The sequence below is a fragment of the Vulpes vulpes genome, chromosome 2 (assembly GCF_048418805.1).
Source record: "Vulpes vulpes isolate BD-2025 chromosome 2, VulVul3, whole genome shotgun sequence".
In the NCBI taxonomy this organism is placed as follows: Eukaryota; Metazoa; Chordata; class Mammalia; order Carnivora; family Canidae; genus Vulpes; species Vulpes vulpes.
This window is the reverse complement of record NC_132781.1, coordinates 42,054,148-42,125,377: the sequence shown is the minus strand read 5'-3', so window position 1 is coordinate 42,125,377 and position 71,230 is coordinate 42,054,148. Positions and strand designations below refer to the sequence as shown.

Here is a 71,230-nt window from a genome sequence, read left to right as displayed (position 1 = left end):
CACCTACCCCTTCTAAAGAATGGTGGTCCCCGTGGCCTGGGAATGGCTATGGAAGCAATTCCTAGTCAGCCAGAATCTTTCTGAGTTCCCACTGGTTTGCCCTGAGCTGTCTGAGCAGAGTCCCGGCCTCTCCCTTCCTGACCTTTTATTATTAAAGCCGAGTACCAAGCATTTGGTTCTTTACTAGCTCAATGCTCAGACTTCAAGAACTGGGCTGCTAAACAGTCCCTGTCTCTGGAAGGCTGTTTCCCTCTGTGTACCCCCTCCAGCTGGGGCTGTGGGGTTTGCAGCACTCTGCTCCCAACCAGAAGACTGTGTGGTGTTTGCCATCATCTGCATTATGGCCATGGAGATCGGGTGTGGTGGGGGATGCATCTTACACCCAAATCCCCCTCCAGGAGTTACTCTTTGCTAGGATCCAGGCTGCAAATGGATCCTTGGTTGTGCAGAATTACAGAAGAGAATGAGGAAACCAACTACTCCAAAATCAGTCATGTCACGTATTCAGTTAAAACCAAACCAACAGAAATGATTCTGAGTATTTTGTCTCTCTGACCCACCATCATGACCACGTTACAGATCTTCAGCATCATGCTCCCCTTTCTTCTTCAGAATACTCCAACTCTCCTAGTTTTCAAATGCATATTTGATCTGTTTGCAAATGCAAGTTATCAGTTTTCTTTTTTGGAATCTGTTTTTTTTGTTTTTTGTTTTGTTTTGTTTTGTTTTGCCGGTGTGAGGCCTCTCTCTCCTGTGGACCACAAAGCAATTCCTGGAACTTTGTGTGTGTAAGGGGAGGTCTTAGGTGTACCCAGGTATATAAAGAAGAAAGCCTGCATGTAAAACTAGTGTGTTAAGAAGCTGATCTGATGGTCTTTGAAAGCATTTCCTGGTGGGGAAGCATTTTCTTTCTTTTTCCCTGCATTACAGATCTTAAAAACAGCAAAGTCCTGCTTTAAAATTTAGAGTCTGTGGGATTTTTCCCCCCACTCAGCAGAGGCAGGAGTCAGTGTATTTGAGGTTCAATGGGTGAGTCTTTTCCTAAGAAAGTCTGTTCCAGGTCTGGGATATTCCCATACCCATAAGGACATTTCTCATTCAAGGCTATTTGCAAAGATCTAAATGAAGACTGTTATTAGACAAACAAACCCCAAACCTTTCGCTAATGTAAGAAACAAGAAAATAAATGGCCTGGATATTGTCTACTGTCTGGCTAACATAATGTGAGCATGAGAACTCTTTTCTGATATGTGAACTATAATCAATCGTCCAGCCTCTTTGGTCTAGGGGTGGAAAATACAATCCTCTTATCAAGCAATAAGACTTCTTGGTCTCCTGCCATTTGCCCTGGGGAGATCCAAACTGTGGTTGAGTCCTCTCTCATTGTGATGAGAGTCCCTGGCAGTGGTGTTAATATGTGTCCCTAAATCTGGTCCTCTTGTCCTACCCTCCCATCCCAGCTCCATGTTCCTGCTGTAGGACTCCAGCTTGTCACCAGGTGTTTCCTGCTGATACCAGCTGAAGATACATGACAGCTGATGCCCGCCAGCATCTCTACTGAGGCTGCCAGGGCCCAGTGTTGAGAGCTGTTATATCTGTGCCAAGAAAACCATTTCCTGCTGCAGCTGGACCCATTTCTGAGTCATCGTTGGTTGTGGCCTAAGCTTCTAGAACCCAGGCTGGGTTATCTTAGGCAATAGTTTTTGCTGACTTTCTTCAAAAGTCATTGTAGGCCCCTTGACCCTGGAGCTCGCTTATCTCAGAGACAGATATTTGGTTGTGCTCATATCACCCCTCTGCCCCTTGTCTTTGAACCAGCTAGGTTGCCTTAACTTTCTATAGCGGACTTAACTCTGTTAGCTGTGTGACTTTCAGCAAGTGGCTTAACCATTCTAGGTCTTATTTTCTCATTCTCATGTGTAAAATGGGAATAATGCTTATCTCATTGGATGGTTGTGAAAATTAAATGAAATCAAGTCTTCCATGTAGCAAGCATGGAGTAAATATTCAATAAATATAAGTTACTCTTAGGAAACTCTTCAGCCGCTAACCAGCTTTGTGAACACATCTGACTCCTAAGACTATTAGTAGTAGTAGTATTTTTAAAGATTTATTTGTTTTAGTGAGGGAGGGGCAGAGGGAGAGGGAAACTCAAGCAGATTCTGTACCAAGCATGGAGCCCAACTCAGGGCTCGATCTTATGACCCTGAGAGCATGACCTGAGCCAAAACCAAGAGTCAGGGACTCAACCAACTGCACATCCCAGGTGCCCCAGAATTATTATGTTTTTATATTTTTATTTCCACATACTAAACACTTTCTATGTGCCAGCCACAGTACTGAGTGCCTTTCATTCATCCTCTTGTTTATTTCTCACAACAGCCTAAGAGGTAGATACTATTGAAAACTTTGGCTCAAGGGTGAGTACACTGAGCCCTGCAGAGGTCAAGTGGGCTTTTTTTTTTTTTAAAGATTTATTTATTTATGATAGACATAGAGAGACATCCCGAGACTCCAGGACCGCGCCCTGGGCCAAAGGCAGGCGCCAAACTGCTGAGCCACCCAGGGATCCCCTCAAGTGGGCTTTCTTAAGGCCATCTATCTGGTAAATGTTGGAGTCAGCATTTGAACCCAGACCAAACTCTGAGGTGTGTAACTTTAATACTCTGAGATATGGTTACTTCAGAATGGACAGAGCTTAGTCTAAGCTAGTCCTTTCCTGAAGAGATTTTTTTTCTACACTATTATCACTGAAGAAAATTTTGTGTGTGTGTGTTTTATGATAGTCACACAGAGAGAGAGAGAGAGAGAGAGAGGCAGAGACACAGGTGGAGGGAGAAGCAGGCTCCATGCACCAGGAGCCCGACGTGGGATTAGATCCCGGGTCTCCAGGATCATGTCCTGGGCCAAAGGCAGGCGCCAAACCGCTGCGCCACCCAGGGATCCCTGAAGAAAATTTTGTAATGTATTATTAGGATCACCAGGAAATCCCTGAAGCTGAGGGCCTGGTCCTTCGGCTGTCTAATGTATTCGTTTGCTTGTCCAAGAGTACCTCTCTCGGGGGATCCCTGGGTGGCTCAGTGGTTTGGTGCCTGCCTTTGGCCCAGGGCATGATCCTGGAGTCCCAGGATCGAGTCCCACATCAGGCTCCCTGCATGGAGCCTGCTTCTTCTTCTGTCTGTATCTCTGCCCCTCTCTCTCCCTCTCTCTCTCGCTGGGTATTTCATGAATAAATAAATAAAATACTTAAAAAAAAAAAAAAAAAGAGTACCTCTCTCATTTCCTGATTCAAGCCAGGAAAGTCACATTACCCTGGGCAGAAATGGTGTTCCCTTTCCTTGGTCTTTCACAAAACCAGCCTTGGCCCTCTGCTTTCCATGACAAGTAAAGGAAAGGGACAGATAATTCATGATCCCCTTCTTTAAAAGATGGCTTTACATTTATATAGACAGATGTTGCTTTGTTCATTAAATCGTCATGCTTTGCTTTAGATTTTTTGAATAACTTTGTGGGTTTTTTTGTTTGTTTGTTTTAAAGATTCTATTTATTTATTCATGAAAGACACAGAGAGAGACAAAGAGAGAGAGAGAGGGAGAAGCAGGCTCCTCGCAGGGAGCCCAATGCTGGACTCAACCCTGGACTCAGTATCACAACCAGAGCTGACGGTAGATACTCAACCACTGAGCCACCCAGGCATCCCAATAACTTTGTGTTTTGGTGTCATTTCAACTTTGTGTTTTGGTGACATTTACAGAAATGTAAGCAAACAAACAAACAAAAAAACGTACAGAAATGTTGCAAGACTAGTAGAAGGATTCCCACATGACCTTTACCCAGATTCACCAATTGTCCTCATTCTGCCCCATTAGTTTTCTCTCTGCATTCTTTCCTAAACCATTAGAAAGCAAGTTTCCCTTTCACTCCTGCATATTTCAGTGTATGTTTCCCTAGAACAACTACATAACTACAGTGGTTATCAAAATCAAGAAATTTTACATTGCTGCAAGAGTGTCATCTACTTGGCAATTCATATTTAAGCTTTTCCCAATTATCACCATGATGTCCTTTATAGATGTGTTCCCAGGTCTATGATGCATTTCAGGATCACTCACTGCATTAAATTATCACATCTCTTTAATCTGGAATAGCTCCTCGGCCTTTCTTTGTATTTTTTACTTTGACATTTTTGAAGATTAAAGGCCAGTTATGTGGTATAATGTACCTAAATTTGTGCTTGTCTGGTGTTTTCTCATGATTAGATTCAGCTTCCACATTTTTTCAGCAGAAACCTCAGTGAAGTGATACTGTGTCTTTCTGGTGCATCATATCAGGGGGCACATGATGTTGGTTCTGTGTTGGTGATACTAGCTTTTGTGGTTGTTGTTTTTTTAAACACTATAAAGTTACAATTTTCCCTTTGCAATTAATAAATACTTGTAAGAGCCTTTTTTCAGCTTCAGCTTTTTCTTCTTTGCCAAAATATCCATAGCAGCTCTGATATTAATTAGGCCTAAAGTGGGAATTCAGCTGGTTTAGAAGAAAATTCTAGTCTTATTCTCAGTCTATTGTCCTCTTTCTCTTCTTTTTTTTTTCCCCCTTCTCACTTTTTTATCAAGGCATATTTTTTTTTTAAGATTTTATTTATTTACTCATGAAAGACACACAGAGAGAGAGAGAGAGAGGCAGAGACACAGGCAGAGGGAGAAGCAGGTTCCATGCAGGGAGCCTGATGCAGGACTCCATCCCGGGCCTCCAAGATCACACCCTGGACTGAAGGCGGCGCTAAACCACTGAGCCACCCGGGCTGCCCTATCAAGGCATAATTTACACACATCTCATATGTATACATATTTTAAATGCACCACCCAATGCATTTTTACATACATGTATGTCCATGCAACCATCACGTGGATCAAGGCACAGAATATTTGTAGCTCCCTAGCTGGTCTCCATCTTTTCATTATAGATGTAAGGAGAAACCGTTAGGAAGTTTTGAGAGCAGTGATCTGCTCTGATGGAAGTTATCAGGGGCCACTCAGGTTGCTATGTCAACAGTGACAGGGCAGGGAGACAGGCTAGGTGACTTACAATAGGTTCGCCCAGAAGCACAGCCTGAGTCCAGCAATTTAGTTCAAGGATTTTCTTCAGGAGGGGTCTCAGAAAGGCCAGGACACATGTGGGGACACGGGACTGGGAAGGGAAGGGAGTCAGTGAAAGATGCATTAATTGAGTTACCACTGTGGAAAAGTCAACTGTAATTCTCTGGAGGAGAATTACTGACTCTGGGAGCCAGTCTAGCACACATACCTTCAGGACGCCTGGGTGGCTCAGTGGTTGTCTTCCTTTGGCTCAGCTCATGGTCCCAGGGTCCTGGGATTGAGTTCTGCATCTGGCTTCCCTGGGGGAGCCTGCTTCTCCCTCTGCCTGTGTCTTTGCCTCTCTCTGTGTCTCTCATGAATAAATAAAATCTTTAAAAACAAAAACAAAAACAAAGAAACAACACACACCATCAAGTTCTCTTGCTCTAGGCCTGAAGAGGTCAGGGTATTTACACCGCTATCTTCAGTCCCTGGCAGAGGGTAGGTGCTGGAGTGGCTGGCAGAGGTGTCAATTCTCCAGCTGTCCTGCTGTGTGCAGAATGGGGTCCCACCAGCAGAGAGGGGCAGGAGTGCAGGTGTGGTCTGCACTGGTCTGGCCCAGGAGAGCTAGTGGGCTCTGCAGAGGTTACCACAGAGGGCCAGGCATATGGCCCGTGCTGGGGGACAGCTTGCTCTGCCTCTGGGGGCTGGTGATGGTGAAGCATGTGCTTGTGCTGTGATGGCAGTGGCAGTCCCACTAGGGAATCTTGCAGAAAGGAGGCTGGAGAGGCAAGACCAGAGTTTCATGGACGCCATATCATTATTTGTGAGGCCACCACTTGAGAAACCCCCTGGACCCTTGGATGTGTTTTGGAGGGGGGATAGGACTGTCTTTGCAGGAGCCTTGTGCCTCTGAAGTCGCTGACAGGGAGGAGAACCAGAGAAATGTGTTCCCTTACGATCCACATGCTCCATTTCTTCTCTAACCCAGGCCCGGAAAACACAGTTGCATTGTGATTGTTTCTCTCTGTGACCAGCCTGGAGCTCATGCTTAGATCGCACATTTCCTGTCCAGTTTGGATTTCTGAATGCTGACTCCAGTTTACCTCCACAACCTCCGACCTTAGCTTGGTCCTCTGGACTCAAAGCACCATCTCTCTCCCTGTACACACCTCTTTCTCTGTCATCTGACCCGGTCATGACCTCCTGCCAGCACATTGCCTTATCTTGCCAGCCTGGCATAACTCCCAGAAAGGCTGCCCTTGGCTTGTCCTATTTCATTTTTCTCCCTAATTTGACACTGACATTGACAGATAAAGACAAGAGAAAAGCCAAACCCCAGGGTGTAACCAGTATCATTCAAGCTCTACCAAATTAATTCTCAGGATCCAGGATCATGCCAGCCTGGAATCTGAATCTCCAGTGCTTGGTCTGAAAATGGAGAGTAACTTTGGAATCATCATGTAGAGGAGCTCTTTGCCCAACCAGAAATCCCAATACTGAGATCTGGGGCTCCTGAGTCCAGGTTCTGGGGAGAAGAGAAAAAGCTTGACATCAGGGAGGAACAAGGAAAGATAGAAAATGTGAAGCTGCACAAAGATGAGATGTCTATATTTCACAGTTGTACCCAAGCATGGCCCATGGTCTGTGGGAGATCTTTCTTAATCTGAGAGGAAAGAACACCCAAGAATGTCTTCCTGTATATTCACTATCCCACAGCTGCCATATGGAATTGTCTTCTGCCCAAATAAAAGCAGTCACAGTTAAGAATTCTTTGGCCCTTGATTTTATTTATTTTCATTTATTCTTTTTCAAGATTTTACTTATTTAACAAAGAGAGAGAGCACAGCAGCGGAGCATCAGAGGAAGAGAGAGAAATAGACTCCCTGCTGAGCAGGGAGCCCAACTTGGGGCTGGATCCCAGGACCCTGAGATCATTACCTGAGCCAAAGGCAGATGTTCAACTGACTGAGCCACCCAAGTGCCCCACCGCCTTGGCCCTAGATTTTAAACATCTTTATCATGGCACTCAATCTGACTGAAGAGTAATACAAATTAATATTAATATAAATTAGTTTATAAATTCCCAGAACATCCTCAAAACACAAAGTAACATCTACTATGAGAGAGGATTTCAGCAAATTGGTAGGGGAGCTGCTTGAAGGCCCTTAATTGCCATAGTGGAAGTAGAATTGGGGGGCCCCTGAAAGAACTTGTGGACACAAGGCAGCATTCCTGAAGTTCTGGAATCCTAAAACCCTAGACTTGACCAAAATTTGGCACCTTGACACCTACTGGCTGTGGAGGCTGAGAAAAATCAAGGCAATACCACCTAAAGTTTAGCATTAGCACAAGTACAGCCATCTTAGGCCCCTGTGAATAAGAGCTGAAGTTTATGGGAAAAACTGCAGAATGTCCTCAATGTCCTCAGCAGGGAATCCCCTATCAGAAAGACAACAGAGCCCACCCCCGTGGTAGAAAGTCCCATATTAGAATGAGAACAGAGCTCAATGCCCCTGAAAGCCTCATATCAGAATGTAAACAGAACTTGAGAAATTCCTCAACCCCTTCTGAAAATCCCCTAGACCAGCCTATAAAAAACCCAGCCGTAACCCACTTCGAGGTCCAAGTCCCTGCTCCACTGTGTCGGGTATACTTGGACCCAAGCTCGAGCTTGCAAATAAACCCTCGTGCACTTGCATCTGTGTTGGCTCCTTGGTGGTTTCTTGGATTCGCAATCTTGGGCACAACACTGGCCGCCTGCCCCTGTCAGTGGTGACTGGCCTTGGGAGAAGTACCCATAATTTCGAACCTTCTTTTATTGCCATCATTTTTTTTTTAAACAAGCCTTTATCTAAATGCAAATGTGATTCCAACTTTTTGATTAGGATATTATATAGTCATCCATTCCAAAAAAACCACAATTAACCAGTGATTTTATTTCTGACTTGACATTTCTTTGTTTGGAAAGTTCATTTGTTATGTGATGCTCCTGACAGGAGTGGGCAGAAGGAGCCATTCGTTGTGTGTGGGGGGACTGCTGCCAAGTTTTCTTAGATGGAAAGGTGTTGACTTTTTGTCATCGTGGGTAGGGGGTGATAGCGAAGCAGGGAGGATGGCAGCAGGGTATGATACTCTACCTTAAAATATTTTTTCTAAAACATATTGGCAGCTAAATCTGGCCATGTTTGTGGGATTAGGTGGAGCTTTACTTATATGACAAGACAAGGAACACTTTATCTTGGGATTTTGAGTGTAGTTGGATTATATATCCTGGGGAGACAGCTCAAGGGCAGCCTGATTCAAAGGGATGGTTATCTGCATCCAGGCTTACCACATTCTAGCTGTGTGGCCTTGGGCAGCTTACCTAGCCTCTCTGAACCTCCAGTTTCTCATTTAAAGAACATTACTTAATTTCTAGGGTTGCCTGGAGATGAAATTAAGAGTTAATATTTGTATTGTTTAGAACAGAGCCTGGTGTATAGGACATTGTGTGAATGACGTTATCCTTTCCTGCCTGTAATAGTAGGAAAAGTACCTACTAAATGTTAGGCACTGTGCTATGTAATTTCTATGTATTTCTTATTTAATCCTCAAGGATATAAAGTTGCATTATGATCCCTATGATGGTTTTTATGTATTAACTTGGTTAGGCTCCAGTATCTAGTTATTTACCCAAACACTAATCCAGGTGTTGCTGTGAGAGCATTTTGTTGATGTAGTTAATGGCTACAATCAGTTAAATTAAGGAGATTACTCTCAATAATATCGGTGGGCCTCATCGAATCTGTCAAAGGCTGAAGAGCAAAACCTGAGGTTTTCCAGAGAAGAAATGCTGCCTCAAGATCCAACATTAAGTCCTGCCTAAGTTTCCAGCCTTACCAGCCAACACAATCATGTGCGTGTGTGTGTATAGACATGTAAGGAAACTGATGATCAGGGAAATTAAGTAATTGCATAAGGTCATATCACCAGGAAGTAGCAGCTGAGACCTGAACCCAGGTCCCTCTCACCACAACGCTGACTTCCGTGAAGGATGCTTTCGCTCCAGTCATAACACTTCAATTGCAGGTGAGAAGACCTGTGATTTCAGGCTGTCGGCAGAGCATGGAACAAACACTCCCTCACCCTCAAACCCTGACAAGAACTGATAGAAGTACAGTTCCTCTGACCATCTGCTCTGCTCTCTATTCTGGCATCAGGAGGAAAGCTTGGGGTGGGGAACAGGGAGAGAGGAAAGGGAAGAAGGGTTTTGTCAATGGGCTTTTGGTGGCAACAGAAACTGATTTTCATCAAGTTACCCAGAAAGGAAAGGACTAGAAGAATATCGTTGAGGCAGGCAGCTGAGAGGAAAAAGTGCCCTGTAGATGGATCATGAGAGAGCATGAGAGCCCTAGCAATAGTCTCCCCACAGGGACAGCCTGGTGAGCCCTCTGTGGCTGCAGAGACTAACCTGGAACCAGCTCTTTCTTTCCTTCTTTCTTTTTTTTTTTTTTTTTAAGATTTTTAATTTATTTACGACAGAGAGAGGGGGTGGGACAGAGACACAGGCAGAGGGACAAGCAGGCTCCTTTAGGGAGGCCGATGTGGGACTCGATCCTGGGTCTCCAGGATCACTTCCGGGTGCAGAAAGCAGCGCTAAACCGCTGGGCCACCAGGGCTGCCCGAACCAGCTCTTTCTTTGGGCAAAGTGCTCAAGAGAACATCTGTCCAGCTGAGCAGCTTAGGTCACGTGCTTGCTCCAGTCTGTACCTGGACACAGAGAGAGGCACTGCACTTATACAGGGAGGGGTGCTAGGAATTACCACCTAGAGAAAACAAGGGGAACTTTATTCCCCCCCCCAAAAAATTGGGGTACTATTAAGAAGGGAAATGCATGTGTGACAGCCAAAATGATAAATGACCATTACAGCAGCAAAAGAGTCTGCATTTGTATCCCTTTTTGCAAAATATTTCAGGACAGGGTCATCACCAGTCTCCAGAAATGGCTCTTGGGCTTGTAGGGGTGATAAAGAGCACATTTCTCAGTTTTAGCTTAGGATTTTGGGGTTTAGGAAAGGGTTCTCGGTATATAAGCTTTCTTTCTTTTTTTTTTTTTTTGAGATTTTGTTTATTTATTTATTTAAGAGAGAGAAAGAGCAGGGGGAGGAGCAGAGGGAGAGGGACAAGCAGACTCTGCACTGAGCACCGAGCCCCAATGCAGGGCTCCATCTCAGGACCCTGAGATCATGACCTGAGCCAAAACCAAGAGTCAGATGCTTAACCGACTAAGCCACCCAGGCAGCCCTGAATAAGTTTTCATATTAAACATAAATAGCAATCCTGATAACAGCAGCTAATCTCCATCAAAAACTTGGATGTTCTAAGGGTACTGCTTGGTGTACCTCCCGTCTTCACAACTCGATGAGGCTTTATGAGGTAGGTACAATTATTATCACTACTTTACATGAGAGAAAACCAAGGGACACAGCGGTTAACTAACTTGCCTACACGCCTAATGAATAGCAAGCATTTACACAATAATGTTCTTTTACAATTCTAATTCTGGAATATTAAATAGGACGGGAGACTATCACACAATCACAAGCAGTGAAGGTCCTCAAGGCAAGCCCTCCTCTTAGCTGGAAAGCCAACAGGCCTGATGCTTGCTTGATAAAGATTCTGCCTTGATGCCTGATCTGAGATGTTCGATTCCATTTTCTTAATGGCTGTCAATCAGTTCCCCACTGTTTCCCGGGAGGCTGGACCCAGCAGGGGTGTCGTCAGCACTTTGGAGTAGCATTAAGAACAAAGCCTGAGGGGGCTGTTTGTCTCCCCACCCCCACCCCCACCCCACCCCCGCATAGTGGCCCATCTCTCAACACAGTCAAGAATGAGCTCAGAGGTCTCAGATGTCGCTCAGTGCCGAAGGAATTGCTTCCCAAACCACCGGGATTTCCAGAGGCATCCAGTATTACTAGAACAAACAGAAATGAGATACGAGTTCAAATGACACCTGCCATCCCCTTGGGTTCCAGGGACTTCATTCACTCTCAGGACAGCAATAGAAATAGAAAGTCCAATAGAAAGATATTGTAAGCTACACACATCATTTAGAATCCTCTATTTTTAAGAAGGTGAAATTAATTTAAAAAATATATTTTATTTGACATAATAATCCCAAATAGTGTCATTTCAACATGTAAATATATACAAATTTATTATCGAGGTATTTTACATTCTTTTTTTCACATGAAGTCCTTTGAATCCAGTGTGTGTTTTTGCATTTGAGCACACAACTCAGTTCGGACTGACCTCATTTTGAGTGTTCAGAAGCTCTGTGTGGTTAGTGGTCATTGTATAGGATAATGCAGCTATAGATCATAACTCCACAACTTCATTTCTCCAGTACGAGCACCTGTGAGGTGCTGACCTTAGCTGAGACCTCATGGAATTTACATTCCAGAGAGGACAAGTAAACATGCAAAAATATATAAGGTAATTGTACGTTGTGATGAACAACTACCTCAGAGTGACTTGGAGGACACATGAGCATGAACATGGTGGGCAGTGGGGGTGAACAGCCTTCTCTCAGGAGGGGACATCTTAACTGGAGCCTAATGGACAGAGGAAGCAGCAGTGTGAGGAGGGGGGCAGAACTTTCTAGGCAGAGGTAGTGCAAAGGCCCTGAGGCTGAAAAACCCTGGGCATGCAGGATACGGAAAAGATGGCTGTGTGTTTGGGCATAAATGGCAGAAGAGCTGAGTAGGCAGGCAGGGGCCAGACTACTCAGGATTTTGGATTTTCCCTAAACATGAAGAGAAACCACTGATCTTTTTAAACAGGATCTGATCTCAGTTTTTAATAGGTGGTTCTGGGGGCACCTGGGTGGCTCAGCAGTTGAGTGTCTACCTTTCATTTCACTCAGGTTGTGATGCCAGGGTCCCAGGATCGAGTCCTCACGGGGAGCCTGCTTCTCCCTCTGCCTCTGTCTCTGCCTTTCTCTCTGTGTCTCTCATGAATAAATAAATAAAATCCTAAAAATAAAATAAAAATTGGTTCTGGCTGGTAACAATAAATTGGGCCAATAGAGACCCCTCACTCCTCCTTCCCCCTACAAACACACAGAAATGCCTTCATTTAAAAAACAAAGCTAAACTGAACTATGTAGCTGAGTTTGATAGAAAGAAAGCTAAATAATCTTGGGTCAGAGAATTAAGGGGGGGGGTGGTAAACACACAGTAGGCAGAGCCCAAGTAGATTCTGGCTGGTTGGAGGTGAGATGGAATTGGAGGAAACCCTAATGGATATGAGTGAGAGTTTTTCTGCTAGTGTTAGGACAAGGGACAAGGCTTGGACCTACTTGTAAAGGAGACTTAAAACTGAAACCCTCAAAGCGGTCCCGTATCCCCTCATGCAACAGCCTAAAATGCCTTCCCTCAGCAACCCAGGCAGGAAACAAGAAACCTTGTCTTTGTCTTGCAGAAAAAAAGAATCTGTAAAACATTAGAATCTCAATCCTGTGCCATGTGGAGGGGTGGAGTAAAATAGTTCTGCCCAGTGGTGTGGGAATTGGCAGATCTGATCCCAGCCCTAAGGATTGGAGGTAGGCAGGAAGAGGGGGAGACCAATTCGGCTCCTGCAGAATTTTTGGGTGCTTGTTGAACTTTAATGTGCAAATGAATCACCAGGGGATCTTATTAAAATGCAGATTCCAATTCCCTAGGTTTAAGTCAGGGTCTGAGACTCTACATTTCTTTTTCTTTCTTTCTTTTTTTTTTTTTAAACTTTCTTTTTTTTTTTTTTAAGATTTTATTTATTTATTCATGAGAGACACACACACACACAGAGAGAGAGAGAGAGAGAGAGAGAGAGAGCCAGAGACACAGGCAGAGGGAGGAGCAGGCTCCATGCAGGGAGCCCGATGTGGGACTGGATCCGGGGTCTCCAGGATCACGCCCTGGACTGTCTTTTTTTTTTTTTTTTTTTTTTAATTCATGAGAATACACAGAGAGGAGACAGAGAGAGAGGCAGAGGCATAGGCGGAGGGAGAAGCAGGCTCCATGCAGGGAGCCCGACGAGGGACTCGATCCGGGGGTCTCAGGGTCACGCCCTGGGATGAAGGCAGGTGCTAAACCGCTGAGCCACCCGGGCTGCCCTTTTTTTTTTTTTTTTTTTTTTTAAGATTTTATTCACCCATTAGAGAGAGAGAGAGAGTACAAGCAGGAAGAGTGGTAGGCAGAGGGAGAGGGAGAGGCAGGCTCCGCACTGAGCAGAGAACCTGATGCAGGGCTGGATCCCAGGACCCTGGAATCGTGACCCGAGCTGAAGGCAAATGCTTAACCCACTGAGCCACCCAGGCACCCCTCTTTTCTTTTTTGAAGATTTTTTTTATTTATTCACTTGACAGAGAGAGAGAGAGAGTAAGCATAAACGGGTAGCAGCAGGCAGAGGGAAAGGGAGAAGCAGACTTCCTGCTGTGTAGGGAGTCCAATGCGGGCCTCCATCCCAGGACCTGGAGATCATGACCTGAGCTGAAGGCAGATGCTTAACTGACTGAGCCTTCCAGGTATCCTGAGACTCTGTATTTCTAACAAGCGGAATGATGCCCGTGCTGCCAGTCTGCAGATCATTCTTTGAGTACCAAGGCTCCAAACAAGACAACAGTGGCTTGAAGCAGGTTGGCAGTAGGATGGAGAGAAGAGAATGAATTCAAGAGATGGGTTGAGGATAGAATGACAGGACTTCCTGAAGGACATACATGCAATGAGGGAAAGGAGAATTAAAGACAACTTCTGGGTTCCTGGCTTTGGTAACTGGGTGATGGTGGTGGCCATTTATTGACACAGAGAAGTCCAGGGTAGGGATAGGCTTTTTTTTCAGGGAGTGGGGGGAGTGATTGGAGACTATGTCGAAAAAGGGATCAAAAACTCAAGGCCAGGCAATTGCAAATACTATGCCTTATCTCCTTTCTGTGCAAAAAAAGTGCCTCCAGGAGGTACGCAGGACATGGATGATCTGTTTTCCCAGCTTGGGCTGCTGACAACAATCTTTGCTTTGTAGGTCCAATCCGGCAACTATTAAAGGCTTAATAAATAATCAACTTTGTAAATGAGATCCAGGAATGACCAGCAAACTCCCCTCCTCTGCCTCTCACACATTCAACACACACCTCCCTGGATTAGTACCAGCAATGATCATAACATTTAAACCAGTTGAATTTAGGCTCTATCTATGGGAATCTTCCAAACTCCCCAGCATGTAGTCAATGTGAACAAGCAGAGTCCTCATTTATTGCAGTTTCTAATAAATAATATAATGTGCAGAGTTAAGGATTGGTTTTGGAAAAATATTTGTTTGCTTATTTTTTAAGTAATCTCTATGTCCAATGTGGGGCTTGAACTCATGACCCCACGATCAAGAGTCACATGCTCTACTGTCTGAGGCAGCCAGGCACCCCAATAAATATTTACTTTAAAAAGGAAAAGAGATTATCTTTGTGCCAGACATTGGCTAGATACTTCTACAAACATTATCTTATTCAATAGCTACAATTCTGCTATTCCAATTTTCATGTATGAGGAAGGTGAGGCACAGAGGGATAAGTATTTTGCTCCAGTTCCCACATAGTCAGTTGGGACTTGAACCTGTGTCAGCTTCAGTCCAAAGTCCAAGTTCTTTTTACATGGCTCTGGGCTTCCAACTCCAGGCTCTGTGCCATGTGCTGAGTGGGATGCTCAGAACTTCAGAAAACATCATTCCAACCCTGGAGGAGTTTCATCTAAATGGGGAGAGAAGTCAAGCATGCAAGTATGCTTGACATGTGGCCTTGCCCAGAATTTGGTGCAGAGTCACTGGAGATATTCCTTCTGCGTCAGGGTGCAGGAGGCTCAGCAGAGTCTTCCACGAAACCATACGGGCGAGATTGATTAGGACCTGGAGAGAGAAGAGAACCTCCCAGGCAGCCATTCCAGGTAAAGAACCAACATAAGCCAGGCAAGGAGGCAGCCTCTTGCTAAGCAGGCTTTCCTCCACTCTTTCCACCACTAAACCCCAACCCAGTTTTTCCAGGCCCAGCTTGAAGAAATGTGTGGCTCTTTTTGGCTGAAATAGGTGTCCACTTCCCACTTCCTCGTGACATCTTGTGATTCTTTCTTTTTTTTTTTTTTTTAAGGCTTTATATATTTATTCATGAGAGACACACAGAGAAAGAGAGATGTAGAGACATAGACAGAGGGAGAAGCAGGCACCATGCGAGGAGCCCGAAGTGGGACTGGATCCCAGGACTCCAGGATCATGCCCTGAGCCAAAGGCAGACGCTCAACCACTGAGCCACCCAGGCGTCTATTGCTGCTATTGCCACATTAAATGATTGTTTTGTGTGTTCCCTTCTTGAGGTGGGGGACTTCACTTCATCCACGTGTGAATCCCCGGAGAAAAAACAGGGCCCAGGAGATCCCGGGGTGGCTCAGCGTTTTGGCGCCTGCCTTTGGCCCAGGGTGTGATCCTGGAGTCCCGGGATCGAGTTCTGCATCAGGCTCCCGGCATGGAGCCTGCTTCTCCCTCTGCCTGTGTCTCTGCCTCTCTCTCTGTGTCTATCATGAATAAACAAATACGTCTTAAAAAAAAAAAAACAGGGCCTGGCACATAATGGGTACTTGATAAAAAATATTTTTGGACTAACTGAATATTTTTCATGTTGGTTTCCTCTCCTCGGCATCTCTTTGTTATTTGGTTTGTATCATTCTGTTTTGGTTTGGATACACCTAAAGTGGCAAAAGTTAATATATCAGTGATTTCAATAACATAGTGTAGTGTTTCCATGAAGGAATAACACTGGAAGTGATCCAAACTGCTGTGGTGCCTTCAGAGTACTGGCTGTGTAGGATCCTAATAGCTCGTAGTTCTATTGCCCTGAGTATGTGACTTTCATTTGCATGGTTGCAGGTGGCTCACGGCCACATCTGCATTCTAGACAGCAGGAAGGGGTGAAGAGGCAAGGGAAGGCAGGCTGCTTTCTTTTTAAACATGTAACCTGAAAATAGAACACATCACATCCATTTAGGTCCCATTCTCAGGACCTAGTTGTGGGGCCAGATCCAGCTACAAGGTTGTCTGGGAAAGGTAGGGTTGTTTTTTTTTTTTCCTTCAAGATTTATTTATTAGAGACACACAGAGAGGCAGAGACACAGGCAGAGAGTGAAGCAGGCTCCATGCAGGGAACCTGACGTGGGACTTGATCCTGAGTCTCCAGGATCATGCTCTGGGCTGATGGTGGCGCTAAACCGCTGAGCCACCCAGTTCCGCTGAGCCACCCGGGCTGCCTGGAATCAGAGCCACCATTTAAGACTACTAGAGAAGGAGAGATCAGATATGGGGCATGGGGAGGACAGGGATAGGTAGCAGTGTCTGCCACACTTTCTTTTCCTCTACTGCCCTATTGTACGTTCCATATGATATGCTCAACCTATTTTTTTCTTTCCAAGATACATTTACTATTGAATTACTTGCAATTGTCCAATCATGTGTGGTCATCTTATCTGTCCTCTGAGAGCATAAGCTCTTTCGTCTGTATCTTGCACAGCCTTGATCTTAAACATGCCTTGTACCTCCATGCCCAATCAATAGTGCTGAATGAATACATGGGTGAAAAAGAGAAGAGCTTTTTCATTATGCCATTACCTACTCTCTATGGAGTGGGATTTATCAATTGCATCAAGCCAAGGGCACGAATAAATCAACATTGTCCACAGTGAGGACTCACAAAATGTTGGAGCTGTGAGAGCCATAAACCTCTTGCTTGCCCTCTCTGGTGATGCACCTAAGCCAGGGGAAAGCTGGATCTGAGACTAGGTGGCTTTACTCCCAGGATGCATGTCACAATGTCAACCATACCACCACAATCTTCTCCCCCTTTCCTCTGGGTCTCCTTTATAAGGAGGACTCACTCTTCCCTTCATTATTTAGAAGCACTTCTTTTGAGTTAGAATGCAAATATTTGGAGGGAAAGGGAACCTAGTCATGGAAATCAGCATTTTCTAAAGAGTCCTGAAACTGTCCTGCCTGTACATTCTGGTTGTCTGGTTTAGGTGTTGAAGTGGAAATTGCTCATTCGCCTTATGAAACTGGGTTACATTTTGACGATGCCAGGGCCAGCTGGCCCCCGTGAGGTCTGTTACCATGGCAAACTGTAAGGTCACCTTGTGATTACCCACTTGACCTGAGCTTGTTATGTCTAGACACTCACACTGAGGGCAACATCACCCAGGAAATCAGAAACGCATAGATCCGTCCTGATTTCTGGTTTGTCACATTTTCTCCAGCCTCCTGACCAGGACAGGGTTTCCAGCTCTTTTATATTCATATCTGGCATTTCCTTGCTCTGGCTCTCCTGGGGCAGGGTTGCTTTCAGAGGACACTGCCCTTCCCTCCTCCAATCCAGGAAGGGCCCTGGCCTCTATGACAGCAAATCCATTGCACCACTTAGGTTTAATTAGAGCACAATGACGGATGATTAGTTTACACATCAAAGCACTGAAACAACTCAACAAATTGGCTCCATCCCAAAGCCCAGCACAGGAGCTGGCCTTGAACACAGAGGCTCTGCCTGCGGGGGCTGGGGAGCTGGTGATGAAAGCTCAGGAGCCCCATGCAGAGATGCACAGAAGGAGTTCTATTTCTCAAGTGAAGAAATGGATCCCAGCTGTTTCCAACCCTAATTGTGCTGTGTACCCCTCTCACCTTGGCTTTCCACCTCCAAGCCCTCTCTTGGCTGCCATCATGGCTCTTGGGTAGTCAGCTCAGTTACCTGGGGGCTGACTATCAATCCATGAGTTACCCAAGCCGTTGGCTAATTCTCTTTTCTACCCTCTTACCTTCCAGGTGGGATTTTGACTGTTCATTTGGACACCTACCAAGAAATGAGAGAGAAAGCAAATAAGTTAATCTTCAAACCAGGACACTTGGCTACCAGCTGGTGATTTTTTGTTTGAGGTTTGATGGAGGAAAGAGATGGAAATTGTAAATTGCAATGAGGTAAATGAATTCTCTCTGGGTCTCCTTCATGCACACTCTCCCCATTCCTTTGAATGACCAAGAGCCAGGTGAACATGAGAGCACTTGACATGAAACTGTCTTTGCCTGTATTACATATCTCAGATCCCTTCCCATGCTGGTGTCCTGGAGAAGCTGATGACAAAGTTTAGTTCTTCTGGCTCAAGAGCCCAGTCTATTCATACTAACAACTGCTCAATTCAGTGAAAAACAAAAACAGACAAAAACCCCTGAAAGTCCACCTGATAGTTGAACCAGATTGACCCTCTTGGTCCACACATGCAAGCTCATCAAAAACAGTTGGCATATCCTGTCAAGGTCATGCCATTAAGTCAATGGTAGAGTGGAGACTTGAATCTAGGTCTTCCTTCCCACGAAGGAAGTCCTCCTCCCTCAGGGCTATGTGGTCTTTCTAATTGTTGGAAGAGAATGGGGCTGTGACTACATAAAAATCTCACGAAACACAAAGGCTCAGGCAGTCCTGTCCCCTGAACAATTGGTGGAGACACAGTGCATGGTAGGATTCTTGTTTTCTCGCTGTGGGCCTTGGGGGTGAGCAGACATCAGCCTCACCGCTGTAATGTGGGCAGACAGATGAATGCTAGCTGCCTGTAGCACAGGACAGTGGGCGGGAGCTGGACTGGGTTCGGAATGCTGTAAGCAGAGCACTTCAGAAGGAGGATGACTCTGCATTATTAGCATAAACCAGGAACCTATTGATCTGGCTGATTAGAGAACCTTCCAAGGCACTGGGGTAATTAGCACAATTTACAGAGTAGCGGTTATCAGCTTCATTGCTTAATTAACAATGTAAATATCTTCCTAAATGACATTTTATAATCATGATCAGATCCTCTAGCATTTGCCCTGTTTGCTGCTAATTCCTCCCCAGATGTACAGATAGCTGCCTTTTTTTCCATGCCTAACATAACTTTCCTGAATCACATACGGTAAAGCAATTGTACGCGGCCCACATCTCTTTTGTATCTTACTAGGGGTCTGTTCTGCCTTCCACTTTCCAGCACAAAATATACAGTCTGCCAATTGAATTGCCAATTAAAAGTACTTAATTAGACGTGAAAGGGGAGCTCTGTCATGTTCTGGATTCTGAACTATTTTTTATTTATGTGCTTAGCAGGATAAGTCATCTTAAATTAGCATCACATTTTTCCCTCTGAAGAGCATGTGAGAAATGAGGCTATTAGGAGGAGAGGTTTAACACAATATTTGTGTACACTAGTCATGGGTGCAGAGAATCAGCCCAAACGCATATGTTGCTTTGGCAAGCAGGGCTACTCTTCATATTTATTTTATTGCCTTATCATTTCTTGTTGAATTAATGTTTGCAATAGAATATTTGGCCTGCCTAATCAAGCATATGTGTGGGGAACTTGGTTGTTTTATTATTTTTTTTCTTTTGCTTTAGATTCATCTATTCTTTTGGGCATCCAGGCCATACTAAAAGATTATTGTTCCATGTCTAAGTTCCAAATGGCATATACACAAATTTAAATCTTTATGGAGCCCTGGGGGTGGAAAGTTCAGAGGCTCGTAACCTTCACTGGAAGGATGCCCCGAAAGCTTTCCATTGCTGGACGCCTGATGATTTCAGTTGGTGGATTATTATTCACTTCTGATCTTTTCGCTCCCACTAGCTGCATGGTGGCCAATGCAGTTACACATCTACAAAGTATGTGGAAAGGACATTTAATCCAAACCAGTATGTATTACGTTGGTAAAATGGTAAGGCAATATGAATTTTGGAGGAATTTGCTGTGGGTTTTAATTAACCATCTTGCCCCTGTTCCCTATTATCATTGATTTGTGTGATAAGTGCCAATTATATGTGTCATAGTATACTTCTTTTTGCTGAAGACAAGAGATCTTATGTGTGATGCAAATAAGGGTTCTCAGAATGCTAATTTCATAATGAGCCAATGCATTCTTCAAGGAGTTTATAGTCTAGAGGGGGAATAAAACATGTGCATAAATAATTATAATGCAAAGTAGGAAACTGGTATGTCGTGAGACAGTACAGAAAGAATTATGGCCAAAAGAAGATGGAGAAATAAATTATAGCGGAGAGATTCAAGAAGGCCTGCTTGAAGGTTGGGGAAAATTGGCATAAAAGCAAACTGAGAGTACTAGGTGTGGTTTCCAGACAAGAGGAACAGCGGGAAGAAAACACAGAGATGGGATAGCATGAAATTTAAATGAAGAACAAGATGCTTGCTACAGCCATTATAGGAAAAATATGAAAGAAAGCCCCACAGATAATGCTGTGAATATAAGACAGGCCTCCACTCCACAGAACCTAGAATCCACACCATTTTCTGTAGACATGACTGACAAACTTTTTTTGGTAAAGGGCCAGAGAGTAAATATTTTAGACTTTGGGGGACATGCGGTCTCTGTCCCAGCTAACTCAACTTTGCCATTGTGGCACAAAAACAGCCATAGACAACATGTAAACAAACGGGTGATCCAATAAAACTCTACTTGTGGACACTGAAATAGGAATATCATATAATTTCTATGTGTCACAAAATATTTTTTTTTTATTTTACTACTGTACCCTGCTTTTGGGGCAGGGCAGGGATGTGAAGCTATAAATATCTTCTAACCTGTGAGTTTTTCTTTACCTTTGGCCATATCCTCATAAGCAGAGAGCCAAGTGTTGAAAGAATGAAAGACCTTTTTTGAGAAAGAAGACCACTTGGGGAGATGGATCCATGAAGTCAGAGTGTCAAATGACTCTGATGGTGCACGCGTACATCAGCAATGTGCAATAGCCTCTCTGCCCTAGACTAAGGCTAAGCTTTGGCATGTAGCTCTTGAGCACCATGAGGGCTGCACACTTCTAATAGGCTTGATGGCATTTGGTAATAAAAAGTAAATACTTAGGTCAAGAGTTTTGACAATATGTGTGTAGAAAACATTGTACACAGACTGTCCTCTGTTTTTATGAATCCACACTTCGATAAGCTAGACACTAGCAACCCTCAGCTACCTTCCCTGTGCTACGTTAGGTCTTTCTGTACATCAGCAGGCTAATAATAGCTTCCATCCACCTCCCGCGTGAGGTTATATAGTTTCCAGCAAGTGATTTCTTCCTCCTCCTCAACCTTTGCACCCCCTGCCCCATGCCCCTCACTGCAGCAATCTGCCCTCCAGAATTAGCCTGGATTTTAGACTGGTGGTCCTGCAAGAGAGCCCAGAGTCCCTGCCAGCCCTTCCTTCCCATTCAGATTCCCTGAGAGCTAATGCAGGGCTCAGGGAGGCAGGTGTGGAAGGAATGTTGAACCAGCTTTTTCCTTTGTGAGCTGGATCAAAGCAGCTATCTATCTCACTTCCAGATACACCTGACATAACAAAAGGGTTTTAGAAACATAGAATAAAATGGTTTTGTTTTGTTTTGTTTTTTCTGATTTGGAATTCTGTGCTTATGCTGGAATAAAAGGGATCTCTTTTGTCTCCTTCACTTTCTCTTCTCCGCCCTGTCTTCTTTCTCAAAAAAGGTCTTTCATTCTCCCCCCGCCCCCCCAACAATAGCTACATTGAACAATATATGGCAAGGAAAAGGTTACTTGGGTGACTAACTTAATCTTACAATGCTTCAAGAAGAAGGGTGTGGTCAGTGGACCCAAAGGCTGTTGAGAAGCAGAGGAGACTAAGGGCAGAGAAGGAGCCATTGCTTGTGACAATATGGAAGACATCCAAAATTTTGCGAAAAGCAGTTTCCATGACATGAAGGTGGAAGCCAAAGGTACCTCCGGAAGAGTGAATGGGTGAATGAGTGAGGAAGTGGGATTACCTGTGTAGACAACTCTAATGATGGCTTCTTGTCATTTTGATCTCTAAGTGTTGCCTCTCTGGAATGATCTAAAGTAACCATTTGGTGATTTCATGTAATCATATTTTATTTCTCTGCAAAGCTCTTCCTTATGACCTGATCATATCTTCTTTCTTCCTTTGTTGTTCTCTGCCCCTAGAGCATCACACATATATGATTCTAATGTGGGAAGTCTGCTTGGTACCTTGAAGATGTTCTATGCACACTTGTTGAATGGATGGATAAAAATTTGGCTCTAATGAAGAGTGGAGAAATAGCCCAGTGCTTTTCAAATTTTAATATGCCTAGGAACTGGAATATATATCTGGAATCTCATTAAAATCCAGATTCTGATTCTGCTGCTCTGGGGTGGAAGATTCTGCCTTTTTAAAAAAGACTTTTTATTTATTTATTTGAGAGAATGTGTGTGTACACACGAGAGAGAGAATGAGCAAGGAGAGGGGCAAAAGGAGAGAGAGAGAGAAGCAGACTCTCCCTGAGCAGGGAGCCTGATAGGGGCTCGGTCCCAGGACCCTGAGATCATGACATGAGCTGAAGGCAGACTTAACTAACTGAGCCACCCAGTCACCCCAGATTCTGCCTTTCTAACAACCTCCCAATGAGGCCAGGGCTCCTGGTCCATGGATATGTTGCTTAGAATGAGCAGGTGAAGAAAAGGAAATTAATGGAACAGGAGAGAGGGGATAACTATTGAAGCAAAGATTTTAGGAAGGCAGAGAGGATAGAGTCCAAAGAACCAGCAGAGGGATTGGTATTTCAAAGGCAGAAGGCAACTCCCCAGGAAAGAAGAGAGGCTGAGAAGAAGAGGAAGCTCTTGAGTGATGGTGTCATCCACTGAGAGCGAGGGTGGGAGTTCTAAGAGACCCAGGCAGCATCCAGTATGCCTTTGAGTTTAGATCATAAATTGAAAGTAAAACCCATCAACTCTGTGTCATTTTTGCCACCCTCACTGACAGCTTCGAAGTCTTCTTCTGGGGAAATCCAAGATAAGGTATCTACCATTATAAACTGTGATGCAAGCCATGGGGCAAATACAGGCTACTCTTCTGGGGCAAAAGGATTATTAGTACCAATGGTCAAGTGGGAGTAGGCGCATCAGGGAAGTCGAGAGAGAGAGACCTGTAAATTGGGATCTAAAAGAGGAGCAGGAAGAAAGAACATGGTGCATTTGAGTGTCAGAAAGGCTGCAGCAGGGGACTGGAACCATGGAGTGAAGCCTAAGAGGTTAGACCCTGCAGGTAAGGAGTTTGGCACATCTATGGAGAGAATACCGAGAAGGCAGAGACAGGCCAGTGTCAAGATGGGATCTGCTCCCAACAAGAAATAGAGAAGGAAAGGAGAAGGGGAGTGGAAGAGAGGGGGTCCGGAGGACTCTGCGGGGACCCAGGGCTTTACACTGATAGAGTCTCAATAAATGTTCCCTAAAGTGGAAGGTAACTATTAACTACATATTTGATTGGCCAGAACACCCTATTTCCTGGCCAAATGAATAATGGTTTTCCTTAATCAACAACACCCTACTTAACTTTTTTAGGCCTTTCTCTTTGGGACAGCATCGAAATGATAACTGCCTTCTACCTTTTATCATTATCCACTGTTCTGTTTTTCTCTCTTCTTCTCCCACCTTTTCCTCTGCAGCTCTCTACCTCTCCTCTTCCCAAATAATCCTATTTAATAAAGTGGTTCATATCTTACAGTCTACATTTCTATTAACTATGGCATTTAACTCTTATCTTTGGCCCTTTAATTCATATTCAGACTCATATTCAGAGATGACACATCCGATCATCAATGTGTTCCCACGTGTGGCCACTGTGAATATATTTCTATGAACACAGCAGGAGATATTGAATGATACATGCCAGTCAGCAAGTTTAGATTTAGGTGCTGCTGAAAGTAACACAGGACAGAGGTCCAGGAAGGCTAAAACCCAGGCTGTAAATTACTCTCCTAGGGTATGTTGTAAATAGTCACTACTGTTCTCTCATCTCTCATGTACTCCTTTTTTTTTTTTTTTTTTAAGATTCATTTATTTATTTGAGAGACAGTGAGCAGGGGAGGGGAAGAGAGAGAAGGAGACTCCCAAACAGACTTCCCACTGAGCAAAGAGCCCCATGTTGGGTAGCCTGGGTGGCTCAGTGGCTTAGTGCCACCTTCAGCCCAGGGCTGGATCCTGGAGACCCAGGATCAAGTCCCACGTCGGGCTCCCTGCATGGAGCCTGCTTCTCCCTCTGCCTGTGTCTCTCCCTCTCTCTGTGTCTGTCATGAATAAATAAATAAAATCTTAAAAAAAAAAAAAAAGAGCCCCATGTTGGCTTGATGTGGGGCTCAATCTCTTGACCCCAAGATCATGACCTGAGCCAAAATCAAGAGTCAGACACTCCACCTATTGAGCCACCCAGGTGCCCCTCTTGTATTCCTTTTTACAAAAATCTTGAAATCCTTGCTCATCCTCTTCTTCAACACAGCAATTAAAGAAAAAAAGACACTAGGTATCTGCAATTTCACCTAACCTTTTATACCCAATATTTTTGTTATCTTAAAAAAAAAATCTTCAGTAGTTGGTGAGGGTTATGTTTTGTAATAGCCTGTGGTGGAGAAGATCTATCTGTTCATTGGGTTTCCCATTTTCGCCCTGGTGTCCCCTTTTGGCACATTCACCGGTCACCATGCCCCTCACCCTGTGCTCTGGCAGGATTTGAGACATGCAAATAGCAAACTGGTAAGTAGCAACTTTGCATATTTTGAATAGAAGGGAACAACACGGCACCACTCATTCTGTTCACAGGGAAATCTGAGATAATGGGAGTGAAAGCAAGGGCAGACCTAGGGTCCTAAGTGTTTTCTTCAAAGTGTTTATTATGCTTATTAAATCTATTGTACAGTGATGAATTCATTTGAATTATTTACATGGTCAACCTTTGAGACAATAACCCGATTTAACCAGAGGACGCAAATGTTATCATTTCTCTTTGAAATCTAAAAACAGGTTTAAACTGGAAGAAGCATCAGGACTTGTGTCTTTTTCTACAAATATTGTTTACAAACCAGCAGTTGTTAGGGTTAAATGACATAATGTCAGAAATCAAGAGAATGTGGAGATGTATTTCTCAGGAGAGTCGATGAACTCCCCTGTGAGAACATGTCCTCTGGACAGTCAACTCTTGAGTGACAAATTTCTCAAGTAAGTCTTTCAATTCCATTTATCTGTAAAATATCATGCACTGTCCGACATGAGGGTGTTCATCTACTAAAGTTTCAATGTAAAGAAAATTGACATAGTAAGAATGGTTGGATTTTCATTAGATTATGGGCCTGGTGCTGTTCTTTTAGTGAGTTTGGCCTGGTAAGAATGCTTTAGTTTTACTACTGAAGCTGTCAAGAATCTAAGGTTGCTGTCAAGTTCAAAGTATTATAATCCAATTATTTTTGAAAAAAACTAGGTTTTCCATTATTTTTGGAAAAGTTGAAAATTTTTGTCCAAGCCTACTCAACTCTGGATTAACTTTTTCTTGTTGTTTGGATGTTTATAAGGAATTTTTGTGAACTGTAAAATCGTGTATGTTTGTAGACAGAAGAGGCACAAGTAATTCTGAAGGTAGTGTCTTTCTGAGGTAAAGTGAACAGCTTGCATCTTAAATATTTTATGAGATCTAGGTATTAGAACAATGTTTCTGATGCAGGAACACAGTGATCTAGGAACAAAAAGGGAAATGGGGCCAAAGAACAGACTGAAATTTCTTCAAAATATCAAGTGATCCCAAGGCTGAACACAGGAATAGATGGTGATACTGCAGATTATTCCTAATAAGGGATTTAAAAGCTTAATGATTTATTGATTGGATCTTCACTAATGATGTGCCCCTGACTCTGTGTGTGTAACTAAGAGGGCTGATTTATGAGGGTACAATCGTATCTTTCAGATATATTTGGTCCAAGTCTACATATTGAAAATAAAGAGAAGGTTGAGGCAATTATCAGGATATTTCAGGAGGAACGCCCATATGATTTGTATGTTAGGTGAAGGCTAGTATATGAGGTGAAGCGGAAAAACAAAAACAAGGGAGAAAAAGCTATAAAGGGAGTTAGCAAAAAACAAGAGTGAAAAGCTGAAACTAAAAAAACAAAACAAGAAAACCTCACTTCTGTTAAGAGACATCCCCTGCTTTTCCTAGTTGAGGAGGAGAAAAATACGTTCTCAGGTGCCACCAGGGAGCAATATTTTCCTTTCAAAAAAAGAAGAAGAAAGAAAAAGAGAGAAAAAAAGAAATGTCCTGTTAAATCAGCTACACATAGAGTCAGTCTGTGTAAGGAAATCAGCCTTTTCATTACAAATGGGTTTAAAAAGCCCTAGAGAAGTGAGACGTGAACAGAAGCAATATTATCCAGTAAGAACCCAACTCTCTTTCAGACAGCAGAGGATCAGCGGCATCATTGAACAGGGGGTTTGTCTTAAGATAAAGACTCATCTTTATTTCTTTGAGGATATAAAACTTGTATTTAAGTCAATTCAGAGAAGCACTTTAGCTTTAAACATTAGAGAGCGGGGAGAGCCTATTTAATAAAACAGCATTATTTCATTTTCAAAGAATGATACTGGCAGTAGCTCTGGGTTTAAATTCTGTATTCTTTTCCTCAATTATAATTATAGACGGGTCTGAAAAGAAGCATGCCTATTACTGTCATATTTATTCTTTTGACAGGTGTTATGGGACTGTAATTTGATGAAATGACTCAAAACGCAGATTCCTTTACAAATACAATTCCTGTCATCAACACAAGTGCTTTAGGGAAAGTCCTCCAGCAAGCCTTTTCAGGAATCTCGAGCCCCCCTAACGTTCTAGCGGCGGCCCAATATGCGGGTACGTGGGGAGAGCCTGCCTTCAGAGCTTACATGCGAGGTAGCAAGAGTCAGAAGGAAGAGCGAGTGTTTAAGGCAGAGAAGGCTGTTAGTGGGACAGGTTTCTTTCTCATCTGGGTGGGGTCGGATCAGGCAAGGGGCACCCAGCGGGTCGGGCCTCTAGGGTTTCCTGATGAACAGCCCCCAGTGCCCCGTGCGGCCGGCAGGGGGCGCTCGGCGAGCAGGCGCCGGGCGGGGGCGGGGCGGGGCGGGGCCGGGGCCAGGGCCAGGGCGCAGGCGCACTCGTGTCCGCCGCGTCCGCCGCGTTCGGGGTTGTGGCTCCCCAGTGGAGGCGGGTGAGCCGCGTGGCGCCGGCGGAGGGCGGGAGAGGAGGCGCGGAGGGGCGGGCGCGCGGGGGCCGGAGCCGCGCGGGCGGCGGGGCGGCGGGGCGGCGGGGCGGCGGGGCGGGCTGGGGTGTGGGGCCTCCGGCTGGGCCCCGCGCCGGCCCCTTCACCGCTGTTGGCGCTCTTGGCCCGGCCGGCCGGGTGCCCTGCCGCGCGGCTCCGGGACGCGCTCGGGCCCGTCTTGGGCCTCGCCGGGCGCCTCTGGGGAGCGGAGCAGGCCCCGGGCCCCAGGCCGCGGGGAGCCCAGGGGACTCGTCACCCCTGAGAAGTGCCCGCTGCCTGGCACACCCCCCCGCGCTCAGCCTGGGCTGGTGCGTTCCTGACAGCGGGCGGGGCCCGCCAGGGTCCACCTGCCCGAGCGAGCTCCCCGGGCGCGCGCTTGCCCACGGCAACCTTCACGTTTTGATGGATGCTCCTGCATAACGCTTCAAGTCCCGCTGAGTCCGAAACCCCTTAGTCCTCAGGACCATTTCGTTTTTGTTTGTGTAAGATTTTATTTATTTATTCACACAGAGAGAGGCAGAGACACAGGCAGAGGGAGAAGCAGGCTCCACGCAGGGAGCCCGACGCGGGACTCGATCCCGGGTCTCCAGGATCAGGCCCTCGGCTGAAGGCTGAAGGCGGGCGCGAAACTGCTGAGCCACCCAGGGATGCCCCCATTTCTTTTTTTTACATAGCTTCCGATTCACTCGTTCAAAGTGCACAATCGAACGTCTTCCAGTATATTCAGAGTTGTGCATCCATACTCATAATCGATTTTAGAACATATTGTCCCCAAAAGAAACCTCTCCTTTAGCTGTCACTCTCAATCTCCCATGCCCCGGCCCCCTGGGCAACCCCTCATCTACATGCGGTCTTTATGGATTTTGCCCATTCTGCACATTTCCTGGAAATGCAATCATACAATATATGGTATTTTGTGAACGGCTTCTTACACTTAGAGTAATGTTTTCAAGGTTTGGCCAATTTTGTAGCCTGTGTCAGTACTCCATTGCTTTTTATTACAGAATTATACTCCATTGTATGAATGTACCATGTTTTATTTATCCATCATGAGTTGATGGACCTTAGGACTAATCTTAACTCCTCAGCTCTTACCAAGGTTCTTCTGGACCTGACCCCGCCTTCCTGGCCAGCATCCTGTTTGTTCTCCCTCCCCCTCGGCTCCCCCTCCCTGGGCTCCTGTGGGCTTGGCAGTCCCTTCCTCCCTTAGGCCTTCCTGTAAACTGCTCTCTGCCTTCACCACCCATTCACTAAATCCTGCTCCTCTTTCAGACCTCAGATTTAATGTCCTTTTCTCAAGAAACCTCTGACCCTTGACTGGATGAGGGACTCCCTGAGCTAGTCTCTTGGGGGCCTGAATTCTACTTTGTAGTAATTAGTTATAACCAAATAATCAGTTTTAATTTTCTGTTAATGTATAAGTTACATGGGGTCAGGGGCTTCTGTTTGCTTCTGTTACCCCTAGCACCTTGTTGGTCCTTAATGACTATTTTAATACATGTGCACCCATGCCTACCATGTATCAGGCACTGTACTGTACTAGGGACACAGCCATGAACAAAATAAATAAACTCGCAGCTTTATGGAGTTTACATTCCAGTGGGAGAATACAGACAATTAAATCTATGTCGGGTGGTGAGGAGTATCATGAAGAAAGATAGAAGGGACTGCAGAGTGGTCAGAGAAGTCCTCTTAAGTGAGACCTGGATTCCTTTAGGGCAGAGCAATGTGGGGGCCTGGAAGAGTAGTTGGGTAAGGGAGGAGGGGAGGGAGGGAGAGCATGAGAGGATAAATCCAGAGCTTTCAGCTCAAGAGATCAGAGCTGCATGTGTGTAGAAAGAGCATGGGCTACAGAGCCCAGCTGTGCTCTCACCTAGTTCTGTGTGACCCGGAGCCTCAGTTTTCATCCTCTGTAGGATGGGAGCAATAGGGCAGCCCGGGTGGCTCAGTGGTTTAGCGCTGCCTTCAGCCCAGGGCGTGATCCTGGAGACCTAGGATTGAGTCCCGCATCGGGCTCCCTGCATGGAGCCTGCCTCTCCCTCTGCCTGTATCTCTGCCTCTCTCTCTCTCTCTCATGAATAAATGAATAAAAAATCTTTTTAAAAAATGGGAGCAATAGGGTTGTAGATTAAGTAGCCCCTATGAAGTACACAGCTGAGTGGCTGACATCTGGCAGGTGTATAATGGTTCCCTTCTTTTGCCCCCAAACCAGAGTGGTATGTTGTGGTCTGTGTGTGGAAGGCCTTTGGCACAAAGCAGTTTAACATCACAATGACTCCACATTGCTGGTTGCTCTGCTCTGAGACCAGCATGTTTGCCTTTTGTCTGATTTTTCCAGGTTGCTTTGCCTGGGATAGCTCACCAGATTCACTCTAAACTGGTGAACTGGCTCAGGGTGGTTGAACTGACAAATGTGATATTCAGGGTGGCTCCTTGGCCTTTGAGGCAGCAGGTGTGGGAAGAGAGCTGAGGATCCAGAGCCAGGGATTCAGAGCCTGAGTTTGAGACCTGGCTCTGCCACCTGCCGGCTTTGTGATTTCAGGATAGGCACTGTCTTGGCTTTAGTCTCCTCTGTGGTACATGAAGGTCAATCAACACGCATTTATTGAGCTTCTGTCATGTTCTGGATACAGTTAACCGTGGAGGGGTAACTATAATACAACACAGTCTGTCCTTCCAGGAGCTTATAGTCAGCAAGGAACAGATAGCCAGGTGGAGTAGGCAAGGGTAAGAGATGTTCAAGCACGTAGTATGTGCCAGCCCCAGTGCTAGGCACTTACATTAGCTTGCTTGATCTCTACAACCTCCTCCCCAGGAGGTACGTATTTGGTTCTTCAGTTTACAGAAGAGGCAGAATGTAGAGAAGTCAAACAAGTTGCCCAGGATCATATGGCTTATAGATGACAGAGGTAGGCTCCTAAACCAGGGCCGTTTGTTGTCAAAATCCACTCTGTGCTCTTCCATCACACTGGTACAGAAATGATTACAGCACAACGTGAGACCTTATTAGAGCAGTATGGGCAGCATGGGGTGTGAGCCTTGAGGAAGTGACATGGGAGCTAAATCTTTTTTTGGGGGGGGGAGCTAAATCTTTAAGGATCCAGAGGAATTCTTGAGGCAAGGATCTGGCATAGGAGAAAGAGAGACTTCAAAGAGCACAGCAGTTTCAGAGATGCTATTAACAATAGTTACTAAGCACATTGTCTGTGCCGGACACCATGTTAAGTTAGATTTGGGAGCATTATTTAATCCTCACAACGATTCTGTGTAGGAAATTGTGTGTGTGTGTGTGTGTGTGTGTGTGTGTGTGTAGGAAATATTATTAGTTGCCCCATCGACAGATGTGCAACCGACTCTGGTCAGGTGGAAGTTGAGAAACATCCCTAGGACCCCCAGCTAGCCAGTGATTGAGGCAGGATTTGAACGCCTTATCCCATAGCCCATGAACCTAGCTGCTAAGTTCAGGATGTACTTAGAATGTGGGGCATATAGATAGCAGGAGATGAGTTTGACAAGCGAAGTTGGAACCAGATTTCAGAAGGCAGTGAGTCAAGAACACTTCACAGAGGTTTTGGAGAAGGGAAGTGACATGATGTGTTTTTTAGGAAGTATCCTTGGGTTGGGCTGGAGAGAGTGCTGTTTGGATCCTCAGAGCAAGGCAATGTTATAAAGCTGCAGAGCTGGGAGCCCAGGTACTGGCCAGGTGCGTGAAGGTGGGGGGTGAGGGGCATGGGAAGGGTCCGTCTTAAGAGCCTTGACTGTGAAGGAAAGGGACTGGAGGAGCGTGGATTGCTGCCTCATTTCTAGCTTGGGAGAACGTGCGTGTGCAAGCTGGAGCCCCGGAGCTGGGGGAGCAGAACCACTCTGCTTCTATACTGTGACTTTCCCCATCCAGAGAAATAATTGCATTTTTAAACAATGGCCTGTGCAGGCTTAATTTAGTTTTGTATCAGTGCTCAATAGGACATAATTTCTGGTCATGTTCTATAGTTCAATTCTTTTCTTTCTTTCTTTTTTAAAAAAGATGACTTTTCCCCAATTATTTTTAGGTGCCCTATGTCAGGGCACAGGGTAGGGAAAGAGACAGTGGGGTTAAATGGGGCCATAGGCCTACCTCTCAGCATCTGTACCAGTGATAGCACTTGGCTCCCAGGAAATTCCCTTTGTGGCTTTATTATCACTCTTTTCCTTTATTCTGTTATATTCTCTTTTGGCTTTCCTAAGAGCTTTTTTAGCATTTCCTTAGTTGCCCCCTTTTCTTTGTCTGTGTAATTGACATCAGCCTTTTGACTTTTTTTTTTTTTTCATCTTTATGCAGCAGGAAGCTATAGATGGTGCCCTTGGTATCAGAAAAGATGGAGCAAAGTTTTATGGAGAAAGTTGAAAAACAAGTACTGGATAATAGCACAGTCAAGTGCTTTCATGAATGCAGTCCTAGTCCTGAATGAGCCCCAGGGGAGTTCTCTGTGGGGTCCTTAGCCCTGATCCACACAGCATTTTGTGGATGGGTCAAATATGGACATAACAGGTAGTGTTAAAAGCAGGTAGGGGCAGGGGCTTTGGAATCCAACAACCCTTGGTTTCTTTCCTGGTCTTACTGTCTAATACCTGTGGTCTCTGGCAAGTTACTTAACCTCTCAGAGCTCCAGTCTTATCATCTATAAAAATGGGGCTAATGATACATACCCCCATAAGATTGTTGTGAGGATACGTGAGGTAACACATGTAAAAGTTCCCAACACCTACCTGGCACATAGGCTGATCACTCCCTGAGCGGTAGACTGTTAGACATGGCACCAGTGGTGAAGAAAGCTCAAGGTAGGACAACTGGGTAGCATGTCAGGCCATTCATCTCCGGTCTTAGGGCCGAGTCCAGAGACACAGATGCTAGTCGCTCTGAACGGCATTGGATGGGTAAGTGACATGGCTTGCTGGAGTTAACGTCTTTCTCTTTGTACCCCATTTGTGCCTGGGATATGATTGTTTCTGTGCTTTTGTTGTATGGAATTGAGCTGAGCTGGCTGACAGGGTCAGGTACCCTAGATATGGTGGCAGATGGTGACTCTGGACTGAACCAACAAAATACAAGATGGGAAACAGATTTAAAAGAGTTCATGGAAAAAAGATTCCCCTGAGCTGAGTGCCAGGGTCACATGGCGCCCAAACAGAGAATGCAGCCTGAGCGGCATTCCTTGAATTGCCAGGTAAAGGACGTGACCTTGCCACCTGAGCTCCAGAACCCATGGAGCTGGTCAGGACATGGGAAAACTGTGGCTTTCCCACTGGACAATACATCTGAGAGTGAGATTGATAATGAGGGTGTGTGTATGTCCAGAGGAGCATACGTGGGACGGGGCAGGCCCTGGGAGAGGCGTTTAGGGTGGGGATCCTGAAAGAGAATCCAGGGCTGAGGTCATTGACTGAACAGTGACAGATTGGATTTGGTTGCAGGGCGGGGGTGGGGGGTAGGGGTGGGGGTCGTCTAGGGAGACTTAAGCCCCAGAGGGCAGAGCTCAGGCCGACAGTAAAGTTTACAGAGCAGATTTTAGCTCAGAGCCAAAGGGACTCTGACAGCTCTGGCTGAATGAAGTGGAGAGCTCAGACTTGGGAGGTCATGAGCTCCCCGCCACAAGGGAGCATGTTAAGGGAGAAAAGCTGGGTGACTCCCTGCCAGGGATGTGGAGAAGAGATTTCTTTTACCCTGGATGGGAAAAGGTCGCCTTCAGCGCTCTGGTCTTAAAAGACTCCCTACTTTGGATGACTTTTCTGCTCATTCAGTTAACACCTCTTACTGAGCACCTGCCACGAGTCAAGCCATGCCACCTTAGGTATTTTTATAACTTCCTAATTCATTGGAGGCTACAGGATGAATAACCAGAGCTTAGTTCTGATTTGAGAAAAAGCTAAATAAGTTTCACCTGCTTTTTAGTTCGATTTCAAAGAAAAAAAGATGTATTTTTTTTTCTTTGATGTCCACAGAGGTAACTAAATCAGTGAAATCCACAACCTCTCCCAGGGTCAGTTTGCATGAGCAGCTACCCCTCAGCAGGCCATTTTTGCCTTGGATAGAAGCACTGAAAGGCATCATGACGTATTGTTTTCCCTTTTGCTGCTTTTCCAGGGGGTAGAGAAGGGTCTCCTCTTTAGTGAGCTGCTGCTGCTGTGAGCCAGGCATGTGTGCTGTCTTATTCCTCACATCAGTCTTGTTATGACCTGAGGCCCAAGTGCTTCCACTGTTCCACTTGGTCTTCAGGGTGCAAGAAAGTTGACTGGAAGGTGTCAGGGAGGAAGGGTTCAGTTTGACACCCTTCTGTTGAGTGACCACTGCATGCTAGACATTATACATAACAAAGGCGCTGAGGAGGCTGAGCCAGGGAGACGGTGAAGGGAATGGGGAATTTGGAATTTGGTTGCAAATGGGATAGAGCTTGGCAGTTGACTGGGGAAAACCTTGAACTCCCCGCTTCCCCCCCCCCCCCCCCCCCCCGCCACAAGCATACACACACCACCACCACTATACGCACTACACACACACACTGGCGAGCTGAGAGTTTGTTCTGAGTGCACCATTAAAGGATATCAAGCAAGGGTCACAAAGATGAGATTTTTGTTTTTAGTTGCTCATGCTGGCTGAGCATAGGAGAGGGACTAGAGAAGAGACATTTCAGAAGGATGTTGGATTAATCCAGGAGAGAGGCTCTGAGAGCCTAACAGAGACAAGGAAAAGGAAGGGCCCCTTTCCTTCAAGAACTCAGGGAGGTTGGAGCACTGGAGTGAGAGCTAGAGTCCACGTCCCAGCCCCACCACTCCCTGGCCATGTGTTCATGATCAGCCTCAGTTTCCACAGCTGCAAAATGGGATAATTCTTTTTGTCAGAGCGTTGATGTAAAAATGTCTAGCACCATGCTTAGCACATCAGTCAGCTCTCAGGCAAGGATAAATTTCATGGAGGAGGGGATTTGAGGATATTCTGGCCTGATGGTCTCTCCAGGCTGTATGAGGCTGGAGGCATCAGTTGCCTGGAGGGAGTTCCAGCAGGTGAGCTGGAAGGAAGCTGAGGTGACCAGAAAGGCTTGGCATAGATGGGTGGTAAAGGGAGAGTGTTGCTGCCAGAGGTGATGAGCAAGACTACTTAGGGCCTAGATTCTGAGGTTCATCAGCCAGCAAGTATTGATGGAAGAATGTGCTTGGTACCAGGCTGTACGGTGCTGGTACTGAGAGGACAGAGATGGAGGAATGTGACACAGTCCCTGCCCTCATGGGAGTTTCATGCAGCCGGTGGGGAGGATGGGGAGGCAAATGCTTGGAGCCCGGGGCGATTCCTGCTGACCTAAGCAGGCCCCACAGGCTGTGGGCCAACAGATCAGCGAGAAAGTCTAGTTCTGTGCAGGGAGTAAGTGGGGATAGAAAGACTTAACCAAAAAGAAATTCCTGGAAGAGTATTAGGGACACACAGAATCAAGGGAGAAGGCTGGAGAACTGGGCAGAAACCTAGACGTTTCTGGAAGACCAGGAGGCAGGAGCTACAAGGACAGTTTAGAGCAGGAAGAGGCTGATCAGGACGCTCCATTGCTGGGGTGCATGAACTCATTTTCAGGCTCTCTCTTTTTTCAAAAGTATTTCATTTATTTATTCATGAGAGAGAAAGAGAGAGAGAGAGAGACACAGGCAGAGGGAGAAGCAGGCTCCATGCAGAAAGCCCGATTCAGGATTCGATCCCAGGACTCCAGGACCACTCCCTGGGCTGAAGGCAGACACTCAATTGCTGAGACACCCAGGTGTCCCATTTCAGGCTCTTTGTAACCCTGCTCGAGAACCCATTTCCAGAGGTGGGAAGTACTCACTTGGTCTCTTGTAGCCCAGGAGAGATGGAGCCACGGACAACAGTCTCAGGAGGCTAGACTCAACGGGAAGAAGTCATCCCTTAAAAATAAATTGGGAAAGGGGGTGCAGTTAGGAAGAATAACACCCACCTGGACCCTGGAGCCAGAGTTCCCAGGTGGAAATCCTGGCTTCTGCACTTACAGCTATGTGACCTTGGACAAACTTCTTGCCTTCTTTTTGCCTCCATTTCTTTATCTATAAAAGAGAACATAATGGTACCTTCTTGTAGAATTAATTGTGAAGGGTCGCCTGGGTGGCTCAGCGGTTGAGTATCTGTCTTTGGCTCAGGACATGATCCTGGAGTTCCAGGATCGAGTCCCACATCAGGCTTCCTGCTTGGAGCCTGCTTCTCCCTCTACCTATGTCTCTGCCTCTCTATCTCCCTCGCTGTGTCTCTCATGAATAAATAAATAAAATCTTAAAAAAAAAGAATTGTGAAAATCAAAATAAGTTAATTCATGTGATCATTTAGAATCGTGTCTCTCACATGATACACATTTAGTAAGGCTGCTGGAGTAATAATTGTAAGTGCTTATTATTTGTTATTATTACTAAAGGAACCATAGGTGGTATATCAATGTGCCTGGCAGGTGGAGGAATGATGAGGGATGGATCTGGTGGGTAAGTAAGGCTTTAGGAGTTGGTATAGCCTAGTAGGTTTAATATGATCCCCTAGGTAATTGGGAAAGCCATGCAAGGGTTTTTTTCTAAAATAACTTTGTCACAAAAAATTTCAAAATATATAAAAGTTGAAATAACAGCACAATGTCTACCCTTTTTCCTGCCATCTAAACACAATCTTAACATTTCACTACATTTGCTTTATCTTTCTCACCCCGTTTTTTCTCTTTTTGTGGAACCATGGGAAAGTGAGTTGCAGACTTGATGAAACATCACCTCCAAATACTTCCTTCCACTTGCATCTCTGAAGAATGACGTTCTCCCACACAACACATTGTTATTCTACCTCAGAAAATTAATAATTGAAAATAATTCACAATATCCTGTCTTGTCCAGCTGTGGAAAGATTTTTAGTTGGGCATTAGACAAGGCATTGTGGTGGCCATGGAACATGGCTGGAAGGAGGCTGAGGGCAGGTAAATACCCTCCCAGTAATGCAGGTAACAGATGATGAAGCCTAAACTAGAGTGATGGGGGGTTCACAAGGGGTGTTTGAGGTACCCATAGGTCTCCTGTTGAACACGGTGGCAAGGATGGTGGATCACTGAAGACTTTCAGGAGGCGGTGCCAGACCTAACAGTTGAGTGTTGAAGGATCAGACCTGCAGGAAGCAGATTGTAGGCAAGAGTGGGAGGATTCATTGGTCACATGAATATTAAACATCTACTGTCATGGTTAGGTTTATGTGTCGACTTGACTGGGCCACGGGGTGCTCAGATGTTGGCTAGACATTATTCTGGGTGTGTATGGGAGTCTGTTTTTGAATGAGGTTAACATTTATTTATTTTTAATTAATTAATTAATTAATTAATTTGAGAGTAAGAGTAGGAGTGAGGGGTGGAGGGAGAGAGAAATAATTTTTTTTAAAAAATTTTATTTATTTATTTATGAGAGACAGAGAGAGGCAGAGACACAGGCAGAGGGAGAAGCAGGCTCCATGCAGGGAGCCTGACTTGGGACTCGATCCTGGGTCTCCAGGATCACACCCTGGGCTGAAGGCAGTGCTAAACGGTTGAGCCACCAGAGCTGCCCTGAGAGAGAATCTTTTAAGCAGACTCCACACTGAGCACTGAGTCCAACCTGGGGCTCTTTCTCACAACCCTGAGATCAGGACCAGAGCCAAAACCAAGACTCAGATGCCTAACTTACTGTGCCACCCAGGAACCCCTGGATGAGATTAACATCTACATCAGAAGACTGAGTAAAGCAGATTGCCCTCCCTAATGTGGGTGGGCCTATCCAAACACTTGAAGTCCCGAATAGAACAACAGTCTGACTGTCCCCCAAGTGAGAGAGGATTCTCCTGGCTGATGGCCTTCAGCCTGGGACATTGGCTTTCCCTGGTTTAACATTGACTCCAACTGGGACATCTGTTCTGCACATTTCAAACTTGCCAGATTTAATAATCATGTGAGCCAATTCCTTATAAATAATATATGTATAGGAATATAACATATATATGTTATATATATGTATACATACACAGGCTGTCATGGAGTGTGCCACTCAGAGCTCTGGTTGCTTGGACTCTGAGGTGAATGGTGGGAGATGTGATGAGGGGTAGGCATGGGCCTTGGAGGAAGGAGTATAGACTTTGTTCCAAAGGCCAGTGCTGTCCAAACTTTAGTACCACTTTCATGATTTATGTCATATACACATTTCAACTGCATTCTTATTTGCTTGATACATTTAAAAATATCAGTTTTATGCCCATTCCTTTTAAAAACTGTTTAAGCCACAATATGTATGAAATTCTGGGATTTTTTTTCATTATACATGAAAATAAATGTAAAATCATTATAATAAAGAGACATTGGTCCATATACTGCTTAAAATAATTTCATATTTTTCCTATATTTTGGGAAAGTTGTCATGAATTACAAGGATAGGGGTGGATATCAGATCTGGGGTTTTAGGGAAACATGCCATGCTGAGATTTAGTTTTGGAAGGATTCATTGGCTGTTGAGTGATGAATAGATTGGAAGATAAGGAGACCTGCTAGGAATTCTGGTAGTTGTCTATGGGAGCTCTGATAAGTCTGAAGCAAGGATGTGCAGAGGGAATGGGGGGGGGGGACAGATTTGAGGGGCATTCAGAGGTAGAATTTGATAGGACTTAGTGACATGGAAGAGGAGTCTGGGTTGGCTTGGTGATGCTTTTGGTTTGGTTGCCTGGGAAGACAGAGGTGCCTTCACAGAGGAGCCTAGGAAGGGCTAAAGTCAAGTGCAAAGAGTAGGATATGCCAAGCAATCATTAGTGGTGTCAGAGTTTGACTACAATTTTAGCAAGGATGCTGTGAAGTTCATTGCCCCTTAATAGCAAACCCACACTTTAAATTAAATTAAATTAAAACATTTTTAGTTTAACTCTTCTGAGTGGACCCACACATGCATTCTCTGCTACTTATTACTGAGAATGACTAAGTATTATAATTGAGCTGAAAATAATCTCCCGCCCATACTTGCTGGGTTGGTTTCTAAGTATTGCTTGGGTTTTTATCTACCGAAACAAAGTTGTGCTCTTTCCAAATGTTAATTTTGAAGACTGCAGATGGTAACCATCTGTTACACGACTAGCATTTTACAATATTTGATTAGCACTTTATATAGTTTGGGGAAGCCTGCCAGTGGAGTCTGCCCATCAGGTAGGGAATTTTGGTGTTATGTCCTCTGTGGTGGCCCTGGAAGGTCTTTGCCCCCATTGTATGGGGTTCCCCTCTGGATTTTTTTGGGGGGGGCCTTTAGTACAGTTGTCAGACTAGCAGGCTGATATTCGTGGCAGAAGAACTGTAGGGGCCTTGCCCTGTTTGCACTCTTCCTTAAAGCTGGAGCCATGTCCATCAGTTAGGACTCTTTGGGTTGCTAATGACAAAAAAACAAACCCAAGTTGCTTTGGCAAAGGGTATTAATTGGCTCAGGTCACTGAAAAGTCTAGAGGTGGGACTGCCTTCAGGTGGATAGTTGTAGGGTTCCAGTGAATTCTTCAGACTTGATTCCGCGCATACTATTAGCACCACCTGCTGCTGTGTGGCTCCAGTCTCAGGCTTCCAGAGGAGGCAAGATGAGAGAGGAGGAAATCGCCTCAGGGGCAAGTCTAGAGGGAAAGAACGAGGCCTTCCTGTGACCCCTGCAGAGGTGGAGCGATGTGCCCTGATTGGACCACTTCTATCACATGCCCATCTGTAACCCCCCCCCCCCCCCAATCCCTGCAACCCCGTGGATGCAGGGCTCGGATGGGCCGGGTCTAGGGAGAGGTGGAGCCAGACCTCTGGTGGTTCTCCTCTGCTGCGGGTAGTCAGCTGGTTTCTCTGTCTTGCAGTGCAGGGTCTTCCTGCCTGTCTCCCCTACTCTGCGGGTCCCTGACACCTCCTCACCCACCACCGGAAGTTGGTGCCAGGATGAGACTGTGCATCTTGTCTTTGGTCCTGGCAGGCCAGCTCTGGACTGAGACTTCTGCAGGACTGACTGCCCTACCGAGCCCGGGGTCTGTGCTGTGTGAGGTGTAGCACAAAGGGGACCTGGCCTCCACCTTGTATTTGACATGCCTCGCAGAGTTGTGGGGGTCAGGGCCAAGGATTGGCTCGCTGCCTTAGAAGTAATTCTTTGTGTTTTCCAGGGACAGAGGGTCTTGCAGATGGCCCCACTCCCAGGAGCAGAGCTGGTCCAGAGGCCACTGCAGCTCTCCCGGTACCTGCTGCGCTGTTGCCGGCAGCTGCCAACCAAGGGCATCCAGGAGCATTACAAGCATGCTGTCAGGCAGGTGGGAGCAGGGTATACAGGGCTAGGAGTGGGGGTACCCTATAATAGGGGGCCTGCCTCAGCATTGGGGACCAGGGGTGGGGGCAGAGGGCAGGATAATGTTTTGGGTGGTGGTGGAGGGGAGGGATGGCAGTCTGGTAAAAGGCCACCAAAAACCACAGCCCCACTCCTCTCTCTGATTTCTGCTCAGAAGACAGAAGATATGTGATCTAGCCACCAGCTTGGTGCCAGGACTCAAATAAGGCAGCTAAATGGATAGTTAAAATAGAGTATAGGACAAAACATCATTTTGACAGGCATACCTGCCAATAATGCACAGCCTGAATATACTCATGAAAAAACATCAGGTAAATCCAGATGGAGGGATCATCTCCCACATAGTTGGCCTCTGCTCATCCAACATGTCAGTGTCATGAAGCACAGAGAAAGGCAGCCCTGCTCTGCTTTCAAGAGGAGTAAAGAAGTGTGACTGCTAAATGTAATGAGTACATTGGATTCTGGACCAGAAAAAAAAGTTATTAAAAAGTACATTGTTGGAGACATTCATGAAATTGAATATGGGCTGCAGATGAGATGATAGTATTGTATTAATGGGTTATGTCATCTCCTCATTAAAACACTGAAGCATTTGGGGGTCAAGGGCATGATGTCTGCAACTTCTAAATGCTCCCAGATAATTGAGTACAAACTCACATAAAGAGAGAATGATAAAGCAAATATGGTAAGATGTTCACAATTGGTGATTCTAGTAGCCAATTCGTTCATATTCTTGCAACTTTTCTGTAGATGAGAAATTATTTCCAAATAAAAAACTAAAATGAATACAAATATAATGTGGAAAGGAAAAAAAAAAGTGTAGCAATCGACAGGCTGTGAAAACATGGAGGAGGGAGCAGCTAGCTGTCTGAGGGCATCAGGGAGGACTTCTGAGAGTGAGCATTTGAGGTGCTCCTAAAGACAACTAGGACCTGTGGGGTTGAGAGTGAGGGGACAGAGGAGGTGCCAGGTACCCTTGTGAAGGGCTCTGGGTGCCACACCAATGAGCCCGAATCTCACGTTCCTTCTCAAGGGTGAACATCTGGTCAAAGGGCACCAAATTGCTCAGCACCGGGCCTGGCTAGAGTTTCCAGTCACTATCTCCACTGCCCACCGTCTACTTGGCCTTCCAGCATGGGCCTGGAGAAGCCCTGTTCCTTCCTATTGTGCAGCCTGGTGCAAACAGCTCCCTCAGAGGAGCAAATTAAACTGAGATATGAAAGTTCCCTTGGACTCCTGCTGCCTGATAATCTTTGGGCCCAGCTTGATTTGGGGTAACTTGGGGACCAGTCTTCCATTTTGTAGCTGCTCTGCTGGCATGAGGACAGCCTGTGTAGTTGAATGGACCAGGATTTGAATGCTGGCGCTATGCACAGTGGCCAGTTAGGGGATCCAGGCCTCTGTATCCTCATCTGTAGGTGGTATTGTTCTGTCTCTCGAGGGGTAAGAACCGTGCTGAGTGGAAAGTAGCCACAGTGTATCTGGCCTATGATTGGGGCTCTGAAGATGCTGGTCCTGTGAATTTTGCCTTGTATCTTTTTTTATGCTTAAACTTCTAGAGTTTCCGGGTTCATTCAGATGAAGACAATCCTGAGAGAATCCAGCAGATTATTCAAAGAGCCATAGAAGATGCAGACTGGATCATGAACAAAGTAAGTGCTTGGGTCCCAGCTCCACCTGCCAGCTAGGGGATTGACAGCTGTAATCTCCATGGCCACCAGGGGTCACCCCTGCCCCACGCTTGAGCCCAACCAGTGCTGCAGAGGCACCCGGTGTCACCAGCCAGCTGCTCCTCTCCTCCAGAAGCCCAGACATGGTGGCAGATGCCCTTCTGGTTGTGTCTGTTTTCTGCAGGGGTGGGGAGTTCTCAGTCCCTAAAAGCAAACAGTGCTGAAGAAGCTGAGATTGGGTAGCAGAAAGAAGGAAGAGAAAGGGCTTTCTGGAAGCTATAGTGCCAGAACTAGCAGCAGCCTTGTGGTACCTCAGACAGGGAAGCTGTCTTGGAGTGTAGTGAGCTCCCCATTTCCAGGGTTCTTCATACTGAAGCAGGGTTCTTGAGGAAACATTCAAGTATCTATTTTGGTAGAGGAAGGGAAGGATCAGAAATACAGACTAATTTGCTGGTCCTTATCCATTGGTGTTAGAACAACCTAGACAGCTGGGTGGAGCATGCCCCACCCTCCATCCTTCTAAATCAGAATCTCCAGATGTGAGGTCCGGGGTTCATTTTTAAAAGTCAATGATTGGGTTGAATGGCTTCTGAGGGTCCTCCTCTATCTGAGATTTTTTTTTTCCTTTGAACCTTTGAACTAAGATTCGGCTTAAAGAATAGGATGACATGCCTGTGTTCCCTTCTGATGCTCCCGTGTCTGTCTTATGTGCACCCTCTTACCCTGTCAGATTCCTTTTCCATTAAAGAAGAAAGGGGGTCCCAGTGCCAGCTAGAGATCTGACTGTCTGGTGCCTGCCCTGCTACCTCTGAGAAGCCCCTGCAGGAAGCAGCTAACACCTGCAAGAACATGGTTCCCGGGACTTTCTGGGTCCTCCCTCCCCCACTGGCTTCCCTCACCCACTTCTAATGATCTCTGTCTTACAGTATAAAAAACAAAACTGAGGCTCTAGGGCCTAGAGAACGAGTTGCTCTGAAGACATTGACGTTGAGAGACCTCGCTTACAGAACTACTCAGCAGCGGCACTTTTGGAATATGCATTGGCCTGTTGGCCTAGAGCAGGAAATCAGGAGTAGGAGAAGCTGACTATTGCTCACCTGGCTCTTCTTGCCATGTTTGTTTTCCCCAGCATCCTTTACATTTGCTTTTCTGGCCAGTTGCCGTGTGGACTTGGGGATACTGTGTTTTGTCACTTTGCTCTGAAGGTGATGCATTTATTCTGGATGTTGTCCTTTGAGACCCAGAGTGGGCATCCCCTCAGGCTGTGCTGAGAGGACAGGGTGTGGGTTTTCGAACCAGTCGGGTCTGGATTTGAATGTCAGTTCTGCAACTTTTCAAGGGTCTTGCCTTTGAGCTCAGATTCCTCCTAGTGAAGATTAAATATGATGATGTTGAAGAGCTTCATGCAGGATGTGATACATGGTAATGCAAGTAAATGTCCTCCCCGGGAGCGCCATCCTCCACTACTCCTTCCTCTGGACTGCGGTGCTCCATGCATCTCTCTGGCACGTTCCTCATCGGGCCCAGGTTGTTTGTGATCTTGTCCTGCCCTGCTTGGTGTCCCTGAACTTCAGGGTCCCACCATGCCCAGCAGTCCATCAAGCAGCCACTCCTCTAGGCTTGGTGGGAAGTCCTTCCTTGAAGTCCAGTCCTTGCCTTTATGGAGTTTCTTGTGACCATGAATTGGTGAAATGCAGGCTGCATGGAACAAGGAAGAAAGGCAGAGCAGCTACAGCAGATGCTAAAGCACACAGACCTCTTGTGAACCTGCAGTCTGTTCTGCTGGCCCTTCCCTTCTTTGCCACCATCTTGGGAGGAAAAATGGAGGTCGGGAGCAAGCGTTCCTGTGGGTTATGGTGAGCCTGAAACCCTGTGGAGAGACAGACTGGATCGTGTCCCAATTCCATAGGAGTTGCTTTTGGGAACTTACCTGGCCTACTTAGCCTTGGTTTCCCCATCTCCTGTGGAGTAGTGCCCACACCTACCTGCCAGGGTGGGAGTGAGGACTATGAAGCTCTCATGCGTGCTAGGGGCTTCATACAGAAGCTGGCTCAGGGAGCTGCCTGCATGGCTGTGGTCAGTTACCACAGCGAGGAAGCCCTGCTTTGCAGATGGGGAGATGGAAGCACAGGCAGTTTGAGTCCCTTTTCAATGTCACCAAGCTACTAAACGAGGTCTGTCTGAATGTATCAAACGCCGCAGATTTGGGAGGGAAAGAGGAGCAGCAGAGGGAGGGAAAGCAGCCAGGAAGGGGGGGTGGGGACCAGAGCAGAGGAGCAGCCAAAAGCAGAAAAGTCGCACTAGGACTTGAGTATCTCCAAGGACTCTCAGCCAGAGGGATGAGCCAGCATGTTTGTGACCTGCCATGAATTATATGACTTAAAGTTACTCAGAGACATCTGTATGCACTTCACTGATCAGCAAGTAATGAAGTAAATATATCAGTTTTTGAAAGCTCTGGTGTCTTGAACGTTATGCTCATTCATTTTCGCAAACACATGTTGCCACCTACTGTGTGCTGTCATACTAGATATTGAAGATTTAGAGACAAGCCTATAGAAAGCTGCCCAGGAAGGGACTGTTCTTCAGAGGGGATGACCAGACACTGGTCCCACCACCAGACAACAGTTGTTGAGGGCAGATTTGCCCGTCCAGGGTGGGGGAAGCAAAGGGCTTTCTGGCCAGTGGCACAGCTGAACCAGCCCCACTCTCCCTGTGGTTTAGCCCTTTTGAAATCGGGGCGAGGGGCATCCTTTGGTAGACAGGAATGTGTCTTGATCCCTGCATGGATCCTGTGTTCTGGTAGGCTCTCAGTTACCCAGGGCCCCAGCTCTTAAATGCATATAGATGAAGGGTTACAAAGTAGCCTCCAAGCCAGAGAAAGAGGAGAAGGCTTATTGAGCTAAAGGCTCATTCAGTGTGAGCTCTAGAGCCAGACAGATGTGAGTTTAGGTCCCAGCTCTGTCACTTGATAGTGCTGGGACTGGGTGAGTTCCTTCTCTGTCATCCTCATTTTCCTTACTGGACCAGGCTGCACATCCTGCAGTTGCTCCGGGGTACAGTTGCCTTGTTCTGTTATCTAGTTTCTGTTGTGCCCAAGATCGCGAATCCGAGAAACTGCCAAGGAGCCGACACCGATGCAATCACACGAGGGTTTATTACAAGCCCGAGCCTGGGTCCAAGTAGCGCAGCGTCGGGTATACTTGGACCCAGGCTCGGGCTTGTAATAAACCCTCGTGTGATTGCATCGGTGTCGGCTCCTTGGCGGTTTCTCGCATTCGCGATCTTGGGCACAACACTTGGGGACTCGTCCGGGATCCAAGAAACCTCCAGGACCCCATCTGGAGGGTTTCACGCGTGGTGAGTGCACTCACTCAACTTTTTCCACCTTTGGCGCGCATATTTTCTGAGAGCTCTAAACTGTACTGTACCTGTAGGAATTCCAATCTGTATTGGGTCGGCATTGGCTTAGGCGGACGCGCTGGCCGGCCGTCGACCGGGGGTCTTCAGGAGACAACAGTTTCATTTCCCTCCCCTGTGCCTATGCCCATCTTAACTGATCACTGGCTTTCTGCACAGCCCTGTGCTAAACACGAAGGCACTCCCAGTCTAAGGTATGGATAGATATGGGTAGCTGGGAGGTTGAATAAATGTGGCTTCTAGAATGTTATCATTAGAGTTTTTTTCCCCCTCTCATTATTTCTTTATATTTTTTCTGGAGATTTCCATACTTCCCCTCTTCCCAGATTAAAACTGGCTCAGCCCTCAAAATTTGGGGGCCAGTCTTAGGTTAAAAAAGCCCATAGATATGGTTGCCTTTGAGTCACAAAACAGTCTCAAGTCATTAATGAAAGGTCCAGTTGAAGGTAAAAATAGAATTCCAGAACCTGATTTAAGGTTGTGGCTTCTCCTCTCTTCCGGTTGGAATCTAGGACAGGTGAGAAACCTGCTGGCGGAGAAGAGGAACATGGGTGTGTTGTCTTCAATAGCTTGGGGGTGGGGCTGGGGGTGGAGGGGCCTTACAGGCAGAGACAGTTTAAGCAAAGTACAAAACCACACCACTTGCTTAGGAACTCCCATGCTATTTGATGTGGTTGTGAAATCATGGATCAAAGAGATAGTTATGTCATCATGTCTTCACAGAAGTAACTCCCCTACCAGAGAGTGAGCCCCTTGAGGGCAGGGAGCATGCACCCAGAATCCTCTGGGCCAGCTGTATGCCTGCTCTCCAAGTAGTGAGTTCAACATATTTTGTTGAATGGAAGAATGATAATACTAGGCAAATGGATGTCTCTCTTTCATTTAGATTTTTATTGTTTTCTAATAATGGTGGAGGCTGGGAGATGGTGATTATTTCTTGGCCAAGTACTGGTTGTGCGTGGGGGGTGGGGGAACTCTCCTTATCACTGATGCTCAGGGGTTGACTTGGAGGTGGGAACATTTACCCTCATTGTATGGTGGGCAGGCCTGGGTACCACCCACAGACATCCTCCAGGAAGTTTGTTTTGAGGCAGAGAAAAGATTTCTCCCAAAGCAAAGGTTGTCAAGAATTAAGACCCAAACTTCCTCCCAACTTCCTGAAATGAATCTGTCCATCTGTCCATCTTGCTTCCCTAGTAGATGGGGATTAATATGAATACTCAGGGCAAAACAAAACAAACTACCTTTGTTGAATGACGGGATGAAATTTGGCAGATTCAGTGTGAGGGAATGACCTTGTTAACAACGGGATGGGTGATTGTAGTTCAAGGGAAACACCAAAAGTTCAAGAATTGTGCCTTAGCAGGTTAAGTGCTACCTCTACCTCTATCTCTTAGCTGCTGCTGGGTGCTGCCAATACCATGAAGTCATAGCATGTCTGGAGACAGCGACTGTCTTCCCACCAACGTCTGGGAGCTACCTCATTCTCTTTGGGCTTTGAACAATGGTTGCACGAGACGAGCTTCATTAGACCTCTGAAACTGATGACAGTTCATAACTTTGAGATTGGTTGAGCCCACTAGTCCCTATGCCTGCCAATTTTAGCCACAAACCCAAAGCAGGCACCTCTAATTAGCAGTCTTACATATCCCATTGCCAAATTGATGTGGGTTTCCTACCCCCAATGCTGACCTCACTCCCACCCTGTCCTTGATGTTGTCTGACAACCTTGCACCTTGCACATAGATTCCTCACTCTCCCAGCATTCCCAACCTGTTCATTCCATGTGTATTTGCCCATGCTCTCCTCCTGTCTGCAGTGCCCTTCTTAGCTTACCTTATTAACCTAAAAAACATCTTTTCTCTGTCAAGACTGAGCTTGGGCATTATGGCTATGAAGATATTCTTTGCTCCCCCTAGCATCGCATCTTCCAAGATTTTTTTCATGTTAACTACTGAATGCAAACCAATCAGATGACACTGGTTTCTTGAAAAAGGAATGCAATCTTAGACCAAATTAAGAAAGACATGGTATCAAGAAGAAGGTAGGTGAAAATCCTCCTTGTATCTTCTTTACTCAGATTATATCTAGAGCAATGATTTTCTTTTTTTTTTTTTAAGATTTTATTTATTTATTCATGAGAGACAGAGAGAGAGAGAGAGACGGAGACAAGCAGAGGAAGAAGCAGGCTCCATGCAAGGAGCCCAATGTGGGACTTGATCCCAGGATTCCAGGAGAGAGAGAGAGAGAGAGAGAGAGAGAGAGACGGAGACAGGCAGAGGAAGAAGCAGGCTCCATGCAAGGAGCCCAATGTGGGACTTGATCCCAGGATTCCAGGATCACACCCTGGGCCGAAGGCAGGGTCCAAACCGTTGAGCCACTCAGGGATCCCCAAGAGCAGTGATTTTCAAGTGTGGTCCATGGCTTCTTGGGAATCCCCCCAAGCACCCTCATAGGATCCTCAAAGTCAAAACTACTTTCATAATAATACTAAGACTTCGTCGTTCCCACTCTGCAAACATTTACACTGATGGTGCAAAAGCAATGATGAGTAAAACTGCTAGTACCTAAGCATGAATCAAGATAGGGCTTATCACCACCAGCTTACTCATGAATGTCCCGGATGGAATGGCAAAATTACTAATTTTGTTAAATCAAACCTTGAGTATAAAACTATTCTGTACGATGAGCTAAAAAGCACACATAAATCACCTGTATTGCACATACAAGCAGGACAGTTGTCTGGAGGAAAGCACACAATTATTTGAGATGTGAGCTAAACAAACTGCTTTTTATTCATGGAACACCATTTTTCTGCCGAAATAGTGACTGAGAAACTGGTTAGATCTGTCCTCTATCATGTTAGTCATCCTTCATAGTTTCATTTCCTCTGCAATGTTGCCATTCATTCATTCATCCCTCAGATACTGAGCACCTCTTATGTATCAAAAATTCCATCTATATCTCCATCTAGGTGAGATTAAGGTGGTTTAATATGCTCCCCCTATTGATCTGAAAGGTTTCTGGAAATGTGTGGAGAGATTTCATTTTAGGCACTCATGAAGACCCATGGGAATCCAGAAGTCTCTTTTATACCTTTTTTTAGGGAAAAAGTTTTTTTCCCTAAAATTTTCCTATTTATAGACATTAGCCCACATTTACACACAAATACATAACATTTGTTGCTAATAAGTCTGGCTGGAAAATGGCGAATCACTTCGAAAACACTTTTTTTTTTTTTCTGACATTGTCACCTTTCTATTACCATAAATCTTTATAATCAAACTGGAGAGAGAAGAGGTCCAAGAGAAGAGGTCCAAGGGGCCAACTTGCCATGTCCGCCTCAGCTTGTAGCCCCCAGGCATGAAGGTAAATGAACATTCTCATCCTGTTCTTCGCCTTGGCTGCAGTGTTGATTTCATGCTCTCTCTGGCTTCGGATGCTAGGTCTTTCCCTTGTATACTTGGCTATGTCAGAAACCACTGCTTGAGGAAACTCACAACCCTTATGCACTGCTGGTGGGAATGCAAAATGGTGCAGCTGCTTTGGAAAACTGTTTGGAAGTTTCTCAAAATGTTAAACATAGAGTTACCATATGACCCAGCAATTCCATGTATATATCCAAGGGGAATGACATATGTTCACAGAAAAAACTTGTACACAAATGTTCATAGCTTTATTTATAATAGCCACACACACACAAAAAGGCAAACAACCCAATGTCCATCAACTGATGAATGAATGAATAAAATATAACATAGTCATACAGTAGAATATTATTTTGTAATAAAAAACATGAAGTACTGATACACCTTGCAAAACAGATGAACCTTTAAAACGCTGTACTAGGGCAGCTCTGGTGGCGCAGGGGTTTAGCGCCGCCTGCAGCCTAGGGCATCATCCTGGGGTCCCCGGATCGAGTCCCACATCGGGCTTCCTGCGTGGAGCCTGCTTCTCCCTCTGCCTGTGTCTCTGCTTCTCTCTCTCTCTGTCTCTATGATTAAATAAATAAAAAAATAAAACGCTGTACTAAGTGTAAGAAGCCAGTCACAAAAAGACAAGGATATATTGTACGATTCCATTTATATGAAATATCCGCGGTAGGAGGATCTACGGAGACAAGAAGTAAATTAGCCCAGGGCTGAGAGGGGCAGGTGTTGGCAGGAATGGGAATGACTGCCAATTGGTACAGGGTTTCTTCTTGGAATAATGAAAACAGTTTAAAATTAGATTGGGGTGATGGCTGTACAACTCTGAATACCTTAAAAATGACTGAATTGGGGGCGCCTAGGTGGCTCAGTTGGTTAAGTGTCTGATTCATGATCTTAGCGCATGTCTTAATCTCAGGATCCAAGTTCAAGCCCCGTGTTGGGCTCCACACTGGGTGTGGAGTCTACTTAAAAAAAAAAAAAAATAGGGCAGCTCTGGTGGCAGAGTGGTTTAGCACCGCTTGGGGCCAGGGGTGTGATCCTGGGGACCCGGATCGAGTCCCACACTGGGCTCCCTGCATGGAGCCTGCTTCTCCCTCTGCCTGTATCTCTGCTTCTCTCTCTCTCTCTCTCTGTCTCTCTCTCTGTCTCTATGAATAAATAAATAAAACAATTTTAAAAAATAATAAAGTGTATACTGAATTGTACACTTTAAATGTGTGAGTTGTATGGTAAGTGAATTTTAGCTTAATAAAACTACCAAGAAGAGTGGGCAGCCTGGGTGGCTCAACGGTTTAGCACCGCCTTCAGCCCAAGGCGTGATCCTGGAGAGCCAGAATCGAGTCCCACGTCGGGCTCCCTGTATGGAGCCTGCTTCTCCCTCTGCCTGTGTCTCTGCCTCTCTCTCTTTGTGTCTCTCATGAATAAACAAATAAAGTCTTTAAAAAAAGAAGTACCAAGAAGAAATCAAATGCCAGGAGAAAACCAAATAAATCTCAGTGTATCTGGAAGGTACCATTTAAACTATCACCAATTTCTAGAAAACTCACCTTCTTGATTAGTTTCGGTTGAAAGGAACAATTATCTTTTCCCTTCAGTGGTGTCTGAAATTGAATTTTTCTACTGGGCTTCTCCTTCTTTACCCCCCTGCCCTCAGCTTGTAATCCTGTGGGGTGGTTCTCACCTTTCTTCAGAGAATAAACCCAAGAGAGGCTAAGACAGTCCAAGGTCACATCTCAAGAACATATACGTCCCAAGTTAAGTTGTTTCTATTGGTTGAAGGCTGCTCTCCCAAAGGTGCAAAGAGATGATAACCAGTTGCCATTAAGTTATACTTGAAAAATATTTTATTCTCACCCCCCTTAGAAGTCTCAGAGGCACAAAAGGACCTGGGGAAATGAAGTGACTTTGCATTACAAATAGTTTAAGTTTTTAACTGGAATGCCCTCAGCTTGTCACCTCTGCCTGATGCAACCTCAACTCGTCATTCCAGTGTGCCTACTGACATTGCCACTCTCTATGTATGCCAGGGAATGAAAAGGGTTGGAGAGCACTAGAGTCTTCTTGGTGTTTTCTGTGGCCAAAAGCACTGAACTGAGGTGTCTCTCTGACTCATATATGGCCACCACAATCCAGAAAAAGAGGCTGATGCTATAGAGAATGGGCTAATAGCTAAGTGACTTTGGGAGAAGTTACTTAACCTCAGTAAGCCTCAATTTTGTCATTTGTGTAAGAGAGATGAAAATCATAGCTGTCTCCCTGTGTGGTTGTGAGGATCCAATGAGCTATTGCATGGAACATACTTAGCTAGAGCCTGGTACACAGCTAGCACTCAATAAATGTAGTTGCTGTGCTTGTTAATTGCATGTAGTCTCTTGGCACTGGTGGTTGGGGTGAACTTGGGCTTGCAGACTGACTTCTCTCCATATTCTTACACTGATCAGAGGGAACAAACTCATTTTAATATATCCCGAAAACCTTCCATCGTAACTGAGAAGAAAAAACTGAGAGAAACCAGTCCAAGTGGTCTCTGACACAGCCATGTGATCAATGGCATAGGCTCTTAAAGGGATGACCATTAAATATATATATATATATATTTAAATAGTAAACTTTACACCCAACATGAGCCTTGAACTCATGACCCTGAGATTAAGAGTCACATGCTCTACCAACTGAGCCAGCCAGGCTCCCCAAGAATTTTTTTTAAAGATTTATTTATTTATTTATTCATGATAGACATAGAGAGAGAGAGAGGCAGAGACACAGGCAGAGTGAGAAGCAGGCTCCATGCTGGGAGCCTGATGCAGGACTCGATCCCGGGACTCCAGGACTGCGCCCTGGGCCAAAGGCAGGCGCTAAACTGCTGAGCCACCCAGGGATCCCCCTCCCTAAAGAATTTTTAATGAAAAGAAAAATGCCTATGATGTGATGCTCCCAAGAAAAAGTAGTACACAAATTGTATGTACCGTGTGTTCATTTAACAAAGAAACAATCAGACAAACTTGCCTGTGTAGAGAAAACCAACCTGGAGAGAGTCCCTGAAGTATGAATAGTGGTAGTGAAGTTGTGGGTAATTTTTTCTTCCTTCTATTTTTCTGAATTTGTCAAATATGTCTTCATGAAAAAAAAAACCTCCATGTTTATTTAAAAGACAGCCACCTCAGAACGGATAAGATGAAGCATGGGCCTGATACCAGAGGAAAACCCTTTAGGCATCAGGATAGTGAAGAAGACCCTCTGGGGGCCCATGCTCCTCTCTTTCTCCAAGAGTATAGTTACCCACCTTAGGGTTTTCTGGGGCCCTGCCCAGCCTCAGTCAACCTGTGCCCATCTTTGAGCACTGCCTGTGGGTACCAGTTTGGGCTGGGCCCTGAAATTACATTTCTGGGGACAGAAACTGTGTCTTGATCATCTTGGAGCCTCCGAGGTCAAAAGCAATGCCCTGTGTGTAGTAAGAACACAGTAAGGGTTGAATAGAGAGCATATCCAGGTTGTTATTTATGACTTGTGACTTGACTTGCCAGCCAAGCCTCTGGGACCAGATGGTACTTACAAAATTCACAGAGTCATTAGTGCACCAGTATGGAAAGAGGCAACTGGGGGATTCAGTTCTCCTAAACCAGCCTCATCATTATCCCCCATATTCTCATTGTTCTGCCGTCCCCTCTGATTAGGAATTACTTTTCAGATGGTGCAAAGATCTCCATTAGCTCAAAGACCCTTATGTTGTGGGGTCTGAATATATGATATTCAATCTTACATTTTCCAATCACTATTGTAATTCATTTATCCTGACAGGGCTCTTACTGACAAGAATCTGGCTATGCTGTGGGCCAGCTACATCCCCTATAACTTGACAATTCAACCCTGCAAAGCCCTTCTGATCTAGCTCTTTCCTGGTCCTGGGCTCCTACCCCAGGGCTCCCTCCCTCCTCTTACTTTGCTCCAGCTGCATCATGTTATCTGCCTACATGGGCCCAGTGTTTTGGGCTCCAAGTCCCCTGCCTGGTGTGCCCTCCCCTTGGCCTATCTGCCAAACACCTCACCTCTCTTTCAAGGCTCCTTTAAGTCTCCTTTACAAAGCCTTTCTTGACTTCTATCCATGGGTAACGCTGATCTTTCCCTAAGAATACCGCCCTCTCTAGAACCTTTTTTGCACTTGTTCAATATTTACCCTTTCTACATATATTTAGTGGGCACTTGATATGGAACTAGGTACTTGGTATACTACTGGCAGCAACTGTGGGAGGAGACATTGTTCCCATTTGCTGATGAGGACACTGCGACTCAGAGAAGTGAAGGATTGGTCTAGGCTCTCACAGACATTAATGATCAAGCCAGAATGGACACTGGGTCTGTGTGATTCTAACACTCAGTCAAGTTTTGCCCACTTGAACTGGGTTACTCAGCCATGTGGTGGCTGCTACAAGTTGTAGTGGTGGCTGTGCATTCTCTCTCTCTCTCTTTTTTTTTTTTAAAGATTGATTGATTGATTGATTGATTGATGATAGACATAGAGAGAGAGAGAGGCAGAGACACACACAGGAGGAGGGAGAAGCAGGCTCCATGGAGGGAGCCCGACACAGGACTCAATCCTGGCACTCCAGGATCGCGCCCTGGGCCAAAGGCAGGTGCTAAACCACTGAGCCACCCAGGGATCCCCTGCATTCTCAATAGTTCCCTGATAGGCACGGAAGAGCAATCTGGTTGGAAAGGGACCAGCTAAGGGGTGGTCTGAAGCTGCATTTGGAAAGCCATCGTACTGCTTTTTATAAACTGTATGTTTACATAAGGCAGTTTTAGAGCAGGTTGATAGAGATTATGGAGTGCTGAAACCCCTTTCCTGACACTGCGGATGAACTCAGGAAATATTTGCGGGGAGAGGGCTAGATCAGGGAAGCAGAAGGCAGAAATGCAGGTGTAGAAAGTTACGTGTCCATGTCAGGATGATCAGTCACTCAACTTCATCATCCACACTGAGTCAGACCAAAAAGGCCATTCCATCAGCCAATCCTCTGAGGAATTTCTAATCCAAAAGGGATGTGCAAAAGAAGAAATTCGGGGGGCATTCATAATAAACAGCCATTTATTTTTATTTTTTTAAAGATTTTATTTATTTATTCATAAACACAGAGAGAGAGAGGCAGAAGCAGGTTCCATGCAGGGAGCCTGATGCTGGACCCGATCCCGGGTCTCCAGGATCACACCCCAGGTGGCACCAAACCGCTGCGCCACCAGGGCTGCCCTAAACAGCCATTAAATAGCATTCTCATGCTCCTGAGAAGGAAGCAGCAATTTTTATTTTCTAAAAATAAGAAAGAAAAAATTAATTGGAAAGAGCAAGAAACAATCACTATTATTAACAAAATTAAATTTTGACCTTTGAATGTAATTTTTTGTTTGTTTGTTTGTTTGTTTTTCAAAGAGCCATCATAGATCATTATCTCATTTGGTTCTCACTTTCCATTAAGTGAAGTGTCCGGAGAGCCTTTTGCCCCTAATCCATGGGGGGGGAAAGCTCTTGTTTTGTTTTGTTTTTTTAAAGACTTTACCCATTCATGAGAGACACAGAGAGAGAGGCAGAGACATAGGCAGAGGGAGGAGCAGGCTCCATGCAAGGAGCCAGACATGGGACTCAATCCTGGATCTCAGGATCACGCCCTGAGCCAAAGGCAGACATCCAATCGCTGAGCCACCCAGGTGACCCAAAAGCTCTTGGTATTAAAAATTGAGAGGAATGAATAAGCCCTAATGGATCCTGTGAGGCAAGCCCTCCAGTGCTCATAATGGAAACTGAAGTTACTTGGTGAGCTGTTGTGGGCAGAGAGAGGGATTGGGTAGGTCCTTATTGACTGGAAGTGAGTTGAACCTTGGGTCTTGGTAGACAGAAATGGTCATTGTGACAAGGCAGATAAGCTGTTATTACCTTTACTTCCCTTGGTGGTCATTTCAGATTTGTTTGGATTGGCAAGAACATTCTTAAAAGTCCTCAAATGACATCACCAGAAGTACCAGGCAATATCCTTGCACACAGGGCAAAGTTAAATACCCTCTGGATTGACCAATCAGGAATGAGTAACTTGCTTGTTGAGGTAGATCCCTGAAGCCTGGACCCCCATCTCTTCCTTTCACCTTTATTTATTGTCTTCTTTCCAGATAGCAATAGTAGTAGATGCTATCGCATAAAGAAGCATTAATTCTATTATGTTTCCTCTGTTCTTCATCCTTTTATTATTATTATTATTTCATCCTTTTATTATTGATTGGATTCTAGGTCCTACTTTTTAATAGGTCATGGCATATATAGTTAATAAATAATAGCATATTAAGCTTCAAGGTCATTGTTTTCACTGTCATCAATGTCATCATCATTTTCAATCCATGTTGATTCAGTTTAATGCAATTTGGTAGTTTTTTGAGCTCCTACTCATTCAAAGCATTTTGTTGGGCACTGAGGATACCACAGCGTCTTTAAATATGGCTCCTATTCTCAGGAGGCTTACCGTCTAGTGAGAAGACAGACATTAGAGAAGTAATTATATGCCATTAGGATAATTAGCAAAGGATGCTAGAGGAGAGTGTGGTAGGAAGACTCAAACTAATATTGTTGGGGAGAGTAGGGAATGGACACAAGGAAGGAAGAAGAGGAAGTAAGATTCCAGCTGTGAATGGAAGGATGAATTTCAGTGGTTAATACAACAGGACCAAGGTCTAGAGAACTTGGCATATTTGTAAGCTTAAAGGAAGTCCAGGTGTTTCACATCACAAGAGTGAGTTATAGGAGATGAACTAGGAGAGCCTAGCCAGAGCTACGCTATGGATTTGGGACTTTATCTCAAGGGATTGGGAAAGCTGGATTAGGTGGTTAGAATGTGTTATACTAAGCAGGTAGTAGATGATCACTATGAAGATGAGGATGATAGTAATAGCAAACACTTATATTGTGCTTACTCTGCCAGTTATTGTTCTAAGCACCTTACAAACATTAATTTACATAAAGACCCATTCTAATCCACCCCTATGGATTGTGACAAGGCAGATAAACTGTTATTACCTTTATTTCCCTTGGTATGCTGGCATCATACCAGGGCAAGGAGGACTGGAAAGAGTAGGAGGAGGTAGGATTGTTCCCCTTCAGGAGGAAGAGCAAAGAATGGAGTAGGTGGTATCTTTCCTTGTTGAAATGCTGCAGTTGTTTTGCTGACCAGGCTCTAAGCCTGCTCTCCCATCCATTTCTGGTAGTAGTCTTTCACATTTTCTTTGTGTCCTACCACTGCAAGGTATCTTCCTCACAGATGGAGAGTCAAGGTATGGGTTGCAGTAGTCACAACAAAACTTAGCCATGTTGTTCTGCAGGCCATTGGGCTGTTCTCTTTTTGACTAACAGAAGGACTTGATATTCCCCTAATCAGCTCATGATGAGAAGGAAAGAAGAAAAAAAAAGGAAGAATTCATCATGTTCATTTTGGGAATAGAAATAATATACAAATGTCAAATATCATTTTGAGATGCAACATTGAAAAGAAAAATAGCACAGGTTTTTTGTTTTTAAGATTTTTTAAAAAGATTTTATTTATTTATTCATAAGAGACACACAGAGAGAGGCAGAGACACAGGCAGAGGGAGAAGCAGACACCATGCAGGGAGCCTCCATGCAAGTCCCCGATGTGGGACTTGATCCTGGGACTGGGGATCATGCCCTGAGCGAATGGCAGACGCTCAACTGCTGAGCCACCCAGGTGTCCCTATTTATTTATTTTAGAGAGAGCGCAAGCAAGGCGGGAGGGACACAGGGAGAGGGAGAGAAAATCATAAGCAGACTGTCCACTGAGCACAGAGCCCAACGCAGGGCTCAATCCCACAACCCTGAGATCATGACCTGAGACAAAATCAAGAGTTGGACACTCAACCGAGTTACCCCGGCACCCTCAAATGGCACAGATCTTTAAAGGTAGTTCATTTCTGATTTTAAAAGAGGGTACTTCTGATATATTAAAATTGCCCCAAAAGCAAGAGTATGGCATCAAAGAGGCCTAGGCTCATATCCTGACCTGGGCACTTGCTAATTGTGAGACCTTATGTAAGTTACAGTACCTTTCTGAGCCTCAGCTTCCTCACCTGTAGAATGGGATAGAGCAGAGGACAGTAATCCTCTCTCAGTAGGGTTGTTAGAGAAATTACCATACTACATCACAAATGGAGACTGGGAGTTCAAGATCCCCATTCCACCTTGTCCTCATTCTCTTGTTGCTCCTCCCATGATTCTTCCCCTCCCTGATCGGCTTGTCTCCTCCAAATCTTAACCTGCCAGAGGGGACTCCAGGGCAGAGCTCACAGCTGCTTTCCTTCATTAGCACCTGGAGCCCCCCTCCCCTGCCTAGAGAAACAGGGAACTCCTGGAGGTGAACCCATTGGTCTCCCTTTCATCTTCCTTATCAAGCTGGGGCGTTGAAATTGAGTGGTCAGTGACATGTACCTGCGCTGTCAACTGCTGGAATTTAATCAGAACTCACAGACCAACTCTTTGGGTTGTGGCAGTTGGGGAGCTCAAGACCTTCTGGCCTTACCCACTTTGTGCTGCTTATCTTATGCAGGAAAGCACTGAATATCAGGCTTTTCAATAAAAGTTCCTGTGGAGAGGTGATTGCATCTCTGGAGGCCAGTTGCCACTTTAGAGATTAATGGTGCAGCTTTTCAGCAAAGAACCTAATTATACAAGCTTGAGAAAACCCCAAATTAATGTGACTCTGTGGGGCCACAAGACCATGGTTTCAGGGGTACAGAGGGGGGCCCCTCATGGCAAATGAATGAAATGAACATTTTTATCCCACTACCCACTCCCAAGGCCCAAGGACTCCTCTGTTGGTGGATTCCCCTTGTGGACCATGCTGGAATCAGGGAGTGGGCTGGGGGCCAGGACTCCCTCAATCCTTTCCCTCTAATAGTATAGGGGAGTACTGACCAGAAGGCATTTATTTAACAAATTAATTTCCTAATTCATGTAATCAATAAATAATTGTCATGTAATTTTTTTTAGTTCTAGAATAGGTAAGATATTTGCATGGTTGAAAATTCAGGAAGTACACTATAAAAGTCCCCCTCCAACCCACTAGCCTACCCAAGGCCTGGAAGCAAGCACCAGTGCCAATTTCTTATATCTCCTGCCAGAGAAATACCGTGCACAGAAAACTGTACATATTTTTTTCCTGTGCCTGTTTTTTTTTAATTCACATAAATGTTAGTCATTTATAAACTCTCTCTTGAACCTTGATTTTTAAAAACTTAATAATAAATCTTGGAATTTTTTCAAAAATTGCATAAAAGCCTTCATTATTCTTTTTTATGGTTGGTTTTAGTCCACCATGTGGAGGCATCACGACTTTTCTGTGATCTCCTGTTGAGAGACATCTGGTGTGCTTCCATTTTTCTGCTATTATAGACAACACTGCAGTGAATAACCCCAGACAAATGCCATTTCATGCATGGGCAAGTCGATTTGTGGGATAAGTTCCTGGAAGGGAATTGATGAGTGAAAAGGCAAATACCTATAATTTTGAACCAATATGGCAAAATTTGCCCTATGTAAAAGTTGGATCAATTTACACTCTCATTGGCAAAGTGTAAGGGTTTTTTTTAACACACAAGTGTGTTTAATCGCGTGTTTATGTTCGCCATGCATCAGGTGGTTAAAAAGGTAGAACCAGGGGCACCTGGGTGGCTCAGTGGTTGAGCATCTGCCTTTGGCTAGAATCCTGGGATTGAGTCCCCACATCAGGCTCCCTGCAGGGAGCCTGCTTCTCTCTCTGCCTGTGTCTCTGCCTCTCTCTCTCTCTCTCTCTCTCTCTATGTCTCTCATGAATAAATAAATAAAATCTTAAAAAAAAAAAGGTGGAACCAACCTCTAATGGCTTCCCTTTGTTCTGAGGTGAAGAGCAACCTCCTACCAGCCACCTTGCATGACCCCAAGCTTCATTGCCTTTCTCTCTCTTTGCCTCACTACCCTCAGGCACATCCACCTTTCTTTAGTTCCTCAAACATACCAAGCTCCTTCCCCTCACATGATCTTTGTACATGAATGCCAGATGCTTAGAAGGCCCTTCCTCCCCTCTCCTCACCTATTTAACCACTTCTAATCCTCAAGGCTCAGCTTTGTCGCCACCCCCTCTTGGGAAACACCCCCCCCACCCCCCACCCCCCCACCACCCCCACCCCCCCACCCCGCCCTGCCCCGGGCCTTTCATGACTAATTCTCTACAACTAGGTTGGAAGCATGCCAGCACCATGTACTTCTCCTTCAAGGCCCAGAAACTATTATCCATTTTATTTCTGAGATTATTCAGTTAATGTCAGTCTTTCCTGCTGATCTGTGAGCTCCAAGAAGGTAGGGACCATGTCCTGCAGTGTTCCTCATTGTATCTCCAGAGCTTAGCACTGTACCTGATATCTACTAGACAGTAAGTATTTCTTATTTGGATTTATTCATTAAGATTAAGGACTATTAAGTATCAACTCTGTGCAGGAACATTTCTAGGTCCTGAGAGTCTATTAGTGATTAAAACAGAAAAAAAGGGCAGCCCAGGTGGCTCAGTGGTTTAGGGCCGCCTTCAGCCCAGGGCATGATCCTGGAGACCCGTGATTGAGTCCCAAGTCAGGCTCCCTGCGTGAAGCCTGCTTCTCCCTCTGCCTGTGTCTCTGCCTCTCTCTCTCTCTCTCTCTCTCTCTCTCTATGTCTCTCATGAATAAATAAATAAAATCTTTAAAAAAAAGTTTTAAAAAATAAAAAAAAATAGAAAAAATCCTGCTTTTCCAGGGGTTAACATTCCGATGGTGGTTGGAAGAAGGAAGGAATATACAGTCAATAAATACATAAACTATAAATATATAATATGTCAGATTGTGATACATGCTATGAAAAGAAATAAAGCAGGATAAAGAAGTAGTGCAAGATAGGATTGGGAGAACCATTTAGAATAGAGTCTTCATGGGAGCCTGAGTGGCTCAGTGGTTGAGCGTTGTTGTGATTCTGGGGTTCTGGGATTGAGTCCCACATTAAGCTCCCCACAGGGAGCCTAATTCTCTCTCTCCCTATGTCTGCCTCTCTCTATGTCTCTCATGAATAAACCAATAAAATCTTAAAAAAAAAAAAAAAAAAGAATAGAGTCTTTAGGAAGTTCTTTTAAATAAGGTAATATTTGAGCAGAGACCTGAATGAAATGAAGGAGTAAGCTGTGTGGCTATTTGGAAGAAGAGCATTTCCAGATCTTGAGGCAGGTCTTGTTAGAGGAACAGCCAAGAAGACCAGCATATTTGGAATCAAGTAAGCAAGAGGAAGTGAATGATGATGGACAGATATATGAATAACCCATTGGCACATAGTGGAAAAGGTGAAATTTACAAGGGGAGAAACTGTAGTGTTGGATCAAAATTGATAAGAGCCTTCAACAAATGGTACCAGGGCAAATGGACATTTACATATAAATAATTGGACCTTGATCTATACCTTTCTTCATCTACAAAAACTAAAATGGATCAGGAGCCAAAATGCAGAAAACTTAGAACTATAAAGCTTCTAGAAAAAAACCATAAGAGAAAAAAAAAACATAAGAGAACATCTTTTTTATCTCTATTTAGGCAAAGATTTCTTAGATACAACACTAAAGATATGATCTACAAAAGGAAAAAAATTGTATATCGGACTTCTTCAAAAGACACTGTTAGCGAAATGGGAATACAAGTCATAAACTTGGGAAAAATCATTGCAAACTGCATAACTGATAACTGACTTGTATATTAAGAACTCTTAAAACTCAACAGAAACAAAGCAATTTAAAAAGGGCAAAAGACTTGAACAGCTGCCTCACCAAAGAGGATATAGGAGTGGCAAAAAGTGTGGATGGCAAGGCATATGGATAAATACATGAGAGATCCTCAACATCATTAGTAATTCACGAAATGCAGATCAAAACCTGTGTTATATGACTATCCATCTTTTAGAATGCTTAAAATAAAAAGTGTTGATAATATGGGGGCACCTGGGTGGCTCAGTCAGCTCAGGTTTTGATCTCAGAGTCATGAGTTGGGCCCACATTGGGCTCCTCATTGGGTGTGGAGCCTACTTAAAAAATAAAATAAATAAGAATTAAAAAATATGGATAATACAACTGCTGACTAAGATGCAGTGTAATTGGAACTCTTATACCTTGCCTATGACAATGCAGAAATGCTACAGCCACTTTAGAAATCACTTCAGCACTTCCTTATAAAGTTAACATACATCTACCATATAATGCAGAAGTCTCAGTCCTACAGAAATGATAATGCTGACCACACAAAACCTGTCCATGAATGATTGCAGCTGTGTTATTGTAATTGCCCCAAACTGGAAACAACCTAAATAGTCCTCAACTGAGGAATATATAAACAAACTGTGGTACATCCATACAATGAAATACTACTTCACAATAAAAAGAAGAGGACTGCAACAACATGGATGGACATCAAATGCCTTATGCTAAGTGAAAGAAGCTAGACTCAAGTCTGCATGCTGAATGATTCCATTTATTTGACATTTTGGAAATGGTGAGACTATGGAGACAGAAAATTGATTAATGCTTGCCAAATATCTGAGAACAAAACCTGAGTCACAAGATCTCTCTGAGCTTCTGTTTCTTCATCTGTAAAATAGGGGTGATTATACCCACCTCCAAAAGTGTTGTGAGCACTCAATGCCAAAATATATGAAATATTTAGAAAATTGCCAGTCCTCAAGAAATGTTCATTTTATCCCCTTCCTTTCTCCTACTTTGGGATGGTAATCTCTTCTATTAAGTGTCGATTTGACTGGTTTGCCTCTTGGAGGGGCTTCTTATCTTTAGATTCTGGAGGCACCTTGCTTGTCCCCTAGGTATCAACAGCTGCTACTGGCATTCATTGACTGTGACTTGAATGGTGATACCAGCTGGAATCCAAATGCATCCAAAGACCCAATAAGATGACTTTCCCGAACCCTATTTGCGTGAAGGATGGAGCCTCCCCCAAGAACTTATTCTAAGTGAAGAAGGTGATATAGCCATGGATGACGAATGGGTAGAAAGGAGGCCATAAGAATGACTGAGGCAGGGAAAGAGGGGAGGATCTCTCAAATTTGCACACCTGTCCAACCTCTCTTGGACTGCTTAGGCACCCCTTCTCAAAGGAGTTTAATGCAAAGAGGGTTTAATGCAAAGAGAAGTTCCCTTCCTCTGCACCAGAAAACCCTGCAATTTTAGTACGTAGGGCCCCTAGGTCTTGGCTATGACAGGAGATGGTGGTGTCTGGTGGCCATGGTAGTGCTCTATGACAGCTCTGTGAAGAAGCCTGGGCTCAGCAGGAGAGGACTCAACCAATGGCTCACAGGAAAAGCCTCCAGGGAACTTCCAAAAGTACATGAGCATATGGAACAAGGGGCAGGGAATTTTGAGTTGTTACTCTCTTTGGACCCTTTGTGACCATAGCCTGGCAGCATCTTCTGCCTACTTTTCCCCACCCTTCCTTTTGATGATTGTCATGTAATGTCTCCAGATGATTGTGATCCAATAAATAGCAACATTAGAATAAATAAAAATCTCCTGATGATTTTAAATGATGTCGATTTTTAAAAAAGATTTTATTTATTCATAAGAGATACACAGAGAGAGGCAGAGACATAGGCAGAGGGAGAAGCAGACTCCATGCAGGGAGCTCGACGTGGGACTTGATCCTGGGACCCTGAGATCATGCCCTGAGCCGAAGGCAGATGCTCAACCACTGAGCCACCCAGGTGCCCCAATGTCAATTTTTAAAACTTATTTAATATTTATATAACTTTTAAATATAATATAAATATATATAATTACTTATTTTTTTCTGAAGAGATTATCAATGAAGGACTTTATTGCTACTTATAATCTTTTTAATATTATTATTAACTTTCTATTCAATTCAATGTAATAACTCAATATAATACTGGTGATTCTATTTTCACAAGTACTAGTCAAAAAAAAGGTGCCATTGTATGAGATTCTAGTTCTAAGAATTGTTTTTACTGAAAGAAGTCAAATTTGTGCAAATTTAGTCTTCTGAGAACAAGGTAGGGTTCATAAAACCACATTCAGTGTAATTGAATCCTTGTAAGATTTATCATAAATATTCTGAAGGTACTTACAAGCACTATAAATAAAATACTATGACACCTGCCATGTCAAAATTCAGCCCACCCACAGCAGACGTCACAGTCACAGTGGTGTACGAGGCTGACACACCCCAGGTTCTAGGGCTGAAGGTCAAATATTTAGACACTTTGTAAAGCAAGCTGTTCAACTATTAGTAACTTGAAATCTTCCATAGTAAGAGTAATTTCATTGCAGAAATCAGCCAATGCTATATACACATCAGAGCACCCCCCAAGAGTCAGTTGACTAGAACCTGCTACTTAGGACAGTATTTGTGATTTTACCTAGATTTACCGTATTTTGAAAAGTAGTTTTTCCCAGGACTTTCAGGGAAGATGGCAGAGGAGGAGGAAAAGCAGTTCCTCCCTAACTTGCCCTACTTTTTGCTTGAGGACACATCGAACTATGTATGATTCAATGGCCACAATACTGAGCCTACTGCAAGCCCATGGAACAAAGACCCAAGTGTCCCTCTTCTTCCACAGTTGTGTTATGCTAAGTCCCTCTACTCCTGGAATTACACTGTGGGTGCATTAGGATTTCCTTGATAGTGTGTGTCCCATTTACTTTGAGCCTGGTTATTTAACACATATGTATACATGTTAACATATTTGTCCTCCCTGTGGGTGAACAGAAGATATATAAAGTACTTGCCTTCAGGCGTGGATTTGGGTAGAGAAACGTGAACAGGGATACTCCCTTATAAGAGTTTCTAAATCTCATCAGTATGACTCATAGATGCAGACTCCCCTATTTCCCCCTACAAAATGACAAAAGCCTGTGTTTTATTGGTAATTATTATTCCCAGTAAGAGCACTCTTCCTCCCAAGACTTACCTTCGAAAGGTATCTCCAGTGAATAACTTTGTGATCTCACCAAGTTACCTGGCTACTCAGATTTTCTCCACTGCTCTCTTGCAGCCTGAGAGGATGAGATAGAACAGTGGTTCTCACTGCAATTGAGGGCACAGGGCATGGCCTGGAGGACTCCTGGAAACAGATTGCTGGGCCCCACCCCCAGAGGTTCTGTTACAGGAGGTGTGGGCAGGGCTAGAGAACTTGCATTCCTAACAAATTCCCAAGAAATGCTGAGCAGGAATAACACTCTGAAAACTACCCAAGCAAAGCATAGAAACAATAATTCTAGTATTAGAACATAGTATAAAATAAATCATTTTATTGTATATCTATAATCATGTAAATCATCTCATTTTATTTAATACAACACCCTCTAAGTAATTATTATCTCTTCATTTTATAGATGAGACGTTGAAACTCAAAAAAGGTAAAAATGCCCAGAGCTTAACAATGAGGAAATGGTGAATTTGGGTCAAATACAAATTTATCCAACTCCAAAATCTATATTCTATTTGTTGCACACTGATGCCCACTCGCAGTCTTCAGCCACAGTAATTGCATAAGCAGAAGGGGTTAATTTTATTCTACTTCTTCCTGCATGATAGTTTGTCTTCTACTTTAATGGTCTTTTTTTTTTTTTTAAGATTTTATTTATTCATGAAAGACACAGGCAGAGGGAGAAGCAGGCTCCCTGAGGGGAGCCTGATGCAGAACTCAATCTCAGGACGGGATCACGGGATCACGCCCTGAGCCAAAGGCAGATGCTCAACCACTGAGCCACCCAGGCATCCCTACTTTCAAGGTCTTACTATATTTTTTCCAGGTACTCTGAGGTATAGCCAGAGTTCAGTGCACTGGTCTAGAATATGTTACTTCAGTTCATTTAGCCTCATTTTCCTTATCTGTAGAATAGGGAATCATATTACCCACCTTGGAGTATTGTCATGGAGTTACAGATACATGTAAACCACCTGGTAATGCACCTAGCTGACTTTAGACACACGCTTGATAGGTGTGGTCATTACTCGATAGCCTCTTGCCCCTGTTCCATACCATCACAACTTCAGAATGAATTAGATGGTGTGTGCTTCTCCTCTGTGTTGGCCACATTCACCAGAACTCACTCTGCCCAATGTTTGTCTTTCTGCTACGTCTCTTATTGGCACCTGTTATATTGCAGGGTGCTGAGATTATTAGATGGGATAACATGCAAGTTGTATGGCAGCTAGTCAATAAGCAAATATTTACTGTGTGTCTGCTTGGTGACAGGCACCGGGTACAGCTGTGAAGCAGAGCAGTCCCTCCTCTAAAGGAACTTACATAATGATTCTTATTGCTTCTTTCTGGATATAACAGAGATTAGGTCTCTGGCACTTTCATGAAGTCACTGCTGAGGTCTCTCCACTACTATTTTGCTTTGCTTCTGAGCTATTTTGGTTGGTTGGTTGGTTGGTTGGTTGGTTGGTATTCAGTATGTGTTCTAGGAGCCAGTGAATTGGCTGGGAACTTGGAATCCTGCTTTTGAACTCCCAGCAGCTACCTATCTGCTTTCACATGAATGGACTAGTTGGTATCAGCAATGGGACACTCAGAATCTACAGTGTTGCAGGTCTGGGTGAGGCTCCCTGCTGTGACTCTTCAGACAGCAGGAGAAGCTGGAGTGAAGAGCCTGCTTTTCCTTCCAGCATCTTCCACATCCCAGGTACTTGGTGCAGTGCCTGTGACCTTCACTAATTAGTGGTGCACCTGTCAAGGTCACCAATGATTTTTGTGTTGCTAAGTTTAATTCTTACTCCCCATCTTAGCTGACCCATGCAGCATTTGGCAGAGGAGTCAGTCCCTCCTCACCTTCTTCACTTACCTTCCAGCACACCATACTTGCCTGGATGGCATTTCCTCCTCAACCACTAAGGAGGTTCTCAAATCTGACCTCCTTGTTTCTCCACTCCTGACCTACCTACCATGTTCTTCTTCTCACTAAAAGCACCTTCACCCTTCTGGGTGCTCAGGCCCAAATCCTTGGGGTCATTTGTTCCTCCTCTTTCTCTAATCAGTCCATTAGCAAATCTTGTTAGCTTGACTTTCAAAATCTACCTAGAATCTGACCACTTCTCATCACCTCCACTACTGCCCTCTTGACCTGAGCCACCACTGTCTGTCACCTGCATGATTTTAGTGGCCTCCTACCTCGTTTCCTCACTTTGGTCCTTGTCACCCTCCCCAATAATTTATTTTTGACTGCAGTGGCCAGTTTGGTTCTTTAAAAATGTAAGTCAGATCATCAGCGCAAGGCCCTCCAGTGACTTCTTGCATTTCTCAGAGAAAAGCCAGTGTTTATAAAACGGCCCATGGGCACCATATGATCTGGCCCCCATGACCTCTCACACCTTGTTCTAGAGAGTACTCTCCCTCTCCCTCTGCTCTAACTGCACTGGCCTTCCTGCTCCTTCCTGACATAGCCAGGCTCATCCCACGTAACACCTTTGCACTGGCCATCCCTGCTGTGGGCCTGGTTGCTCCCCCTCCCCTCCCAGCGTGATTTGCTCCCTTGCCTCCCAGTTTCTTGTTGTTGTCACCAGCTTAGTGAAAACCTGCCTGCTCTCCCAATTTAAAACTGCAGCCCTCCCTGGTGGCGCAGCGGTTTGGCGCCACCTGCAGCCTGGGGTGTGATCCTAGAGACCTAGGATCAAGTCCCACATCGGGCTCCCTGCATGGAGCCTGCTTCTCCCTCTGCCTGTGTCTCTGCCTTTCTCTCTGTGTGTCTATGAATAAATAAATAAAATCTTAAAAAAAATAAAAAAATAGAACTGCAGTCCTCCACATTTCCAACCCTTTGCCCTGCTTTGTGTTCCTTCACGGACTTACCACTTCCTAACAAACTATGTGCTTCCTGATTTGTTTTCTTTTCATCTGAGTCCTCACCCCAACATAGTCAGGAAAGCAGGGATTTCTCCATGTTTTACATGCTATTCTAACCCAAGCACCTATTGCAGTGCCTGGCACACAGTGAGCCCTTAGTAAATACTTGTCAAGTGCATGACTACCTGACGTTTACAAGTTCTCACTATGTGCAGAGCCTTTGTGGATTCTATAGCAATGCTGTGCGGTGGGTGCTACTATTATTTTCTGGATGAGGAAATGAGAACTTAGGCTACACAACATGCCCAAGTTCACATGGTTAGGAAATGGTAGAGGTAGGGTTTGAACCTACCTTGCCTGCCTCTGGAACCCTTGCGTCTCAGATATTTGCTGTGGTGTGGTTAAGCCTGAATCTGACGTCTGCCTCCAAGAGGCTTTCCTGACTCTCAACACAGGCTGGGCAGGACTGTTGCACACTGTTGGTGCTCACACCACACCACCACCCACCCATCTTGGTCATGGTACATTCCTGCTATGATAGAAGTCTGTATGTCTGCATGTCCCTTTAAACTGTGAGTTCTGCTAGAACAGCACCTTACTCATGTTTGTTTTTCCAGCCTGGCACATAGTAGGTACACAGTGAGCCTTGGTGTAGGAGATTAGAGCTGCTTGTGTCTTCTGGGCACTGTGGATTGCTAGTGGCTGCTGGGTGCTGGGGGCCTCGGGACCATCAGCCCCCCTGTGTCTTCTGAGGGGATGAAGAGCAGTGCTACATGAATATCTCTGCCTTCATCCAAACACAGAATAGATACTCAGTAACTTGTTGACTAGAAGGACACAATTACTTCCTTAAGGAATTGAACCCTTCAGGCCACATAGGAGGTTTCTGGGTTTTGGTTTTGTTTTATTGTTTTTAAAAAGATTTTATTTCTTTATTTATGAGAGACACAGAAAGAGAGGCAGAGATACAAGCAGGGGGAGGAGAAGCAGGTTCTATGTAAGAAGCCCGATGTGGGACTTGATCCCAGGACCCCAGGATCACGCCCTGAGCCAAAGGCAGACGCTCAACTACTGAGCCACCCAAGTGTCCCTTGTTTTTGTTTTAGTTGTTGTTGTTTTCATAAAGATTTTATTTATTTATTCATGAGACACACACACACACACACACACACACACAGGCAGAGACACAAGGCAGAGGGAGAAGCAGGCCCCATGCAGGGAGCCCGATGCGAGACTCAATACCAAGACTCCAGAATCACGCCCTGAGCCAAAGGCAGACAACCACTGAGCCACCCAGGCATTCCTAGTTGTTTTCTTAATGCCTCAAGGAGAGGCATTTGGAAAAGAAGCATTTTAGCAAAGCTTGCTTGGCCAAAGTGCTCTTGGAGGAGATTGCTATGACATCTTGCCCTTGCCCTTTCTGGTTTAACTGAACAGAAACCTACTCTATTTTGGTCAAAACACTTTTGAACCCTTGTTAAAATTAAATTGAAAGAAGATACTTTTTCCTACAGGGACTGAGGATGCTCTAGCACCTATGGGCTCCGTACAGCAACGCTATTTGCAGTATGGGTACAGACAGCTATTTCAGAACTTGAGTTAAATCGAGGACATTCCCTGAACATTGGTACTTTTGTTACCCCTCAGACATGAATGTAACTTCTTGTAATTTAGCTTTTTATATTAAAAAGTAAGAGCACCTACATCTAGGAATGAGGTGGATAAGAGTCCAATTAACTGAGGATTCTAATTGATTGAATTGAAGTTGCTTGGTTTTGTAAATAATGGGGCCCTAAGACAACTCTGCGAATATACTCCATGTTTACTCATTCCATGAACCAGAAAGGATCACGCCTCCCTGTAGCCAAACCTGAGCTCAGTCCAAATATTTCAGCTGTTCTGCTACTTTGTTAGTTGACAATTGTTTTAATAAGTGGACCTCTTTTAATCCCCAGGGCTTGGACACCTTTTGTTCTATTGAGATTTTTGCCAAGCTGCTACTTGTTGTAGCAAGGTTTGGCTGAGAGATAAGAACATGGATGTGTGTAGCTGTGGGAAGTGTTTTGCCAAGAGCAGAAAAGATTGTTTTGAGCCACTGCACCTGCCTGCCTCCCTGGGCTGTGATGCAAAACACAATCCTTTCAAACAAAAGAGTATAGGAAGTGACTGTCCCTCAGCCTCACCAATCAATTCAAATCAGCTCCAAGGAAATAGATTCAAATTGGTAACACAGACCCCACCCAGAGCCAATTATTTCTGAACAATAGCAGTCACCAAGCCTCACTGAACATTAGGTGTTCAATTCTATTTTAAGTGGCCTGGGAGCTTACTCCCAAAGTCAGGTTTTTTTTTTTTTTTTAATATTTTGTTTATTTATTTATGAGAGACAGGGCGGGGGGGGGGGGGGGGCAGAGACACAGGCAAAGGGAGAAGCAGGCTCCAAGCAGGGAGCCTGATGTGGGACTCGATCCCAGGTCTCCAGGATCACACCCTGGGCTGAAGGCAGCGCTAAACTGCTGAGCCACCAGGGCTGCCCCAAAGTCAGGTTTAATTAATTTTATTCTGCCTCTGTATTAAAAAAAAAAAAAAAAAAAAAGGACGTGAGAGGCTTTATAATTTTAAATACTGTGGAAATGAAGAATTTCAAGAGAGAGACTAGAAGCTGGTTATGGCAAAGTAGGAAATATTCAATCAGAGTGTAGATAAAATAGGTTGAGCATGAAATTTAACTCTGAGCTTCCTACCACTCAAGGCAAAAATAAAAAATGGTAGGTAGTCCATGTGAGGTGTTTTTTTTTTTTTAAGATTTTATTTATATATTCATGAGAGACACAGGGAGAGAGAGGCAGAGACACAGGCAGAGGGAGAAGCCGGCTCCATTCCGAGACCCGGGATCACTCGCTGAGCCAAAGGCAGAGCCACCCAGGTATCCCAGGCCATTTGAGTGTTATCATCATTCGAAGGAGAAGAAAAGGAGCAGCAGCTACAAATGATTTTTTTTTTTTTTTTAGATTTTACTTATTTATTCATGAGAGACACAGAGGCAGAGACACAGGCAGAGGGAGAAGCAGGGTCCATTCCACGCAGGGAGCTTGACATGGGACTCAATCCCGGGTTTCCAGGACCACACCCTGGGCTGAAGGGGGCGCTAAACCGCTGAGCACCGCCCCCCCCACCCCCACCCCGGGCTGCCCACTACAAATGATTTTGTTTGGAGAAGACATTCACCTGGCATTACATGGTTGGAAAATCAGATTTTGTAGAGCCTCATGCAAGGGACTCTAGATCACTTGCTCAGAGACATCTTTATCTGTGATTTTGCGGGAGTGAAAATGGTCTAGGTTTTGCTGATATGGGAGAGCTTGGTTCTTGTCTCATGGAGTCAAAAATGAATCTTGTGGACAAAGAATGAATAAAGGGATAGAAGTTCATTAAGTGAGGATACAGAGAATGCTCTCAAAAGTGAGAGGTGTCCCAACAGGGTTGCCACTGAGGGCTTGTAGGGTCTGTCTTTTATTGGAAGCTAACCAGGGAACCTAAATCTTTTAACATATTTATTGATATCACCATTGAGTAAGGACTAGTGATAACATCTTTAATGGCTTACTTCCTTTTTAGGGTCAGGTAATTCTTTGTTGGTCACAAGTAGCTATTATAACAAGACCCCACCTCTGGCATCTGGGACAGGATGGTCTGGTTTATTTATCTCTGGTTTCCTTTCATCTTCACATTTTTGGGACTTTTGTGAGCAGGATTCCATGGCCCCCTAGATAGTCCTGCTTAGCCCAATTTGTCCCTAACTCATTACCATGAAATCATGAAAGCACAGATCAATGATGACTCTTCTGAGGAGAGCAGTTAATTCATATTCAAGCTCCCGCATCAATGCCTGATCCCATGTCACATTTATGTTTAACTTTGGTTCAGGGATGCCAGAATGGCTGCTCATAATGGTTGTTCATAATGAGTTGACTTCCAGAAAGATGGATTTTAGAAACACAGCTGATAAAAGTAATACAAATAAGTGAGCTCCAGCAAACCACCAGGAAATTCCCATGCCTTTTTTTCCCCCACTGGTGGCCCAATACTGTATTTGCCCCCATGTGATGTGTCAAAAGAGAAAGTGAAATAACCAGGAGAGTCTTGACCAAAGGAGATACAAAGAATAGCACTGACTTTGTGGACTGAGCAGGAGCTTCAGCTATTGGAAATTCCCGAAATCTGTGCCCATTTTGGCATTTCCACCTAGAGTGTGGACTTCCTGGGATGGTGGCAGAAAGCCAGACCTGGCATCTGTAGTAAGAGTGGTTCCTGCTCAAGGGCAAATATCCTTGCCCTGAGCTCTCCCTTCTGAACCAGAAGACTAACTGGCCTGGTTCCAATGTTTGACTTTGTACACAAAGGCAGCTTTTCTGAAGCACATTTGCAAGAGATTCAATTAGCTAGTTTTCTTGTCTTCTCTCAGCTAGTTCTTTTATAACCAACTGCATACATCTGCATTGCAAGTATTAGTGTTTAGCACAGTAATGACCGCTATCACTCTTGTAGGCCATTCCCAGGGGAGCTTCCCTGGGATTAGTAATCCACATGGCTCACAGGAGATAGGTACAGGGTTAAATGCAGACATTCCATCTCCTGCTTCCATCCCTTTTAATGAGGACATTTCTACTTGGGGGACAGCTCAGTGAGGTCAGCTCAGATCCCAACTGTGTACCCCTTGGGAGGCATAGGTTCCTTCCAGGGTGCCAAGTGAGTGGCAGGGCTGAGGAATGTCTTCTTTTGAGGATGTATGCTGGTTTACGACCAGCAGAGGGCATGAGATGGCATTGTGAAATGGGGCTGGGCTGTCCCCTTACTGGAGGGACGGACAGTAAGCGACTGTCAAGTCAAAGGACAGGAACAGAGCTCCCCAACTTCCCCAGTTTAGTAAACTGGTGCATTCTGAGGCACCTGGATCGGTTCTGAGCATGGCGGCATGGGGTTTCCCCTGTCTGGGTGAGACAAGTGATTCAGCTATTTGGCTAATTTTTTTTTCTTGGTTTTTGGCTCTAAGTTTTCGCTTTGCTAAAAACAAAACAAAACAAAACAGAACAACAACAACAACAACAACAAAAAACCACTTCTCAGAAACGGGTATTGCTTACTTGAGCCACTAATGAGGGAGCCATATATCCATGCAGAAATTCTCTAGGTTCCCCCCAAGAGGTCCAGCACATACATTCGTAAAAATGTTA

General features: G+C 44.9%; 1 protein-coding gene and 1 non-coding gene across 5 annotated transcripts; one reads left to right on the top strand and one right to left on the bottom strand.

Moving 5' to 3' along the window:
- Positions 1 to 27,079: 27,079 nt before the first annotated feature.
- On the top strand, positions 27,080 to 43,694 carry LYRM9 (LYR motif containing 9). Of its 4 annotated transcripts, none has more exons than XM_026016249.2 (4): positions 27,080 to 27,159; positions 39,392 to 39,535; positions 41,130 to 41,222; positions 42,167 to 43,694. In XM_026016249.2, the coding sequence occupies exons 2-4, from the start codon at positions 39,410 to 39,412 to the stop codon at positions 42,182 to 42,184; spliced, it is 237 nt and encodes a 78-aa protein (XP_025872034.2). In that variant the 5' UTR covers positions 27,080 to 27,159; positions 39,392 to 39,409; the 3' UTR covers positions 42,185 to 43,694. The 4 variants fall into 4 exon arrangements, with proteins under 4 accessions (XP_025872034.2, XP_025872033.2, XP_072603882.1 ...); XM_026016248.2 differs by having other exon boundaries at positions 27,086 to 27,159; positions 41,971 to 43,694; XM_072747781.1 differs by lacking the exon at positions 27,080 to 27,159 and adding an exon at positions 30,773 to 30,913.
- Positions 43,695 to 50,705: 7,011 nt separating this feature from the next.
- On the bottom strand, positions 50,706 to 50,778 carry TRNAK-CUU (transfer RNA lysine (anticodon CUU)). The gene has a single exon. It is a non-coding gene; the product is annotated as a tRNA-Lys (tRNA).
- Positions 50,779 to 71,230: the final 20,452 nt, after the last annotated feature.

Coding starts and splice junctions, on each gene's coding strand:
- LYRM9 (XM_026016248.2), top strand. CDS start 39,410: ATGGCCCCACTCCCAGGAGCAGAGCTGGTCCAGAGGCCACTGCAGCTC. Junction 39,536..41,129: donor ACAAGCATGCTGTCAGGCAG/GTGGGAGCAGGG, acceptor TTAAACTTCTAG/AGTTTCCGGGTTCATTCAGA. Junction 41,223..41,970: donor CAGACTGGATCATGAACAAA/GTAAGTGCTTGG, acceptor TTACCCTGTCAG/ATTCCTTTTCCATTAAAGAA.